Source organism: Cavia porcellus, unplaced genomic scaffold, assembly GCF_034190915.1.
Source record: "Cavia porcellus strain 051 isolate PalLab524CR breed Dunkin Hartley unplaced genomic scaffold, mCavPor4.1 scaffold_10, whole genome shotgun sequence".
NCBI lineage: Eukaryota > Metazoa > Chordata > Mammalia > Rodentia > Caviidae > Cavia > Cavia porcellus.
In genome coordinates, this window is record NW_026947493.1 from 60,431,166 (window position 1) to 60,503,254 (window position 72,089).

General features: G+C 37.3%; 1 long non-coding RNA gene across 4 annotated transcripts; it reads left to right on the forward strand.

Annotated features, from left to right (window-relative positions):
* The first annotated feature begins 20,428 nt into the window (after positions 1 to 20,428).
* LOC134477779 (uncharacterized) lies at positions 20,429 to 55,719 on the forward strand. 4 transcript variants are annotated; one of them, XR_010049969.1, is made up of 6 exons: positions 20,429 to 20,637; positions 22,279 to 22,403; positions 24,895 to 24,947; positions 36,690 to 36,847; positions 43,719 to 43,765; positions 54,829 to 55,719. It is a non-coding gene; the product is annotated as an uncharacterized LOC134477779 (long non-coding RNA). The 4 variants fall into 4 exon arrangements; XR_010049967.1 differs by lacking the exons at positions 43,719 to 43,765; positions 54,829 to 55,719 and adding an exon at positions 38,341 to 39,317; XR_010049970.1 differs by lacking the exons at positions 24,895 to 24,947; positions 43,719 to 43,765; positions 54,829 to 55,719 and adding an exon at positions 38,341 to 39,317.
* Positions 55,720 to 72,089: the final 16,370 nt, after the last annotated feature.

Consider the following 72,089-nt stretch of genomic DNA (forward strand, 5'->3'; position numbering starts at 1 on the left):
TATGTTTAATATATAATACATTGGGTCAGATTGATTTTATAATCTAACCCAGAAACTTTTTATCTCTGGAAAATTATGTCAAATGGGTGTTCCTCTGTCTCAACCCAGTAAATAAAATGACCAGCTCAGTTACTGCTGTTGCTTATCCACTGGGAACAGGAGGTACAGAGATATGAACACAGAAACTCCTTCTTGAACAGGAGATTGTCTGGTTTCTTTCTTCCCACTGGCAGGCATACTGTATTATGAATTGTGGAGTTCTTGCAACACCCAGTAGGTCACTGTCTGCTTATGTTGACTGGGGTGGGGGGGGGGGGCAGAGGACTGCTAACTCTGAGGAGCTGAAAGTATTGAAGACAGGATGTTTTGCCAGTTCAGGCAGACATCGTGGGGAAAACAAGGCAGCTCCCTCAGGACAATCAGATAAAAGTTAATTCTTCAGTCAAGCTGTCACCATTCTTTGCTTGCCCAACTTGCTACTTAAGACAAACATCTGCATTCAGCAAAACTTTGTTCCTTAGCTGTTTCTCAGTGAATCTGGGGGGTTCAGTCAACTTGGGGTTTCAATCCATTCTGGTGTAGTCCTCTGCCCTGACAAAGATACTCTATCTCTTGCATCTCCATTCATCTTTCTAACAGGGTTTGCTGGTCTGGACCTGGCAGTGAATGATTCCTGCCTTGGGATGAAAGTGACCCAGAGGACAAAGAGCAGTAAGAACAGAAGAATATCGTGGGACCCTAGAGTCCTCTATGCTGGACCTTAGTTATGGAATAGACCACATTCTTTTTTTATTTAGGGGCTTTTCAGTTGGATTTCTGTTACTCCCAGGCAAAAACATACTTACACAGATTGATATATGCCAGATTCTCCTGCAGACTCTCCAAATACAATGGTGAATATGAGATAGACAAGTTCTAATTAGAAAAGCAAACAAGATAATTTTAGAATAAAGGTGTATGATAGTGAATAGAATGCAAATTGATATTGTTGTTGACCAAATATTTTAAATTTAAGGAAGGGAGTAGGTCCTAGGAGAGCATTATCAAACCTGTAGTAAGAGACAAGATTTTAAGAAGATGATTGATTTACATGCAGAAGTTTAAAAAAGACTTTGGTGATAGGGGATTTTATGGCAGAAAGACAGCAAGTTCTCTTGCCTCTACAAAAGAGCTTCTATGAAGGAGATTCAGGAGAACCGGAGAATATGGGGGAAAACAGGAATATATGGAATTCAGGAAATCAAGAAAAAAATTATGTAACAGAGACATTGGTCAGTTGTGTGAAAAGCAGCTAAGGGGTCAGGAAAGATGGGCTGTGAACTATTCATTAAATTTATTGTTAGGAGGTCAGTGCCCATCAGTACAAAAACAGTTTCAAGGTAGGAAAAGAGAAATTTGTCCAGATGGGAGTGAGTTGAATGGGGAAGTCATGAGTTTGGTTATTTTCTCCAGGAGTTTAGCTCGGAAGGGGACTAGAAGGATACAGAAGAGTTGTGTGTTCCATAGAATTTCTGTTTGGTTTTCATGGTTGAGAATTTCTGATACAGATGAATAATCAGGTTCCCAAATCCTTTATTACAGGCCTACATCATTCAGCAGGTGTTTGAAAAGGGCTGCTTTAAGAGGTCCACCCTGTGATTCATGTAATGAACAATGGGAATTATATGAACAGGTTAGAATTTCCCAACAGTGTACCTGCTTAGTTGAATTTGGCTATGGAGGATTTTTAACTCCTCGTGTAATATTGTTATTTTGAATACCTTTCTCACAAGATGGGCTTGATCTATGATTTGGAATGGAGTTCACAGCTCATGCAGGAAAAATCTGATGTCTGTTTTTAATTGTAAGTCATACACACACACACAGTGATGGTGATATCCTATTTCATGGGAAAAAAACTCTCTAAACATTTTAGTATATTTCTTTTTAGTCTCTTTCCCATTCATTTATCTAAGAAATCCTTCCATGCGCTGCTAATTTCATCAAGCTTGGCTATGAGGTGTAGTCCTCAAGTGTGAGGCTGAGAGACTACTTCTCTAAGAGCAACAGCATACTGAAAAGTTAAAGGAGGGTGTGGTGATACATATTTGTAATCCCAGCACTCTGGGAGGCTGAGGCAGTAGGATCACAAGTTAGAGCTCAGTCCCAGGCAATTTTAGCAATTTAGGAAGATCCTAAATACAACAGCATTGTCCAATAGAAATTGAATGTTAGCTTCCTGTGTTTTTTTAAATAGCTACTTCCAAAAAATGTGAAAAGCAAAAAGTGCAATTAATTTTGATAATATTATTAAAGCAACTAATCATTTTTCCACATGAAATCAATATGAAAACATTGAGAACTTCGTTATTCTTTTATAAACTGTGTTTTGGAAACTGGGCACATATTTTATTTTTTTGATACCAGGGATCAAACTCACGACTGTGTACATGCCATGCAGGCGATTGTGCCTCTGAGCTAAATCCCTGGTCTCTGGGCATGTATTTTATACTCAAGAATACCTCAGTTTGTACAAGCCATATTTCAAGTGCTTAGTACTCACGGATGATAATGGCTGCCAGAGAGTGACACAGATGTGACATTTTCAAAAGATCATTGAAGGACAGATTCCCTGGGACAACAATATGGGAAAAGTAAAGCATTTGTAACCTTATTTGGTAAGGGAAGTTTAGAAAAAAACGTAACCTCCAAGTCTATGACATTTCCTATCATGCTGTGAATAACCCTCAAGACAGTTTTAACATCCTTTGATAATTCTTACTCAGACTCTGAAATAAGAAAGGCTATATTGGGGAATACATCCAGAAAACAATATCTACTAGGAAGAATATACTATTTCCCCTTTAATTTCTAGCAGTTTATCTATCAAGCATTCTCTGCTTCTTTCTTTATTTCCATGAGATTCTAAGAGTATCATAATGGCATTCATGAGCAGCATACACATGAATTTGAATTTGAAAGTCAGTTTGTTCTCTGAGCCAAAGATTAATAAGCATTCAACAACATGATACATAGTATGGTTTTAGATTTGTAAAGGCTCAAAAAATACTCAAACTGGGATGGAAAATACATACAAAAACTAAAAGTTTGCAAGCACTATTTTAAAGTAACACGTTTCAAGCCAAACCAATGACAAGAAACATTGGCTATATGGTATATTTTCACTGAGAAGGTAAATGTTTGTGTTTGCTTAATCCATTTTACTTCTGTCAAGAAAATAAGAAAACATTTGCCCAAGAATATGTGCAGTACCCTGAAGCATATGATCAGAAACAGCTTTTAAGGCATGAACTCCAAGTACATTTACTTCCTGGTCCTCTCAGCTGACCCTTCCCCTTCTGTGCACACACAGGCCACCTTATGCTGGCAGTGACTGCAGCCCAGGCACTGCTAGTGAAAAGCAGCCAGGATCATGAGGCACAAGTTCTTTGTGTCGTAGTTTATTGATGATATTCAACAATTTTCTACAAGTCAAGACACAATTTTAAAGTACATGGACTGGCTCCTCTTGAAAAAGGTGATGAAATTAATTAACAAGTTGTTGCGCCTCGTATTCTATGCATTAAAGCAAGTGCTGAGTCATTAATATGTTAACAAAAATCTTTCTTTGTTGGACTCCACCCTCCTGCAGAGGAAAGTACGTGCACCCAATTCTGACAGTCTTCCAGGTCTGAGCATAGGAAAGAGGCTCCTTCAAAGACTACAGCATCCTTTTTCCTGTTGGAGCCTGCCCTAGTGATTTGGGCTTCACTGAAAGTTCATTAAGAATCTCAAGCCCCACACTGATCTACCAATCAGAATCAGTACATTATTACATTTCACAAGATGATTCTAATGCACAATGTTACAGGAGGACTGATCTATAAAGTACAAAGATCTACATGGCTTTGTTTAAATAATCATCATCTTAAAACAGAGTCATAAATCGTTTTACTATTCAATCAAAAGGAACTATAAAGATTCTTCAGAATTAAAATGTTTATACTTAGTCATTTAACTAAGATTTCCCTTACGTCATCCCGCGCCTTAAAAATATCTGTGATCTGAATATTTCTTTTTCAAAAAGTTTTGTATAATCTACAGATTTTATTGTAATATCTGTGAGTATCAGGACATATAATCTAGACAGGTATTTGCTATGTAGAAAGTTGTTCTTGTGTGGTGGCTGGAACTAAGGCCCAGTCGTGATGTTTTTTTTACAGCCCTTTAAAAAATCCAATATGCAGCAGAGGCTAAGATCTGCTGCTTAGTCTTCAGAATTGATACTCCACTGGCCTCAAGACCCTGGAAGAGCTGGGCCCCTATGTGACCAATGTCTTGTTTACGTGACAATGTGTGATTCTCCCATAGGCTGATGCAGATGAGCACCTCTTTTCTACTTCCCTTTGTCCCTGGTTTTCAGGTTCTCAACTATGCCTTGTACAGTCATTCTTATAATTTTCCTGCCTTTGCTGCGCTCATAAATCACTTCCTAACACACTTTTGGGCTCCTGCCAGCTCCTTCCAGCTTCCAGGATGAAAATAGCATCCCAGATGTGTCTACCTCTGTTTTTGTCCCTACCTTCTCTAGGGTATTTTTCAGAGACATACTAAAATAGCCCTGGCCTTCTCTTGCTGGGACTTCGGCATTCTCATCCAAATCTGCATTTTTAAAATGGAAAAAAAGAGTAGATTGCATTCGCTAAATTAAATACCCAGCCATTGGTTTCAGTGATTCATTGTGTGCAAAGCCACGGGTCATACGTGAAACTGGGAGATGCTGGCAGAAAGGCAGCTGGGCTCAGAACACAGTGAGTTTTAGTCTGCTGCTCTTCACCCTGTCAATGCCTGAGAATCACCTCAGGGCCTTTGTGCCTGACCTTGTAGCTGATGACATTCCCTTCTGTCATGGGTTCTTTAGGAGCATCTGAGAATGTTTTTTGGAGGAATAACATTAAATGTTTTAAATGATGAATTAAAACTCACCTACGTCAATTCTATGAAACAAATGAGAATAAATTAATACTTTAAAAATATAACACTGGCCAATTATTTTTCTACGTAATTTTAAAAACATCCATATTTTAGCTACAGAGCTAATTTAGATTTGAGAGCATATTTGTTGAAATGACCTAGTTACTATATTTCCACTTGGTTTGTTTGGGGACTGTTAAGCCCTTAGGTACAAAGATCTTTCTCTAAAAGTGAACAAAAATTGTTGTGTTTTATTTGCTGTTATACATCTAGAAAGTAAAAGTGCCGAATTCTGTTTTGAGTTTCAGAAATGACTTTGCTCTTTTTGGTCTCTGGCCCATCATTTTGGATTTAGGGCAGACAGGTCTCTGCACCTTATAATCTACTTTTCCACTTGATCAGTCTACTAGTTTTATCTTTAATAATTCACGTCAGCATTGAGCCTTGAGACAGGTAGGCATGTCATGCTAGCAAAATGAGAAAATCATTTCAAAGGTGAGAAAGAACTTTAAATGATCACCTTGGGTTTTGACTCCACTGAGAAGAGAAATGGAAGTACCCAAAGGTTCTCTGGATTTGTGCAGCTTTTCATACCAATATCTTTTCAGGCCAAGGGAGATAAAATCAAATAGGGGAGTGAATGTGCCAGGAAATGTACTTTTCAAGAAAGTGCTTTAAAAATTAGAAGCATCTTATGAAAATTTAATATCAAAATTTTCATTCAAATCCATACTTAAAAGTTAAGTAGAAAACTACATAAAGATGGCATAGTTAAACGTTTTAGTATAAATTACCAAGTTTAAAAACCTTTTAAACTGACTTAGGAATGCATAAATGGAACAACAGTTTATTTTCAGTTATTTGAGGGGGTAATGATACAATGTCAATGAATAAACAGAATTTTTGAGAAGTCCTAAGTAACTGTTAAATAGGTTGCAAACAAATCATGAAGGTAATTCTGAATGAAATCTGCATGTTTTAATGTAATGTTAGCTCTTCATTACCTAGTTTTCCTTCCCTGTGGAGCAGTCATAAGCAAGTTACAGTCCTGAGCTGACTTTCTTTTTCCCAGCCCATATTTAACCCCCTCCCAGCTGTTCTCTATTTCACCCAACTGGTATGTGCCGAAGAGCCATAGTCCTACTCTAAATGCCAGCCAACACAAGACAGCTGATGAAAGTAACCAACAAACTTAACCACAATACATTATGCTTATTTTCTTAGACCAGGCCAATGATGCAAAAAAGCTAAGGGTTTCAGTAACAACCATAGTGATATCAGCTCCAGACCATCAACATATTTTTAATACATGTTTTTAGTACATAACATAAGCATTCTTTGTGTGGAATTGGTGCATGTATGTAACATACCTAATTCTGTTTTTCAACCCTTCTTTCTCCTCCCTATTTCCTATTATCTATCTTTTATTTTGCTCTTTATTTAAAATTTGGGTTTCTTACATAAAAGAAACCATGAAATATTTAAACTTGTGTGTCTGATTTATTTCATGTAATATTCTGGTCTCAAGATGCATCCATTTTCTTACAAACAACTTGAGTTTTTATGGTAAATTAATACTTTATTGTGTATAAATATTACATTTTTTTAAACCATTCATCTGTTGATTGACATAGGTTGCTTTCTAGATTTAGCAATTATGGATTGCCGTTAGATAAACATGGGCATGCATATATTACTAACTTTTCTGAGTCTAGATCCCCCTGCACAACCCAACCCTGTCCAGCCCAATGCTCATGAACCTGGTGGCTTGCTGACCAGTGAGGGACTGGCCATAGGAAGCAGATCCCTGTGCAGGTGCTGTTTCTCCTCACCTCTGTTTTCCTATTCCATATGCCCTGTGGAAGCTGCCTCCCCTTCCATTGGCATGGAGAAAGCCAGATCAGAACATTTCCATTTGTCCTGTTGCCATTTGTGGCACTTTAGACCCCCATATGTAAGAAAAGCAGGTTTGACTAGGTTTGACTTCCAAATAAATTGCACATCCCATCGAGAAACAGCAGTTCTGCAGTGTGTTCTGGAATATTCTATCTTTTCCTAGGTTTTTAATGCCTGTAGTCTTAAATCTTCCCATTACAACAGAATACTTTTACACATCTACTTAGATTCAGACATGAGATTTTCATTCAGTTGGCTGAGGATAAATCTTGGGCTACATATGTTTGAAAATCTCTCTGAAGATTCTAGTTTCCAGAGAGTACTGAGCTTGAGAAACACCCCACAAACACTGTTGGGAGTCTACAGAAAATGTTTCCATTGTGCTCAAATAGGTTGGAACCAGGGATCTCAGTCCTTTTTCTTCCTTTTCTTCCCTTTTCTACATCCTTCATCTGTGCATTTCCCTGTACTATCCTACCAGCCATGTCTGTAACTTCCTTGTCACTTGTTATAGTCAGGAGAACAATTAGAATGAGGACATGGAGTTTATAATATTAATTTATGATGGTCACCCAGAATTAGCACAATAAAATGCAGGAAATCTGTCCACAACATCAAAGATATAGAATATTCAATCAAGGGTCTTAGTCCCACAGCAATGTCCTGCATGAGTCCAGATGAAGACCCAGAGATCATGACAGTGCCTCCCACAAGTCCAACTGGAGGTACAGAGCCCCCAAGAAGGACTCATGCCAGTCTCTTTCACAGATCTGTGCTGGAAAGGCCCAAAGGTCAACAGTGGAAGCTAGAAAGTCTATGCCAACGGGGTGAAGGAACTGTGCTGATAGATTGAGGTGTCTACGCTGGAGCCAAGAAGTCACATTCAAAACAAAGACCAGGGCTGTTCTGAAAAGCAGTACGGCCATCCTCAGCAACATGGAGGCCCCGAGCTCCTCTGACGACAAGCACAGTCGAGCATGAGCCAGAAAGTCCGTGTGATGAGTTCATCCTGGAGACCAAGTGGCACTCGCCTTCCTCTCCGGAGCCAGGAAGCGATGTTCGATGTGGGGACCAGAGCTTCTCCAGGGGAACCAACAGCTCAAACAGCAACAGGAAGGCGAACCCACAATGCCTCAGTGCCTCAACGCCTAGCTTCTCCTTCTCCATGTCTCTGTTTATGCTGGCAACTTTCCTCAAGTGGAACATCTACCATTTTTTAACCTATAACATCACTGATATCACTTCTGTGGGCACTGTGACTAACTCCAAGGCCCTCCTTGAATCACAAAGGGACCCATTAGGCTGCTGGTTTCACAACTACTAATAGTAAGCATCTAATAACCCATTCCTGCAGCCCGCAGCTATTCTAAACACTTTATGTACATTATTTCATTTCATCCTCACACCCAGTTTATGAAACAGGCACTGCTCTTGTCCCACGTAGACGTCGAGACTAAGGCATACAGGCCCCTCAGGAGTCCCACCTGCTGGTTATTTTCACAAACACAGGCACTGCTGCTTGGGATTTCGCAGATATATTTAAAATCCTAAGTCAATTTCCCTGAAAATTCAATGAAGCAACCAGGTGAAATCAAATTGAACGAGTGCTTCAAAAGCAAAACATTTTCTCTAGCTATCAGCAGCAGAAAGAAGATTTTAAGGATGAGAAAAGACTCCACATGCTGCTGCTGGCTTTGAATGTGAAAGGGAGAAGTGACAAGGATGTGGCGGCCTGAAGAAAAGGCTGACATCCCAGCTTACAATGATGAAATGGGACCTCAGACCTACCGTCACACAAAACAGGATTCTGCCAATGATGTGAATGAACTTGGAAGTGGGTTCCTCCCCAGAGCCTCCAGATAAGAAGCCAGCACATCTGACTCCTTGACCTCAGTTCTGACAGACACAGAGATGTACCTGACCTACAATCAGGTACATTAATCCTGTAATAAGTGATATGTTAAAGGACAAAACCTAAAGCAATTTGTGGTACTGTAGTAGAAAATTAATATTGGTAACCAGATATGGTAACCAGATGCAATGAAGCCAAATTTTGTACCCTAACAATGTGGATAAGCAGCTGTTTTAGACACAGTGGTTCTCTTTTCCATGGGTGGTACATTCTAAGATCCCAGTGGATGTCTGGAACTACACAGTATTGAACCCTGTGTATATGATACTTTTCTAGGCATGCATACCTCCTGAAATTGAATCCCTTTTCCGCATTAGCTAAGCACTTACCACACCCCGATGGCCATAACTTTTACAGTTTAAAGTGCAATAGTAAAACTACTATGAATTGTTTTTTCTTCCTTCACAATTTTAAGGGTAGATTTATTCTTACATTGCTGCTAGCAATCTCAGCATATGATTATTTTTCTTAATGAGAACTTTCTTCCTCTTTTCATCTAAAGGAAGAATTTCCTTTTGACTATCCCAAATTCATACCATCACTACTCCTATACTTTGGGGCTACTAGTAAAATATAATTTACTTGAATATAGTCCTGCAATACTGAGACAGTCAATTTGAAACCCAAGCAGCCACTAAGTGACAAATGGGGTAGCATATACAGTGTGAATATTGACAATGATTGACATCCCTGGCAGGAAAAGAAGAATGGCATGAGATGTCATCACGCTACTTAGAACAGTTCATAACTTAGAACCTAGAAAGTGTTTATTTCTAAAATTGTCTAATTAATAATTTCGGATAATAGTTGACAGTAGTAACTACAACCAAGGAAAGTAAAATCATGGATAACAGGGAGACAACTATTCTTTAAATTCCATACCTAATAAATGCCAGCTACACTGATTAGCCAACACCAGGCGGTACCCTCCAACTCACAACTGAAACTTTGCAGCTGCTCATAAGCATTGACCACAGGAGTTCTCTCCTGCCTTCTGAAGAAGTTTCCCAGGCGGCTGCTTCTCCCATAGGCAAAATGGTAGGCTTAAAACATGTTTCCCCAGAACTGAGTCTACTTCAGGTTAGGGCAGGATGTGATAGCCTACATACACAGATTTATGGTTCTCTCTGTTAGGAATATGCAGTGTCCAACACTTGGGGAGGTCAGGGATGCTTAATCATGGGACTCATTCAGTGTCCACACTTTGCCTGCACTTTGAGGTCTGATCTAATAGTGAGACATACGATTCATTTATTTGAACCCACTCCTACTTCCAAGTTCATATACCACCAGGATATTTACATGTCTTTCTTTCCTATTAAAGTAAATACTGAGAGTTTACTGGTCAGTATAATTATAGCTTTTCTTTCTACAGCTATATTGACATTTTATTGATTGACAACCGTGGCTCAGATATACTAACTACTTTGTACTTTATATCTCATTTTATCTTCCCTTTGATTAAGTTATTATTTTCATACTTTAGATAAGGCAGAGTTATAGAGGATCTGTGTAAGTATACAGCTGAAAATGAGGCAAAGGAAAGATTCACACTGGTCTTCCCAATGGCAAAGACCGTGGTTAAAATCAAACACCTGCGACTTTGTCTTCAGAGCACCCTGGGCGTTTAGACTCACTGGCAGAGAAGTTCAGTGTGGTTTAACTGAATGGTGCAAAGCCCCTCACGTCTGTCAGGCATCTTCAGCATTAGTCTGCTATGCTATTTGTCACATACTCACCCCTCTTACAATAACATCAATGTAAAACACAACCTTGCTTATTGATGCTGGTTTATAAATAGTCTCACTAATTTAAGGCTACCTAAAAATTTTAAAATCCCACCATAAAAACATCTTTATGTGAATCCATTCTTACTAGTCCTGATTAATGTATTTCCAACAAATAAATTACACCAATGCTCTGAGGTACCCTCTATAATTTTCCAGATTTCTCATAAAGGTAATGTTTCTTACATGCATATGTTACTATTAACAAAAAAAACCAATAAAGGGTTTATAGAGGTTACCAAGAATCAGTCAATATCAATGATGTTTTTGATTACTGTTATGCCCTTGATGACACCAATTAAGTAATATTCAGATTACAATCTACTCTATTTTCTCTTTCCCCAGGAAAACAATGAGTAAGTGGAAATACACTTTCTTTTTATGCTGTACCCTGAAGTTTGTTCATTTTTAACAGAAACAGAAGGGGAAAAGTGGTCTGAAGAGGGACATCATGGTATGTTTTCAAACTAAGAATTAGGAGACTTGAAGTCTGCCTGGCTGTATCACCCTTTAGCTATACTTCCCAGGCTCTCTAAGCCAGGAATGTGTGGTATATGGTAAACGAAGACAATGTGTAAAACACCATACAAGCAAATTGCTATTTTTATGATATTAAAACTGAGAAGTGATAGTAGGGGCTATCTTAGCTGCTGGTGGTTGTAAATCCACTGTGGAAACTGTTGTGACAGCCTCAGTTATCTAGGTAAGGAATTCACTCTCTTTCTGCTTTACTTAGAGTCCTCTCCTGCTGATGTAACAGATAATTCAATTACCACAGAAATAATGGACATATGTAGTCTCCAGCACTGTAGATGGCTGTGAGTATCTGCCACTTTGGAGCTTTGGCTTTGGAAAAGTATAAGTCTGAGTTTGGAGTTGGAAAGTCTCATTTGTAATATTTCCCAGCAACCATTACTCCAAAATGCTTGACAAGTGAATATTGAAGTGGTAAGTAAAAGAATAATCTTTTTTATCCTCCAAGAAAGACAAGAGTCAATGATCAAGCTGAGATAAGAAAACTACACCTCTCGACCTGTTAGATGCCAAATTTAATGAGTTTGTGGACTCATAACTTTGAGGAATGAAGTCACAAACCAAAGGAGGAAGATAAGAGAGTTTTATTGGAAATAAGAGGAAGAATATCTCCTGGATTTCTAGGAGGGGTCCTGAATTGGTGGATACCAAGGCCCTGTGCCAAGGGTAATTTATACAGCAAAGTCACAATGTGGGTACAACATGGGTCAGACTACAATCAACCTGTAGGATTACAAGTACAGTACAGCTGCTTAGCTAATATTGATCCAATAGGGAAATAGTCATGGAGCAAGGACATATGGAAACAACAAAGGCAGCTTTGAGAAGGAGGGGAAGTATGGGTGTGGGTGTTCTGGCCACTCACTTATGGGTCTGATGCCAGGCTGGACCCATTGAACCAGGTGGGACTATTTATAGCATAATCGCAGGTTGCTATGTATTTTGCAGGTTTGGCTATTGCATCTCTATCCTGAAGTTTTGCTCTCTTCATCAAGCTACAATCCTGTTGTCTCTGGGTTTTTTTATGCTGATTTTCTTCAGAGTCAAATTCCTCTTTGACTGAATATTAATTTTTATCTAAGTTTGCTTTGTATAATAAAGCCAAGAAAGAGAATCACAGAAAATATTTCTTTTGCTAGTTTCTTTAGGAGGTTTCAAATTAGAACTTTTGTCTCTAGGAAATTAAAAGTCAAGTATAAGCTTTCTTAAATATGAAGTTTAAGTGTTCAGCAATGTCCGCTACCTCTCCTAGCATACAAGAATGTATATTTGACCAGCAAGGATCATTATTTATTCATTTATTCATGTATTCCAACAGACCACAAGTGGGACTATTGATTTCCTTCAGCAATCTTAGTGTTCAAGAAATTTATCCACTTGGTAAATATTCACAGTTTCAGGCACCTTGGTAAGCCAAATATTTACTGTGACAAGGCTTCCAATGATCAGAACCTTTCTAGAACTTCTCTATATTTCTTTCCAGGGCCTTCAGTGTGTTGTTTTCATAACACCTTTCATTCTTAGAGCCAGCGCACAAACATTGTCTCATCCAGACTGGATAAGAGCAAAGAGTCACTACAGTCCAGTGAGCAGGTACAGGGAACACAGTGCTATTAAGATCCTGCTCAGTACATCCTAGAAGGATATTAATCCCGTTGACAGAAATAGAGACTGGAAAAAGTTAACTCTCCAAAGTCAAGATGCTTTGTGTAAAAAGAAGGATTCTTAACTATGTCCTTGAATTCCAGGGTTTATTTATTTTTCCCTTTTTAATAAACAAATGCTGTCCACAGTAGCATGGGGAAGGACTGATATTATGGAAAGTCTCAAAATGCACTAGGGGCTAATTAAAAATAAAGCAGGGAAGCAAAGATAATAGTAAGAGGTTTGTTTTTAATAAAACCGCCCGAATAATAATCAGAAAATGAGGAATATTTTCTGGGTGATTTATGACATGGCTCTGAGGCAATTTTGCTAAACTAAATCTAGAGTCATGTGATCAGTGTCACCTTCTCTAAAAGAAGTGTCCCAGTCTGTTTTGGAGAAGCAGGATATGTGGGAAGGATGGAGATCACTGTGATCCAGGATCACAGTGAATCTCAGGAACCTTGGTTTTAGGATTCAACATTTATCTTTCGCTGACATTTATAGCACTAATTGCATTTGTTCCCTTTATAAGACACACGGAGAGCATGGGATCTAATGTTTAATGATCTTGCAAATATATTTTTTTAATTAAGCAAGTGCATGCAACTTGTAACCAAACAAACCCAGACCCAGTCCAGAACTAGGAATAAGGATTGCATTATACATCTGGAAAACTCACCAAGCCTTGCTTTTAACAGGATTGTACCCTGAGAAAGGAATGCGGCAGTTTAGATTAGCCATAGGCACAGTAATTCTAAATAGAAGACTTCTCAGCCTTCCTAATGACCTTAAAAATCAATAGAGGAAGCCAATGAAGCAGAAACACACAGTTGCAGTTTCCCAGCAAGGGCTGCAGCCCTCCTACCTATGTGTAATTAGACGAAGGGGAGAATGTTACATAAATCAAAGCCCAGAGTGAGTTGGACTTTGACAAGCTAGGTGTTGGCGAGTCGGGCAGAGCAGTTTCACCCTCAGGGATAAACACCACATGGAGGGTGTCCTTATAGAGCATAAGACAGTTCAAATTCATAACGTACTATTAATAATGTTAACGTTTTTGTTAATAGCTAAAACCTAACATACTTTCAAGATTCTACATCCATAGCTATCAAAATATAAGTGCAATATATGAATTGGTGATTTTGTAGGAGGAAGAAAGTAGCTTATGGAAAGACCAAAGTAATTTTTGACTTCTGGCATGCAAATTTGTTTTTTGCACCAGATTTTACATAGTGAAACTTCCTAAGAGTCAATGAGTCAATATGTGTGTGTGTGTGTGTGTGTGTGTGTGTGTGTGTATATATATATATATATATATATACTACGAGGTTGTTAGAAGTTACCTGAAAAGCTATCTAGAGACACAAAACAATCTTTCTATGATCGTTACTAGATCAAGTGTTATAATCCTGGCTGGGGATATAGCTCAGAGGGATAAGCACCTGCCTGGCAAGTGCTAAGGCCCTGAGTTTGGTTCCTGGTACCAGAAAAAAAAAAAAAACCCACAACTTTCATAATCCTTGTCCAGAAAAGTTCAAGTTCATCTAAGGTAGTAACTATTTCTAAATATCAAGGCAAACATTGAAGGAGATAGATGTGTAAAACAAAGCTATGATCATTGGGACAAAGAGTTGTTGAACATTAGGCTAAAAGATATGTGACTAAAGATTAGGTCATACAGCACTACATACACTGCCTTAAAAAGTTAATTATTGGGCCAGTTGGAAGCTAGGAAGACTAAGGGTCTAAATGAGTTCCACAAGACTTGAATAAGACAATGGAACTTTTAAAAGAGTATCCCCTGTATTTTATGGGGAAAAAATTTCTAAAAATCAAGGGTCATTTACTTATTCTTTTATTATTTAGATCAACAACTGTAAAGGACACTAAGAGAGAACACCATGATATTCAGAATTTCTTTACAGGATTTTTTTTTTTCTTTTTGAGACAGGGTCCAATATGTAGTCAAGGTTGGCCTTGAACTCACTGTATAGCTCAGGCTGCCCTGAAATTGAAGTGATCCTCCTGCCTCAGCCTCCTGAGTGCTGGGATTACAGGCATGCATCACCACACCCAGCCCTCACAGACCTTTTAATTAGACATTCACTCCATCTTAAGAGAAGGCCAGAGGGATGTGAGAAGATACTCACCAAGAGGGAGCACAGCTCTGGAGCTGTCATGTCTGCTCAGCTCTGGGATTTTATCACACCAGCTTACCCACCCAGAATCATTCTCACTACTTTTTAAATCACACCTGCCACACTTATAACTCCCTCAAAGGGAGAAAGAACACTGGTTCCATAGCACAACCACTGCCATTCCAACCAAGACCAAACACTAACCCTATACAACAGGAAATCAATATACTTTTATTCTTAATTACTTTATTTATTACTCAAGGAAAAGCCCTTCTGTTACACCAACCTTATTTCCAGACTGTGTGGACTCCAAGTGCAAGATCAGGAGTTTGATTCCCAGTATCAAACAAACAGACAGGCCAACAACCACAGCAACAACAAAATCACACAGATTGTGTGGACTCAGGCTCCTATTTCTTACTTTCCTTCCAAGCTCTCTGGCTGTTGATTTTGGAAGTGTGATAGTTTTACTGCCTGCATTTCTCAGCTTGTCTGCCTTACTTGAAACCTGGCTCTTCAGAAGACATACCCCTCTCTCTCACTCTCACGCATTCCTCTTTGCCACCAGTGTAACTCAAAAATAAGAACAGGGGTCAGAGTAGCCTTCTCACTCCTCTACCACTTTTTGGCCGTTGTTCTCTACCCCTGCAACCCTTTCTTTCCAAAGTACTGTTTTAATAAGGAAGTAATACACCGGCATTAGCTGAGCTGAAGCATCATCCCACCTCATTGTAATCATCCACTTGCTTTCCTGTCATATTCCTGTCATTTGTGGGAGATTTCACCTTTTGGAAACATTTTCTCTCCGCCCCAATTCAGCCACACCTTCAGGAGAGTTGATCTGTTCTGTGCATATTCACCTTCTCTGCATGTATTACAGACATACCTTTCTATGGCCACACTAACATCACCAGAGTGAAACATACAGCCTCCAATACCACTAAAATTCGTAGTCTTCTTTTAACATTTTATTGATCTCAGTCATTCAGTCATCTATTCATGTAACCATTTCTTCACATCAGTGGGTTTCCTAATGCCATGATCACCTATGTCCTTCTCTTCTGTCTATTCATAAATCTCTTTAATCTTCTAGACTTCACTTAGGTGCTCAGATTCCACAGTAATTCTGTTTAATTACTCTCTGACAAGCATCCTTTTATTTTCCCAGTGTATCTACCTGGAAAAAAAGAACACCACAGATCAAGCCTTCTTGTATCACTCTTCAAAGTATTTCCAGGTCCTGTTACCCATTGTGGCCTCATACATCATTCCACAGTGATACCTGACGGGCACTTGAGGTTGACAGCCTCTCAAATTCTTATCTCCACTTCACCTTGTATTATGTTTTTATATTATCTATTATGTCCACCCTTTTGACTTGACCGATTCTGTCCTGTTATGTCTCATTTGGTTTTACTCTCTTCCAAAAAAGCAATAAGAACCGTGGGAGCAATGAAACCCAAAATGTGTAATAGTCATTGTACAAAAGAGAGGAAAAGAAAGTGCTCTAAACTATATAACTGCATGTATATTTAAGTGTATTAGATAGAAAATGATATCACAGAGTTTTATTGGATCATTGAACAGAACTGTTTGCAGTATCATTGTTGGAATGTCCACTCTAAAAGCTTTAATTTTGTGACTTGAACAATTATTTTTAAGATGGCAATATGTAATCCATTAACTAGTGATTTCCTACTGTTCATTTTTTTCTTCTGTAAATCTGTATAACTTGTACCCTTTCACTTTTTTTTTCTTTTCTCCTTAAATAAAAAAATAAAAAAAAAATTCTTATCTCCACTTCATGCTTTCCTTTTCATTCTGAGCGTACACACAGTTCCTGTCCATTTAATATGTCCCATCAGGTCTTGCAAGCAACTCAAACACATTATTGCCAAAACTGAACTAATAATCAACCCCCTGGTGTTCAGTGAATTGAGAATATCAGCAAATGGCCCTCACCCTGCATTTACTCCTTGCATCCCTAGAATATGCCTCCCTTTGCACTTGTGTCTTTGTCTGTTTAAGTCACCTCAATTGTGGCAAAGGCTTCCTTACCGCTCCGCACAGGAACTGTCTGAACTACTCTCCAATTCATGCTCCAAACAGTGCTTCTGATCATGTCTCAGCACTCCTAAGAACCAGTCAATGACGTCCTCTTGCTTAGCATAAACTTAAAAACCCCTAACGTAACTCTCCATTCCAGAAGTTATCTAGGGCTTTCAGATATCCAGGGCAGGATGTTATAGTCTGCTTTTTCTTCTTGCTGTTACTCCTTATTTGATTAGTACCTACTTCCCTTAAAGGCTCAGTCTCTACCCACTTTAGGAAAGCATCCACTGACCCATGAAAGTATCTTTCTTTATAGGACTTATAATAAAGTAAAATAACAAATAAGTACTATAAAATAATAATTATTGTTCTTGTAGCTGGTGATTAAACTCAGAACGTCACCTCTGCTAGGCTAGCACTCTACTGCTGAGGTAAATCCCTAGTTCAAAAATGTGTCTAAAATTGTACCTTCAAGAGTGGTAAAACTGCATGTTTACAGCCACAGATTCTCAGGACACTGAGGTAGGAAGGTGACCTGAATCCAGGAGTTTGAGGGTAACCTGGGCAACATGTGAGACCTGTCTTAAACAGTTAACTAACTAGGTAAATAAATAAAATCATATGTTCAGTATATTCCTCCAGCTAGTCTGAAATATCCTTGAGTTCAGAGACAGTCTCTGTACTGACTGCTACTCTATTATACTAGGGTGAGCAGCCATCTTGGTTTTCCCAGAGCTGAGGGATGCTGGGATGGGAGATTCCAGGCTTAAAACCAGGAAAGTGTTAAACAAAATGGGTTTGTTACCTTGCTTACTATACTTACAACAATCCTCAGCACCTCCTTTTAAAATGAGGTTAGACTGTCCTTAAACAGATTGCTTGCTGTAACTCTTAGTAAAATCTCAATGACTGGTTAACTTTCTGAAGAACAGAAGTGCCTCAGTTTCTCCATCTCAAACATGGAAATCATACGAGTATCTACGAGTTTGTGTGAAAAGTAAAGGCAACAGTGACTATAAGATGAGTTTTTCAACATACTAAAGTGTTCGATATGCTTTTCATTATAATATTATCGTTATGTAATTCTTATAGCCACCATTACCTCCATTAATTAGAAAATAATTTTTTTTTTTGTCTTTTTCCTTTTTATCGGTACCGGGGATCGAACTCACAACTGCCTGCTTGCAAGGCAGGCGCTTATGCCGCTGAGCTAAATCCCCAGCCCCAGAAAATAAATTTTAAACTCTTTGGCAAACATGTGAAAGCTCTTTCTGAATTTCATTCATCATTTCTTATGTATGACCCAGTTCTCTGAATCACTTCTATTTCTGACTTTCTTCTCTTTCATAGTCACGTGTATCTCTGTCTATTCCCTTAATTCTGTTCTATCTCTTTACACGCAGAGACTTTTTTCTCATTTTTACTTTCTTTCTAGTTTCAATCCAACACTCATGTTGGCTTTTCCCTCATGGTACTTATACTGTTGCCTGAAGAACTTAATCTTCTCACCACATTACAATCATGAAACATTATCAACTGTTTTATCCGCTGGACTTTGAATTCCTTGTGGACAAAGGCTATAAGCTTTTAATCTTTCTAATTGAAATACCTATAAAAATACCTGCTACATCGTGGAACTTGATAAATACATATGGAAAAAAGGAAAAAAATTAAAAAGGAGGAAGAAAGGAATAGATGGATGAAGGAAATAGGTAATGAAACATAATGATCTCTGTGATTATTTGATACAAATGTATGAAGCCATAAGCAGACTGCTTGCTGTCCCCATCCTCCCAGGTGGTGATCCCTCTATGGGCAGCGAGATACATGGAAATAGACTAATAGAGAAGAAATTTGAAATAATAGCCTTCCCAGGTGTTTAAAATTAGAAGTAATTTGATGACATGTACTCGGGAATAGATGCTACTGTAGACCGTGTCAGAACAGGTGATCTTTTTTTTTTCTTTTTTTAAAATTTTATTTAAAGAGAAAAAAAGCAAAACAGAAAAAAAGGGTAGAAGTAATACAGAATTTCAAAAAAATAATCAGTAAGAAATCACTAGTTGCTAGATTACATATTGTCATCTTAAAAATAGTTGTTCAAATCACAAAATTAAAGCACACAAAGCAGACATTCAAACAGTGAGACTGCAAACAGTTCTACAGAACAGATGACCTTAAAACAGCAGCCCTTTTCATCCTTCCTGTCCTAATTCCCTCTCAAAGAAATAATAATAATCTGCAATTCTAACATCAAGTTTTTCACTTACTAGCTCTGCAGGCTAAGTCTGACTTACTTCTCAGGGGAAAGATCAGTTTCATTTATCTGTAAAATGAGGACAGTAGATCATGACTCTTCTGTAACTCCAGATAAATTTGTTGGTCATTTGGCAACTGTGTGGTCCCTCTTCTGTTGCTGTACTCTCTTTCTCATGCTTATTCTTAGGTAAATCCTACAGGTTTTTTAACCATTTAGAATATTCTAGATGTGTAGAATGGAATGACAAAAAGGGTACAAATTCTGGGATGTGTAGGGAAATTAAATATTCAAAGAAACAGTATTGATACACTTTAAAAAAAAAGAGAATTCCTATGCTGGATGAAAATCACACAAATTAGGAAAGAGTATTGATTTGAAAGGTACAGAGTGGCGGGAGCATAAGTGTTCTTTTGTAGCTCCCTGTTCTTGCCTCACAGAATGAGGCTATGGAACACGTGTTGCCTGCTTGGTGGCCTGAATGTCACTGGTGTCATTCATCGGACTCTTTAAATTCTTTGAACTATAAGAAAAGAATGGAATTCAAAAAAATATACAGCTCCAGGAGAAGTTATGAAATGAATCCTATCTGAAAGCTTGTGAGGAATATTACAATGAGGAAATTTAAGAGTATAAACAACTAATTGCACATCATAACATTAAAAGTACATACAATATTTTTTAAAGTTAGAGCTACCAGCTGCACAAACCAACAATGCAAAACTGCAACTGGTCATGAATAAGAGAAGAGACAATCACATGCAGGGGAGCATACACATAGCATATAGCTGTACTTTCTACAGTTTACGCTCATGCATTCCAGAACTGTTTCCAATAATTCACCTCTATCATCCTCTGTGAATCTTTATTTGCTTAACATTTATGGGCACTGCCAACTTCCTACATTTCTTAGACCTGAATAAATAATTTAAAAGGAGGAAGATGGGACACATTGTCATTTCTTTATTTCTATATTTATATTTATGCATATTCCTAACAAAAATATTCATAAAAGATGAACATTATTCATAAAATCTATCAAAGCAGGATTAATTAGATGTCCCAAAAAGCCAGTCTGTAAACCTGCCACAGTTCCCTTTAATCTTCTGTAATATTTGATGAAATGAGAAACAGAGCTTGTGGCTCTTATGTTAATAGGGTATTATGTTAATAGCAGGGAATTCACACAGCACCTTGACCCAAGCAACATGGCTATAGGCATGACTTCTCTGAGCTAGAATACATGGTAACCGTCAGTTAACAAGGAACTTGAGAGGGTTCTGATTAGCAAGTAAACATGTAATTCATTGTGCAAGCAGCAGAGAGGATTGGCTAACAATTTGAAGGAAAAGGACAGGAGATGCTGAAAATCTGTTAGCAGGCTGTTACAAGGCAGCAGAAGGAAGAGAGGCAGGAACTGAGGCACTGCAGGGAACATGGAGAGAAAGCTGTGAAAGACTGGTGAGTAGGAGCCCCAGGGTGTGGGGGCAGGTGGAATGTGAGGGCCGGGCCAGAGGAAAGCTTCTGGAGGAATATATAGATCTTCAGCTTGGGAAGCTGTAGGGAAGTTGAGAGCACACTCAGGACAGGGACAGGACTGAAAACTCAAGGCGATGAATTTGAATTTTGTCATCCTAAATTTAAGATGCATGAGGAATTCAGGATGTGTTGCTATTGTAGTATTTATAAACACAATGAATGTTTAGCTGATACTTACAAACTCTGTCTCCATCATTTTACAGCTGATTTGATCAACAGAAAAAAATGATTTATCTCGAGATTTTTATGAATGAAATAACTTACCATGAACAAGAACATTATAACCTTTTCACCGCTGATTTCAATGCAGCCCTAACAAAATCCCTTTCTTCCCTAATTGTTAAATCTGCAGCTATAAAATTATGGGGAAAATTCCAGTTATAATAAATTTTACTGTCTATAACTTTCAAAAGGAAAGTATATTACTCATTTGAAGTTTAAACTATTAGTTTATAATCCTTTAAAAAAGTCCAATATGCAAAACTCCTAATCCAGTAGAATCTAGTGCAATAAAGAGAGACTCCTTTTCTCTATCTAATAAGTTTCTCAGGTAGAGAATTTAATTGTTATGTGGGTTCTAAAAGTGAAGACAGGATAGAATTAGCATCATACCTCAAATAAATAACAATTCCCAAAATAGCCTGTTTGTGTAACTACAGAGAAGAGAATGAACTGAGACTAGAAAAGAACTAATTACTGGGAAGTTGGCTGCTTAAAGTTGGGAAGAATGACTTCTGGTTCTTACTCAGTTTATCCACTGATGTTTGTTTATTTGATGTTTTGCTTAGGAAAAAATAGTTTTGGTGAGAATTTTGTTCATTTAATAATAGAACCAGAAGGCTTGCCACAGTTGTTTCTTTAAATACCTTTCACTGATTTCCAGTCTCTTTACACTGAGAAAGAAACTTAAATCTATTATAAATAACTAATTTTAATTAGAGATTAAATACATGCAAGGTTCACTGAGTTTTTTAATGCATATCTAAGAAATATTTGTTTTATAAATTTAATCATGGTATAATACTCTGAAATGAAATAATTAATAATGTGCTCAGTTTTTCTAAAAACTTCAACCTCCAATAGTCAGTTTCTCTTGCAACTGTTCTCAATAATTTGAAAAAATGCAAGTAAAATGATTAAATTGATATTACTAGTATTTTAATCATTTTTTAATTATCAAAATGCACATTTCTTCAAATTCCAAAAGCAGCAGCTTTTGTTTGAACTAACAATTTTCCAGGATTTAACTTCATTTTACATAGTTTCCATCATAACTTTGTAGCAATTCAACAGCTAGTATAATTGCCAATATATTTACATTTGATTAATGCAATTAATTTCATCAGCTACTAGTCTGTTTCTTGAACATAGTGACATTACCCAGGTAATGAACTGAAAACAAGCATGTAGCATTAACAATCAGCTCTGCCTTGAAGTGTCTTTGGGGAGAAGTGAGTTAAACAAAGTTAGGGCACGACTTCTCAGAACTAATACGCACTTTGAATCTACAAAGACAAGTTAAACATCCAGGTTAGTTTATCCTTCTACCTCTTATTGTCTCAGGTCATCTCTTGTGCCTAATAAACCAGAGAATGCAGTGCTGGTCTCCAGTCACTAACAACTATCCCTGAATTAAGGAGATCAACAAAGAGTTGCCACATTGGAACCATTCATTAGCTCCCTAAATGGTTTGTATTGAATTGGCTTTGGCATGATATATAATCAAAAGCACAGACTTTTAAAAAGATCTTTATGTACTATTGTTTTACTTTGTAAAGATGTTTTTGAGAATGTTGTACATCAATGGATTTTCTTTCAAAGAATTCATGGGAAAATTTTCTTTCAGTTCTTAGCTCCAAGAAATGTTATGCTTTGCCTATTCCTGCTGGTTTCTATCTTTTAAAAATACTGAATCAGAACTTCCTCTAGCATTGAATATAAAGTTGACTAGAGCCAAGTTTGTGGCTTGCCTTTTGTAAACTCGGAGCATGGATTTCATATCAGTTGCTTGTGAAATAACTTCATTCCTGACTGCTCTCTCTGGCTTCCTAAAATCCCCTGACTTCGCGGAAACAGTACTGTACCTTGATTACATGTTAGTCGTGTGGTATTGCAGTTCTCTTAAAGTGTTTTACATTCTTCCTGATTGGAGAGGAAAGATAAAGGAGGAGAAAATGGAAGAGAAGTAGGAGAAAAAAAAAAAAAGAAAAGAAAGGAAAAGATCTTTTTTATAGATTCAGTAAGTCCTGCCAGTTTCTTTTTCCTGTGCATAACTAAACTCTTAAAGTAAAAATAGATGAGAATCTTTTCAAACACGCATTTTCAAGAAAGTCATAACTAAATGGAACTTTTTCCCATGTGTATTTAAGAGAGAGGTGAGAAGCCAAGCAGAACAAGAAATAAGAACAGGCTGGGAGTTTAGTTCAGCAGCACAGGCGCCTGCCTGGCAAGCGCAAGGTTGTGAGTTCAAACCCCAGTACCAAAAATAAATAAATAAATAAGAACAAGGCAAATACAGAAAAGGATAAAAAGACAATGCTACATCTCTGAATTAGAGTTCTTTACAATTAGGAAAGGCACAAAAACAAGGACAGGATACACTGTAGCAGCAGTATTTTATGAGAATCATACCTAGCTAATACATACTTTGGATTTACTCTCACATGCACTGTGTCAGTTCGTAATTCTGCTGCTGCATGACTGCTCAGCACCTTGATCATCTACATGGAAATGAGTAACAGAAACAATTCTTTAAACTGTAATCAACTTGAATTTCACTGGACTTTGCTTTTATATTGAGCTGAGAAAGATACATATGAATATGATAAAATGTAATCAAATAGAAAACTAGAAGCTAATCGACAGATGTAATGGAGGATACATTGTGTCAACTTGAGAAATTTAGAAGTTAAACTAAGAGACTTGGCAGGGTGTCAGGATCCATACTTTATGAATATCTTCTTCTTGTGTGAGAGGAGGACAGAGATTTTGTGAGTGCTACATCCGCCCCTGGGGGGTGGAGGTGGGGGTGGCCGGCATACAATATAAGGCAGGAAGAGAGGCTTACTCTTCCCCATTTTTGCTCTGGCTGTCTTTGCTGGCTGCTGCACTGAAGTGTTGTCCCTGAGCCATGTCACCGTGCCTTGGAGCCAGCTGATTATGGACTGCAACCTCCATAAATAGTGTGTTAAATAACTTTTCCTGCCTTCATTTTGGTTGTCGAATATTTTGTCCCAGTAATGAGAGAAAAGTAACCAAGACAACAGATATAAATCTCAATACAAGAATGGATCTAAAAGCTGATCCCACTCAAACCCATAAACTTCTTATGAAGAAACTTAAATCTCCAGGAAAATAACAGTATTTACTCAGTTAATGCACTGCAGATGAAAGCAATGTAAAATAAACAGGAAAGCAAAAAACCATACGCAACCATCCCCAATGCCACCTCTACCCCCACACAAAATATAGAGCATAACGAATAGGATAAGATGAAAATTTCCCAAGGAATCCCTTAATCGTACCCTAAGGAAATAATACACTTTCTCAAGCCTCCTCTTTACACTGAGTTCCCTGAGACCTGGCCACCAGCAGTAGCAGTGCAGATGACCCTCCTTCCTCTTGAGGATGTTGCATGTCACTCTCCTGCCTTGACTTGGCCCACGCTGCCCACTTATGCCCTTGCCCTTTCTTGTTTGTATCTTTGTTGCCTAACCCATTCTTTAGGATTCCTCCCCAGCCCTTCTTAATGCTAAAATGATGCCTTCCCTGCTTCCATAATCAGCCCAAGGGTCTCACCCTGTCTGTGGTACCTTAGCACCGTCTTACATAAGTGGCTTATGGGCTTCAGTTCAGATTTCCTGATTTTCAATTCTACCTTCATCCCTAATTGTTCTTTATACTTTGGACAAATCGCTTAATCTCTCAGTGCCTCAATTTCTGCAATTTCAGTGAAACAGAAATAAAAACATATGTAGCTCCAAATGAATGTTGTTTGACATTTCAACATATATAATGTTGATTATATATGTCAAATTCTTAGAAATCTGCCTGACATGGAATAAACAATTCACACATGTTGGCTACTAGTACTATGATTACCTCCATCATTGATCTTTCAGAAATATTTGTGAGTACCTTCAAGCTAGAGAGAATAATTTGTTCATCTCTGTTCTCCAGTCTTGTCATGATACCTGGCACGCATCAGAAGCAAGGAAGTGTTTTGTAAATAGGTGAGTGGGCAAATAAGGACTGTACGTTTTGTATTATGTGTGTGTGTGTGTGTGTGTGTGTGTGTGTGTGTGTGTGTGTGTTTGAGAAAGGGAGAGATTTACAGGGGTACTTTGAGGGTGAGATAGATGAGAAATGATGATGAAGCAGTGGGATAGGTCACTTCTCTCTGAGCCGGGCAGATTTGGCTTTATACTATCATGTGGATGGTCTGTATGAGACATTCTCTCTTACACACTTAAATCTATGACTGTTACCAGAATCCAATTGTCAAGTCTAATACAATGAGAAGGAGATTTTGAACAGTTTTACCCATTACATTTTACCCAGAAACTCTTTTTTCATATGATTAAAATTATGATATAATAATATTAACAGTATAAAATATTAACTATTTAAATACAACTTTAATATTAATGTTTATATTACTTTAACTAAATTAATATATATACTGAATATTAAAGAGGAGCTCAGAAAAGATTTGTTTTAAGTGAAAATCTTTCCAAAATCTAGTGAGAACCTGTTGACCTCCTCTCTAATGTTCCTATTTATGTTCTGATGGGTTTGAGAGGATGTCAATTAGCAAGGATGAAGGAAAGAACTTTGAGCTGCAGATATCATTGTCTATCTTTGTGACCGCACAGACAATGAGAGTAATCTGTTCTGTGTGTTTCATTTTCATTTCAAAGGAAAAAATAGTTTTCAGACTCTACTGGAACCCCAACACTGTCTTTTATCCTTCTCTGGCTATTATTTGTTTTGTACACACACAGCCTGTGGCTTTCGTAACCAGATATGGAAAGCTTAGTGATCCTGAAGATTAACAATAGTGTAAAGACTGGAGTCTGCCAACACTGACAAAGAACAAAAGACAAAGTATCTATTGTGATTTTTGTTTGGGGGAACACAATACAAAATTGTAATTTACTAGGATCTATTTCTTACTGAATTGAGGATTTAAAATTTAAAAAAATGTCCCTATTTGATTCCTCCATTTTATCAGATAAGGAAAAACTTTACCTCTAGAATGGATGCTGGTGATGCCTCACAAGTAACAGGTGTCTGATCTCCGGTTTGGTAAACCCTAATCCCCTTGAGCATTTTTCTTTCCCTACCACCCTGCTCGTCAGCTTCTGTTGGTAGTGAAATGCTCCCTTGAAGGTAACTTCCTCCTCCCTTTGTTTCTGCTTTGGCAGAGATGAGAAACCAGATCTATCCATGCCCAGACAACCTGAGGATTCAGTTGGAGGCTTAAAGAAATTTGGTCTAAAAATAAAATTAATTAAATAATTAAATAAATAAATAAATAAAAAAGAGATTTGGTCAACTCAGCCTTAAACCTATTAGAGTTTTTGCGCTTCCAAAGAGATGTTTAAAGCCATGTCCAGAAGACTTCCACTAGAGCCTGACTCGATTGAAAGGATTTTGGCCCAGTTGGGTAAAGCTGGGAGGTGGAACCAGGGGGCTCTAGCTTGAGGTCATCTTCCTCGCCTCTAGGAATTTACCTGTGGCACGAAATGAATACCAGTGGGCTACCTGTGCATCACAATGCCCCTCAGGCACCACCCCAAACCTAAGCTACATGTATGCCCCCACTCCAGGTGTCCAACGGAGAGAATGCCAGATCCTCGAGAGAATGCCAGACCTGGGAGGGTCAGGGGGTGTCTCCCCACATTCTTAAAATAAAGCTCTTTTATATTTCATACTTCTTATCTTTTCAGCCATGCCAAAATTCTATCATATAGTTCCCTGACTGGGAATCCAATTCTATCATCGATGAGCAAAAACTGGCTTCATAGAAGTTCAGAAATGGCTCGTTGGATTCTACAGACCCTTGCCAGGTGCCTCTGCCAAACGGCTCCACAGTTTTCCTCTGACTTCTTTCTGTGTCTCACGTCATCAGCATCTTCCCCTCCTTTCTCACAACTACTATTAGGACATTCGTGATCCTTCCCAGCAATTACTTTAAAATGCCCACGCACTGGCCATGTGAATGTGACCCAGAAATTACTACTAAATAGTTTGTTTCTCTTCAAAATAGGGTTAGATTTTGTAACAGCCTGCAAGGAGTCATTGCAGCTTAAAATATATAACATGATCCCAAAAAAGTGTTAAATCTGGCACTTAAATATTCAATACCATAATAGAAATACAAAATTCCTAATATATTTGATTTATTAAAAAGAATGCAAGCTTTGGCTTTCTTTAGATTGCAAAAAAAAAAGACAGTGATTTTTTTTTTTCTGTGTGTTGCTGACACAAACATCTTTTTTTTTTTTTTTTCCCCAAACAAAAGTTGGATCACGCTGGAGTAGATCAGGAGCACAAGAAAAGCACATGACCCTGTAATTGTGTGGCAAGAAAGCATTTGCATAATGATTTCTGGTCATTTAAAAAAAAACTGTAATCATAGTGTTTAAATGTCTACAAAGCAATTATGCAGAACAATTATACGTTCTTTTGCTGAAAAGGATGTTTGTCTTGAGAAAATATTACAGAAGATTTTCATAATATTATTTCTATTAATGAGAATCATGTTAAGAAAGTGTCAAAAGCTTTCATGATGTCAGAATTCTGACTCAGGCTTTAAGTTTAAAGATTTAAGAGGATCAGAAATGAGTCCCCCGTTGTGTGCCACTGGAGACCACGCAGTGAGTTCTCACTGGATGACCCAGATTAGCTTAAAGATTCTTTTACTAACAATGGTACACTCTTGGGAGAAGTGCAGAGTGGTCCGCACATTGAAATTTTAAATTCTCAATTTATCTAATTGTTAATTTTCTGACGGAGTATTACTAGTGGTTTAGCCACTCTGAAATTTATTTCCAAACTCAATGAACTCTATAAGCATTTCTGAGTTATGTCGGATAAATTAGCCAGGAATGTTTTAGGATTTCTTGAGACATTTATTGGTCCTGTTTCTTACTCTGAATATATGAGTTAGACCAATTAGAATAAAGATAAGATTTGTTTATTTGTACTTCTAGTCAAAATTGAAGATTCAGAGTCAGTTTTCTGAGGAAAAAAGTTTGCCAGGTTTTAACAAATTCAAGCTTGGTTTTTTTCCCCTGTATGTGTTAGGGTGAAATTTGTCTTTTCCTAAGTTATCACTGAAACTGTATATTGATAAGCACCTCATATTTAAAGGTGAGCCAAGTCCTTCGCTGTTTAGACCACTGACTTTAATTTTTAAATATTTATTTATTTATTTAGTCTTTTTTTTTTTTTTTTTTTTTTTTTTGTACTGAGGATCGAACTCAGAACCAGGCAGGCATTTATGCAGGTAAGCTAAATCCCTAAATCCCCAGCATTATTTTGTCTTTTTGAGACAGGGTCTCACTATGCAGTTCAGGCTGGGCTTGAGCTCACTTTGTAGCCCAGGCTGGTCTCGAAATCGCAGTGATCCTCCTACCTTAGCTTCCGAAGTTCTGGGATTACAGGCCTACACCACCATGGCTAGTTTAGATCATTGACATTAATTAGTGCCTGTGAGTCAGCAGCTCTCCCTTCAGTTAATATGAATACTAATAACTATGTGCTCCCTGCTTTCCTTCCTTCATGAGGGTGGGAACATTTTTTAAAACCTTGAAATCAGTAGGAGAGTTACAGTCCAGAGCTCTGGGTCAGCAGAACTAACCAGTGAACAGCCCAAAGAACAGAGCCAACAAAATGGCTCATTCATTTTTGTTTTAAATTATAGTCACAGGTGTGCCTGTTGAGAACATTTATACAGAATAGAGTTAAATAGCTCCTCCCAACAAAATTATTTATGAGAATAAGTAGAGGTCAAAAGCAGTATGTGTTAGGAAGAAGGTTAGCATCTGAGAAAAGTGAGCCCAGCATTGTACCTGAAGTTATAAATGTCTAGTGTTTCCAGGAATAACAGTTGTCCCTCTGAGAAGAGTTCATCAGCTTTTACCTGCTGAAGTGACCAGAATTAGCTTTGTGTTTTGTTACATTAAGGATTTGGGTACTATGTGTTGTTCCAAATGCTACAGTCTGTATATGAAGTATACATTAAGTATATTTCAATCTATGATTTATGTGAAAAGTACCAAGCACTTTTCTTTTACTTCCAGATTTAAATATATATCAGAATAATTAAAAATATCCTTTAGCTGTATCTAGTATATTCAAAAGTCTTTACATGACTCATGATAGTCTCTGAAAATGAAGGAAACTGTGAGAGGATATACTAATTACACATTTCAAGAATAAATATGCTGATAAAGATAATCTACAAGAACTTTAGTGAAACATATTCCTTAACATCAGGATATTGAAGAACAGAACTCCTACTCGGGCAGCGTGACATGCTTTCTAGAATTCAAGGAGTTAAGTACTGAAGAGTCCAAAGAGAGTCAGATACAGGTCTACTTTAAATGAGAGGAATGACTCAAGAGAACAGAGAGCTAAGATATTGTTTTGTGCTTAACACCTTGACCAGAATAAAGGGCTCTTTGATATGGTTATAAGAGGAGCTTGGCAGATTTCAAAAGGTCTGTAGAAAGTAGGGGGCTGGGGAGAATCACTATATCAAAGTAAATGACAGTGCAGAATCTAAAACTGCTTACATTTTTCTAGCTCTTTACAAACTAGGTGCTTGACTTTGTCAAATTACTCACTTTCCTGCCTGCAAAATATTTTTTTAATATTTACCTTGCAGGAACTCTCCTGCACTGTTGGTGGGAGTGTAGACTGGTACAGCCTTTGTGGAGGTCTGTCTGGAGGTTTCTCAAAAAGTTGGGATTGGAAATCCCATTTATTCCAGCTATTCCACTTCTAGGCATATTCCCAGAAGAACTGAAAGCATCATACCACAGTGATTTATGTGCACCTATGTTTATAGCAGCACAATTTGTAATCGCCAGATCTTGGAAACAACCCAAGTGTCCATCAACTGAGGAATGGATAAAAAAGTTGTGGTATTTCTATACAATGGAATATTATTCAGCTATAAAGAAGGATCACATTGAGATATTTATCAATAAATGGGCGCAGCTTGAGACCATACTCATAAGTGAAATAAATCAATCTCGCATGTATGAATACCGAATAGTTTCCCTAATGTAAGTAATGATTCAAATATATGAAAATATGTGGCAATCATGATTCCCCATTATGTGGCCTTGAAGCCTTATAAAATTTTCACTTATTAATTAGAAAGGCTTTATTCCGGGCTTCTTGATATGGAAATATTTGAAGCTATAGTATATGAAGTTTTATCCAAATATCTCAAGGAAAAAGACAGACACTATGGTAACTATTATTCTTTAAAAAAATTATTTAGTTATTTCTTATGTTTATTTTAATTAAGGGAAAAATTTAAAAAATTAGGATATATAATAGTAACTCTTTTCGATTTCCTATTAACTTGTTTTGAAGTCCTGTAATGCTCCCACGATCTTGTTTTGACTGATTAGACTCTGTTCCATTCTGTGGGATAGTATCAGGTCCGAGGGTATAGGCAACTACTTTGAAGGCAGTAAGATTCACTAAGATGCCCATTCTGGTTTGACTATTGTCTCCTTTGGAAGTCCTGTAATGTTTACAATGTCTAAGTTTTATTGGTCTTGTTCTCTACTGTTTTGTCCAACTTTATAATATCTAATGAGATAGACAAATCTTTTTAAGGAAACAAGAGACAACGTTGATAACTATTGTTAATAACCGTATACTCTGTTCTACATCATGTACTAAGTCTATCCTTGGTTTTCACTGACAGCTTTGTTCTGCCATATTTGACTTTATTCTCCCCCCCCAAAAAAGTAGTAAGAACTCAGGAGTAATAAAATCTAAAATGTGTAAATTTTGTTGTAAAAAGAGAGGAAGGGGAAAAAAGAGCTCTAACGGATATAACAGCAAGTGTGTATAGGGATGTTGAATAGCTGACTATATTAATGTTTTTGGATCATTGAACACAGCTGTTTGTAGTCTCTCTGTTTGAATGTCTACTTTGTATTCTTTGATACTGTGATTTGAGCAACTATTTCCAAGATGATAATATGTAATCTATTAACAGGTGATTTCTTACTGTTATGCTTTTTTTTGTAGTTCTGTATTATATGTAACCTTACACTGCTTTGTTTTGTTTTGTGTTTTTCTCTTTTTCCTCTTAAATAAAAAAAAAATATTTACCTTGCAGGGTAATGTAACTATCAAACAAGATAATGTGTCTAAAATGCTCAGAAAATGTTAGCTTAAAACATGATGCATAGTTACAGTGAACAATGCATAAAAATTATCAACTATAAGAATAGTATACCTGAGGTTAAGAACAAACTCTTGGAAAAAACATTAAGAGCAAAAATATAATTTTTGAGCTAAGTGCAGTCCCAGGAAAATAAGAAATATATCTGGCAATTAGGGTAAATGGAATCTTAAAAAAAAAAGTAATAAAGTAAAAATGTTCCAGTCCTCTGTTTAAGGAAATGATTTTATCATATTGGCAAGGAAAAATTTTAATGATGCAATGAATAACCAAAATTAGGGTAGAAAACTGTTACCAATCCTTGTGTTCTAAATGATCTTAGATCTCCTGAATGAATTCTCTCCCACGAGACAGAAAAATTGTACCAGACTCATTAGGCCATTGCCAAGATTTTAAGGAAATGTTAGTGTCATAACAGTTACAGACAGGAGAAAGGTTACTATTGTTCTATATTTGAGAAAGAAGAAGGTAAATACTGAAACTACTTGTGGCTATGAAATCAGTTTCTCACATAAAACTTGTGAATATATACTACATTTAGAATGTTTAGAGAGTAAAAAATCATTAATATTAGTAAGAAGTTAAGAAAGAGGTTTTCCATTTTTAATGATGGTCTTAGCAAGGTGTTTCCAAAGTATCCTGTTAAAAACATGGTAATACAAAAAAAAAAAAAAAACTGGTTAATAAACTAACATAAATTTCAGTGAATTTTTATAATAGTGTCTTAATAATGCACTACCTAAAGCACAACATAAGCACAAAATTTTTGGTGAATTACTTCAAAGAGGACATAGACACTGTATTTAGTAAATTTATTGAGAAAGTAATCATTGTGATGGCTTTAAAGCACGAGGAAAGGAACTATGTTAGAAAAGTTAGCCTTAAGGCCATGATACACAAATCTAATAAGACAATTTAATGATATAAATATTTATAAATAAATAACATAAACAAATATAAGGAAAATTCAAAATGTATTTCTGTATTTTATGCCATATGGCATAAAACTCATAAATAATATATAAATGTTATATATTGATAAACTAATATATATAAATACATAACACTTATAATAAAGCTTAATTAAAATTTAAATATATAAGTATCAATTTCTGTAATAATCACAGGTTCAGAATACATGGTCATTTTTACGTAATATTCATGTGAAAATCAATTTGATTTTGTTCTTTCCATCAAAACTTAGTGAATATGCACAACATGATGAGGCTGGCTAATAACTAATGTGGTTAGGATACACACTTGAAATTTTAGAGTTAAGAACAAAAAAATTAATTTTTGTTCTCACATTGATCTGTGTATCTGTTAAACCAGATTACGGGATTAATATGCACATTTCTGAGAAATTCTTTTACAGAGATGTTTGTCAGACTTTAATAGTAAGAAGACAAAAACAGAAAAAGTAGACTGATATGAAGACACAAATCTCTTAGGAAAAAATAAATATGCTTGAGAGACTTTCTTAAAGACCATGGATTTATAAATACCACAGATGAGGTAAATTCCTTTACAGTAATACTTAAATTCATGAATGCTTCTTTTTGTAAGCAATTTGATTTGCTAATTGGGCAAAATTTTGCTTTCATTGATGAACTCCACAAACACGACCATGGCCATCTTACCTGCATGAGCATAAATGTGGTCATCTTTCCTAGAATCTTGGAATGAATTAAGTTCATAAACCAAGGAATTTTATGAACAAGCATAAATTTTATAAATTCAATTTTATAAAATGGAATGGGAACACTAAATAGAAACTTCTATCTTCATATAGATTCTATGGCTCTATCTAACAAGGCTGGGGAAGAGAAAGCTAAGAAAATGAATGTAAGGGACACACAGTGCCTAACATCTAAAACCCACCCAGTGCCAGAATTGCTTTTGTTGGAGTGTCCTGGAGACCCCTGCAGTGATATTCCAGTCTCCTGCAAGTTGTTACGTAAGAGAGAAAAAGCAAGAGACAAATAGCAAGCAGTGGGGTCTGGGGTGAACAGTTGTTCCCAGGCAACAAAGGCCACAAAGCAGCCAGAATCTTGGTATTTACTGATTGAGGAAATTGGTGAGGAGATTATCAGGTGACTCCGAGGGCAGTGGTGATTTTACACTAATGAGGATCTTGCCTTGGAGGGTTGTTTTTTTTTTTTTTTTTTTTTTGTCTTAGTAGTTTTAGTCTTAGTCTTAGTAGGTGGAGAAGATGGCCCACTCCTAACGAGATAATGAGAAATCTCAAAGGGGTCACAACCAGTAATTTCAAGCCTCTATTTGTCTCTTAGGGAAGCATATAAAACTAGCCATTTGAATTTTTGGTCCTCAACAGAGGTAGTTATTTTTTGCACTTAGATGTTACTTCTCAGACCCTTCCTACTAATTCTTTTCCTACTTGGGGAACAAATATAATATGAATTTGAGACATCTGCAATTAATTGTTTTATATGTATATAGAATTATATAGTAAGAAAGTAGATGAATGAAATTACTTAAAAAGTTGATAAAAATAGTATATATTACTATAGAAATTATAAAATATTCCTAGTGATATTCTGCCTACTACAGACTGGTTGAGAAGAAGCAATTGTTTTATTTTCTTTAAATAGGACAAGTTGTTCTTATTTTCATTATTTCTGTGTCTTTGAATTTACAACTGGGAGCTACTTTAGGCATTTTAAAGTAATGTATCTTTATTAAACTAAATACTTAACAAACCAACACAAGACAAATTTGGCAAGATTATGTAACCTAGTAATGTGACTTTAGTGGATATATACTTCTGATAGAACCCATAATTGAATTATTCTACAACCGGCTAATGAATGATCACAATAGCTTAACTTTCCTTTAATAATTGCCTTGTATTACAGTGGCTCTTGAGTCATTAAGTCTCTAGAGGATTCATTTGGTCACGTTTTCTTATATCTAAGTATCTAAGACTACTCAGAACATTTTCCATAGATAAAGAAAAATGAACTATACAAATACTTCATCACTAAGGTTCAGAGTAAGACTGATTACAATGAAAAAATAAACAATAAAATATTAACATTCAGTAGTGTAATTTATCATCATCATTATTGCCATTATGGTCATAATCATCGTCATCACCATCATTATTAAAGGAAAGAGAAATAACTAGAAGTTTACCATCATTAGTATTCAGAGTTAACACTAAATCTAACTTCATACAAATTCTGTGAAAATCTGTGCAATGCTGCTGTTGAAGCACAGGGCAGCTCTTTTGCCTTTTGTCCTTTTTCTCCTTTATCTCTACAAGATTTTGCTCTTATTTTCTCCCTTTCAATTTATTCATTTATATATTTCTTTCCAACTGCTCTTTATCTCCACCTTTCCTTTCGAAAACCAAGGGAAGGCTATAGTTCATAGCCGAAATATCTACGTACAGTGCAAATACTCCTCGTTTAATGACCTTCCTGTTTGACAACTGTTTGGATTTATAATCCACTACTTGGACTTACAACCTATCTTTTTTTAAAGAGTTCTGTCCATCTTGATTATAGAGCCTCAATATCTTCTATTTGTGTACTACATCTTAGTTATATAGTACTGTAATGTCTGCTGATTGTACTGTACAATATAGAACAGTATGGTAGCTTGTTTTTGAGCTATAGCTTTATATTCTGCTTACATTACAGTACTGCATGTAATCATTATGAAAATAAAAGCAAAGTCCCCAAGTTGGAGGAGACTTTGATCATTTCTTGGTTCTGAATACATTAGGACCCCAACATAAAATCGGTTTCATTTAGGGAGAATGTGCTTAAATCTGAGTCATCACTATGGGACACTGAGTCTTACACAGTGCACTTGTGAAAGTTAACTCAGAGACTTACTCACTGTAATGTGCATACTATGTACAATTCCTCATTTAGGAACCAATTCATTTTAAGAGCTGGTCACAGGAATGGAGCCAGGTTGTCAAAGAGGCTGTATAATAGAAAATATGGTTAGTTGTTGTCACCAGTTCCTGACACAGACCTCCTGGATTCCTTGAAGGTAAGGAGTGTCATTGTTCCTCACACAAACACATCTGAGTTTATAACGAGGCAACACAACACAGGGTCCCTGGTAGCACCTGGATGGGGCTGGTTACCAAAACATAAAGTGATTAGAAGACTAGAACTTTTCCAGCCGACTCACTGATGACCAGGGAAAGGGAGAGTACTGGAAAGGGAGTGCCATAACAATTTTGAACAGTGGGGTCCAGAGAAGCTCAGGCTGGGAGCACACCCCAGTTCTGAGAAGGAGACAGGACTTTGGATAGGGGGCTTTGCACTTCGTCTCTTGACCTACACTTTCCTACACTTCAGGTATATCCTTTTCAACAAACCAGTAAACACATATAAAATAATTTTCTGAGGTCAGATAATGATTCTAATAAAACATCAGTTTGGAAGAGAGGGTCTTAGGAACCCCGACTTAGACACAATCTGTCAGGAGAATCACCAGACATGGTCTGAGGAGGATCCCTAAAGACATAAAGATTTATTAAGCAGAATTTATTTATTTATTTATTTATTTATTTATTTATTTATTTATTTTTGGTACTGGGAATCGATCTCATGACCTCACACATGCCAGGCAGGTGCTTATGCCGCTAAGCTAAATACCTGACCCTATTAAGCAGAATTTTAAAAGTACACATTTGGAAAGAATAGAATGAAACAGAAGTAAGAAGATGAGGGAGACAGGTCCATGGTGGTTTCAAGCTGGGTACATTTATGTGGTTTAAGGGTGGAAATGTACGGAAAGCAAGGTCTGATTTATATATAAAAGCTGATGGTCTTTTCTGTGGGTAAAGGCTGATGGTCTGTGTCTTAGTTACTTTTTTCTCATTGCTGATACAGAATACCCAATACACAAAATGAAGGAAGGAAAGATTTATTTAGCTCACAGTTTGTGGAGTTTTTGGTCTATAACCAGCTGGCTCCAAGGCAGGGTGACATAGCACAGGGCAACACTTCAAGGCAGCAGCCTGCAAAAGTGGCCAAAACAAAAGGTGGCCACAGCAAGCCTCTTTTCCTCCTTTATATTATACACAGCCCCCCCCCCCCACACACACACACAAACACACACCCTCAGGGCTGGTGGAGTGCTCACAAAATCTCTGGCCCTCTCTTTGCACAGGATGAGGATATTTACAAAGTAAGAATTCTGGCTCCCTGATGAGTCTCTTAGTTAAACTTCTAAGCTTCTCAAGTTGACACAATCTAACACTGGGTCAGAGGTGAAAGGGCCATTTTACAGCAGAAAGGAGCTGGGCCTCCAGGCAGAAAAGTAGTGGCCCATTCTATAAGTGAGAAGCAAGATTTAGAAGTGAAAAGCAAGAGCCCAGGCTTATTGATCTTTAAGAGCCTTAGGATACGCATTTTTTCCTTTTGAATGAGTTTCCTGGAAGGAAAAATATTTGAATAATTTTTATGTCCTGAAGCTGCAGGGTTTTTTTTTTTTTAAGTACAATTTAAAATTTGTTATTTTCTTTTCTGCCTGTCTTTTATCACAGCTCCTAAGTAAAGATGACCTGGGACGGGGGCCCAGTGTCTGACATAGAGCCAGCTCATGGGACCTGACAGGAACACCAAGGACACAGCAGTCAGGACTGGATGGAGCTGAACTCTTAGGCCCACTGGCTGCAGAGAAGTGGAAGGCGGAATGGCGTTAGTAAGTGCCGCGTGACAGATGCTTCTAAATTAACAAATGATTAAATGACTACTTGAAATAATCGTGTTTTTGCTTACTACAAAGTATGCAAAAGTTATCACTGAATTTTATATTCCAAGTATGAATTTTTCTCACTTAGAAATGGCTTAAAAGTGGGACTGGGAGAAATTTTGACATAAACTTTCTTAAAGGCCACTGAATTTGTAAATACCAAGCAATATGAAGACATACTATGTGAAGTTTATTATAATAGTTATTACTTTCTACACATTTGACATGTATTTGTTATTACTGTAGCTGAAGGAATTATCTCAAATTACCAGGCCCATCATTTTACTTGGGATCACAGCCAGATAGAAAAGTATATGTTGGGGCTGGAATTTAGCTCAGCGGCATAAGCGCCTGCCTTGCAAGCAGTCAGTTGTGAGTTCGATCCCCGGTACCGATAAAAACAAAAAAGACAAAAAAAAAAAAAAAAAAAAGAGCGAGAGAGAGAGAAGAAAAGAAAACTCTATGTTTCAGATAAAAATAAATTAATTATGTTCATTTGCTAAAAAATACAAAATAAAATTTATAAAATACCTACAATAAGTTGAGATTTTCCTTTTGAATATGTTCAATATAAAAGTATTTGCATTTTGTTATTTTATAAAGTAATTTGAAATGTTTTCAATGGCTTAAAAAACAAATGTCTTTAAGCAGTAGATGCAATAGTTAAAAGTTATAGAGGCAAATCCAGTGCCACCTGGGACCTCTTCCCAGAGGGCAGAACTTATTGCCCTTACAAGGGCTCTTACACTAGCAAAGGACAAAGTCATAAATATATACACTGATTCAAAGTATACATTTAGCATTTTACACTTTCATGCCTCTATCTGGCAAGAACGGGGTTTTATTAACTCTCAGGGAACCCCCGTCATTAATGCACCTCTTATCTTTAAACTTCTAAAGGTAGCACTACTTCCAAAGCAGGCAGCAGTTATTCATTGTAGAGGACACCAGAGTTTTGCAGATTCACAGGCCAAGTTAGCTGCACAAAGGCCCTGCCCTTCTCATCTTCTCCAGTTAGTCCCAAATAGTCTACCTCAGCCTAATTATTCACCAGAGCAGCTACAGCTACTTCATAAACCAGGTTACACACAAAACACACAGGGATGGATTTTACAGGGATCTAAACTTGTTCTCCCAGATCAGCAGGCCTTAGACATCATCACTGACTTACATAACTGTTTCTGTATAAGATCAAAAGGACTTATACAAACTCTTAGCCCTAGTAGTCACACATCCTTCTCTAAAGGCTATCATTCTTCAGATTACTCACACCTGTCATCTCTGTGCTAGGACCTCTCCTTGGGGACATATAGCACCTCCTTCCTTTCCTATTCATCAATTTCGAGGACACACCCCTGATCAGGACTGGCAGGTAGATTTTACACATATGCCCTGCCACAAAATTCTCAAATATCTTCTCACCTTTGTTTGTACTTTTTCAGGATGGATAGAAGCCTTTCTCACAACCAGGGAGACTGCTGATGTATTTACTAAAGTCCTGTTACAAGAAAACATCCCAAGGTTTGGTCTACCTCAGAGTATTCAGTTAGATAACGGTCCAGCCATTATTTCTCAAATCACTCAACAGGTATCCTCAAGCTTACACATCACCTGATGCCTACACATTCCATACCATCCACAATCCTCAGGAAAAGTAGAAAAGGCAAATGGCCTCTGTTATGGTTTGAGAACTGGTGGTCAAGTTAACACCAGCTGGATTACATCAGCATGCATTGAGAGAAGATGCTCCACCTGAGGAGGGTTGCCAGGATAAATAGGTGGAGAAGAAGAGAGGTGGGGAGAGGGATTGAGGCATTAAGGAGGCATTGGGGGTTCTCCTACGAGTTGCTGTCTGAGCTGTTGGTTCTCCTGGAGAAGCTTTGGTCCTCACATCGAGCATTGAGCATTGCTTCCTGGCTCCGGAGGGGAAGACATGTGCTGCTTGGTCTCCAGGATGAACTCATCACGCTGCTTCCTGGCACGTACCCGAATGTGCTTGTCATCAGAGGAGTTCAGGGCCTCCATGTCACTAAGGACAGCTGTGGTGCCTTTCAGGCTAGCCCTGTTCTTTGCTGTGAGTGTGACTTCTCGGCTCCAGTGTAGAACCATCATCCCACTAGCACAGCTCCTTCATCCTGCTTACATAGACTTTCTGGCTTCCACCACTGACCTTTGGGTCTTCCCGGCATGGATCCATAAAAGAGACTGGTGTGAGTCCTTCTTGTGGGCTCTGGACCTCCCGTTGGACTCGTGGGAGGCATTGTCCTGAGCTCTGGGTTTTTATCTGGACTCATGTGGGACATTGCCATAGGGTTTAGGCTCTTGACTAAATAATCTATGTCTTTGGTGTTGCGGATAGATTTCCTGCATTTTCTTGTGTTAACTTCTGTTGACCATTATAAAAATATTATGAACTCCATGTCCTAATCCTAGTTATTCTCTGTGTACAACCCCTGACTACAACAGCCTCATAAAACACACCTTACAAAGCTCATTTTAGAACTACACCAACCTTGGCATGAACTTCTGCCCTTAGCCTTAGCCAAGCTCAGGGCACTTCTCCAGCTCTTACATCTTTAAGTCCTTTTGAACTTACGTATGGCAGGCCATTCTTACTCCACAATCTCCTACTCCCCAAATTCTATATTCCAGTCCTCTCCTTCCTCCGACACTTGTTATGACAACATGCTGATCTCTGCCTTCCTCAACCCTCTAAAGGGGCCAAACCAAATCCTCCCATATCCCCAGGAGATCTAATTTATCTCAAATGTTCTAAATCCACAGGACTACAACCAAGGTGGAGTGGCCCCTATCTGGTCTTCTTGGCAACCCCTTCAGCAGTCAAAGCTGCTGGACTCCCATCCTGGTTTCACATCACTCAGGCTAAGTGCTGCCCTCCCAACCCTAAATCTAGCCACCCTGAATGGTCATCTCATCTTCTGTCACCCACCCATCTCCGTTTCACCAAGGCCTCACAGCCACAGCTCTCAGGCTAGGTCATGTTTTGGTATCCAATTTGGCTCCTAATTTCTTGCCTTCTATTAATTATCCTTTTTACAGGAGGACTCATCAGTCTTTCCTAAAGATTCCCACATCATGCGCAAGATTGTCTTCATAGTTTTCTATGTGACAACTGTCTTAATTCTCTATACCCTCAACTGTTTGATCAAACATGACATCCCTGAAGGCCTAGGCTCTTACCTTCCTTATAGTGACACAGCCACGGTCATCCCCAGCCCGCTTATTCTTTCCAACTCAACTCCTGGACCAGAGAGAAGTCTTACCTACTACCCTCTTAGCTTTTACCCTTTCAGATGGGGGAATAATCACCTCTCATAACTTCACTCCTTCTAACCCCACACTTATTTTTTTCAGAATTCTAACTCATTGTGGTAATGATTCTACCTCACCGTGATAATGATTCTACATATCTAAATCAAAGTCACCTTTTCTTCTATCTCACCTGGGTCCTTAAATATGATAGTGACCTTCCTCCTCATAGCACCTTGTCTCTTTGTTTTTAGAGACCAACGTGTGGGCATTCACCAATGATAAAGTTGTCCTGGCTAAAACACTTGGCACCAGCTTCTGCATGGCATCAATCATCATCCTGTCAACCCTCCTAAATCCCAATACTGTGTCCCTTTCAGCAGGAAGTATTAAGAGAGAGAAAAACTTCACCCTTGTCCTAACAATAAAGATGGGACTGAAAGGATCTTGCCCTAGATAGGACTCTACAGCAGTGAGAGGTGGGATCCAAGGGAAGCTTACCTTGAGGGCATTTTCCCCACCCTTAGGCAATTTATCTGTGCCACTAAATGAGTTCCAATGGGCTACTTGGGCATCAGCAATTCCCCTCTAGGTACCACCCCAAACCAAAGCCCCTATACCACGTGTCCAGCAGAGAAAGCCAGACCCCAATGGTCATGGGTTCTCTCTGTGTTCTTAAAATAAAGGCCACTTTTATTTTATATTTCCTGTCTCTCTAACTGCACTGAAATAATAATAGTAGAATGACCTGTGAGATAAAGATGTAGTACTGTTGAAGATTCTGAAGTAATACATTTCCAACTAAATACATTCACAGTCATTCTATTAAAAAGAATATAGTGTAGATACAAAGTAAAGGTTCAGTATTACAAAAAGTAAAACTTTATTTACAATAACATAGTAGAGATAAAATTATGAAAAAGGAAGAAAATGGTAAAGCTTTATGAAGATATCAGTCATAAATCATTACAAAAATATGAACAGCAAATATATCTTGATCACTTTTGAGCAGATTTATTTTGCCTAATAAATCTCTGGTACTGCTATCTGTGTAGTAATCCTGAAACTATTTTTAGTATTTTTGATAGATTAACTGAGAAAAGAGATAGAAACAAAAAAGATTATCATGCAAAGAGAACAGAAAACATTGCTGAAAGAAAGACATATATGAGGTATGATCAAAATATACAGCAAGTGTTTAAAGTTTAAACTTTTATTACAGTAAAAGATATATTAGCATTAACCCTTCTCAGAATACTCTCCCTCCCTTCCAGCACCCTTATCTCATCAATCTCATCACTCTCTGAAGCAGTTTTGGAAATCTTCTGTGAGTGTCCTCATGAGATCTGATCAAAAATGCAGTGACTACTTCTGTGGGTGCCATCTGAAGGCAGGCGCATAGTGACATGGCCATGTGTCCTCAGCCACCTTATTCACTGAATCGGACACCGAATGACTTTTAACCCTTCACTCAATTTAAAGTGACGATGAAAAGTAAAAGTTTTCAATTGATTCAAGATATCGAGGCAGCCACAACAGCACAACAAAAGATATTCATGGAAAGGGCTTACAGAACTGCTTCAGAAAGTGGCCAGGATAAGGGGGTAAGTGTGTTCAAAATGAGGGAGAGTACTTTAAGGGGATTAATGCCAATGTATCTTTTACTGTAATAACTAAAATTTAAGTTTTCACACCCAATAAATGGAAAGATATCCCTATGTTCATGAATTGGAAGACAATATTTTTGTTTGTTCGTTTTTTGAGACAGGGTTATGCAGTTCAGGCTGGCCTTGAACTTACTATGTAACTCCTGCTTATGTAACTTTGAATTTGCCATGATCCTGCTGCCTCAGCCTCTCAAGGACTGGGATTACAGGAGTATGCTACCATGCCTAGAAGACAATGTTTTAAAAGATTAACACTACTCAAAGTGAAATACAGATTCACTTCAAAATACCAGTATTTTCTGCAAAAGTAGAAAAAAATCATCCTAAAATTCATATAGAATTTTAAGAAACCCTGAATAACCAACATAATCATGAAAAGGAGTTAGGTGAAAAGATTCACCTTTCCTACTTTTAAAATACATCAAGGCTACAATAATTAAAAGTGTGGTGGTGGTGTACAGATATGGCATACAGACAAATAAGACAGAATATAGAATCCAGAAGTAGACCCTTGATTATGTGATCAAATGGTTCTCAACAAGAATACTAAGACCTTTCAATTGGGAAAGGGCAGTTCTCTCAAGTGGTATTGGAAAACTGTATAACCACATTATACAAAAAGTAACTTAAAACAGATCAAAGACCTATATGTGACCAAAATGCAAAAGCTAAAAGTATAAAATTGTTAGAAGAAAACATAAGGGAAAATATTTACAGAATTGGATTTGGTAATGATTTCTTCTATATGAAACCAAAAAAAAAAAAAAAAAAACCAGCAACAAAGACAAAAATTAACAAATTTGACTTCATCAAAATCTAATTTTGTGATTCCAGAAACACTATCAGTCCAGCTCAGTGGTAGAGCGCATGCTCAGCATGCATCAAAGCCTTGGATTTCATGCCAAGCACTGATAATAGACATATACATGCACACAGACAGTGAAAACTGTTTAATTAAACAAAAGAGTAGCAAACTAACAACAAATAAAAGATAAAGCTCAGAACAGAAAAATAACAGGGAGAGTGGGAGGGAGAGAAGGAAGGAAGGAAGGAAGGAAGGAAGGAGGGAGGGAGGGAGGGAGGGAAGGAAGGAAGGAAGGAAGGAAGGAAGGAAGGAAGGAAGGAAGGAAGGAAGGAAGGGTCCCTAATACATCTTTCCTGCAGGCAGTAAATCTCTACACCAATGCAACGTCGTAGCAAAGAGTCTAACGGCCTTCTTGTGCCACTTGAGGCCAGTCATCCTCCTCTCACAGCTGACCTTCCTAGCTCCCCTTGCACTGAGCTTCCTGTGCTCCTGGGTTCTGGGTTCCTCACCTCTCTGAGCAGCTCCTGCACTGGGAGCCTGCCTTGTTTTGCTCTTGCTTTCTTCTGTTTTTCTATTGAGGAGAAACAAACACCCCACAGGTATTACCTAGTCTTCAAGACCCGTGACCCAAAGTCACCTCGTTTATGAAGCCTTGCTCCCTTCACTATGTATCTAGCTCCTCTCTCCAAGGATGATGCGATCACAGTGCAGGGAACCTCACCAGCTAATTTATGGAAGCTGTATTATGCACACAAATTGCATGAACCTTTGGACCCCACAAAATTTTGGTTTGTGAAAACAAATTATTTTATCTTTCCTTGATTCCTACAAATTTATACATGTTATACCTGTTAAGACTCCCATAAAAATTTACTGAGTTTTATTTCAGTACCATAGAGTTGAATTATTCTTTTCAAACACCAAGGTTTCTACTGAAGTTCTGAAGGTGAAGATGGTGATCCCCACAATGAATACTGTAAGTTAAACCAGTCCTCAGGCTCCTGATGTACATGAAGGATTATCAATTACTAAATATAATGATCATAATGAAATCCTAATTTTTGCTTTCTTCTTTCAGTAGAGTCTTCCAAAGTGTTAGCAATGCTATTCCTGTGAGATACTAAGGTAAGTAAAATAAAACAAAAATAAATAAAATAAAAATAATGCTTTCCTCAATGAATATAGCTGCTTCATTCAATATTTAACTTATGCAAACTAATAATAACATATTTCAGGAATAAAGTCTCACATTAGTCTGTTTTATTCACGAACTATTTTTAGCTTTCCTGAGTCATGGTCAGTGTGACAGTGTCTCATGGTACCACGAGGGACTTACCCAGGAAGGATGTGGGACCTTCCTGGGACATGAAAACACTGCACTGCACTGAAGGTATACGAACCAAAGAAATACCACAGTCCAGGAGTTAGTGACCGACCTTGCAACAGGACACATATTCAAAAGGGGGCATTGCTTTTATGGTCAAGACTGCTGACCTTCCTATACATAAAAATAACCATGGGTCACCCCAGGAACTAATACATTCTCCTTGGTTAACTGGCTACTAATCTAATAGCAAAAATCAGACCAATTATATTTAGAACAGTGCTAAGGCCTAAATCAGAATTTTTTTTTGGTCCTGGGAATCAAACTCACGACCTTGTGCTTGCCAGGCAGGCGCTTATGCCGCTGAGCTAAGTCTCAGGCCTAGAATTTTTTTTTTTTTTTTTATAAAGCAAAAACAGGGGGGAAAAGGATAGAAATAACACAGAATTAAAAAATAAGGAATCAACACAAGTTAATATATTGCATATTGCTTTCTTAGAAGTAATTTCAGGTTACAAGATCTAGGCATAAAAATGATCCAACAATGACAGCACAAACTTTTCTTTTTGATGAACAGAGATTAGTAGTACAGTTATCTGTCTTGCATGCACACACATGCATACAATTATATGTGACCTCAGTGGGTATAAACCAGAATTTTTTAGCCACTTGTCTACTAGTGACTTCTTAGAAAAGCTAAAGAGCAATGAAATCTTCACGAAGACACCACAGGGTCCTGGGAAATCTTACTCTCTGACATACCAGGCTACAAGGCCCTCAATGCTTTTTGTCCTGTGCTTTCATTTGTGGGTGTCATATGCTTTCAAAATTACTCATGGGAGAGTGGACAACTTATAAGACCCTTGAACATTAATATAAAGTCTCCAAAAGTGTTCTGAAGAAAAGATATTGAACCCCCCAAATCCATACCTCCCAAGAATTTAAGCAAAGTTTTAAAAAAAAGCATAAACAGAGCACTTTGAATTACATAGGGATAGAAAGAGATAGTTGAGAAGGAGAAAGAAAGAAAAAAAAAGGAAGAGAAAAAGGGAGAGAGGGAAAAAGAGAAAGCTTGGGCCAAAATCTAGCAAAAGGATTAAAAGCCATATGAACTCAATTAAAGGGAATATTCATAAGCAAGGGATATGTTGAAAATGTTAGTCTTTGACCTCACAACAGAATGACAGATCTACAAAATCTGAAACTTATGTATGGCTCTGATTATTCCTCTTTTTAAAAAAACTCAAAAAATGTTTTGATAATTTTTATTTTATTTTATTTTGGTACTGGGGGTCAGACTCATGACCTCGTGTTTGCTAGGTAGGTGCTTATACCACTGAGCTAAATCCCTGGTTCTGTAATTTTAATTTTTTTTTTTTTTTTTTTTTTGAGACGAGGTCTTGCTATGCAGTTCAAGCTGGCCTTGAGGTCATTTTGTAGCCCAGGCTGGTTTCGAACTTGCAAGGATCCTCCCACTTCAGCCTCCCGAGTGTTGGGATTACAGGCGTGAGCCACCATGCCTCACTATAATTTTAATTTTAAAGAGAATAAGTGCTAAGGAACAGTGCTAAGGCCTAAACCAGATTTTTTTTTTTTTTTTTTGTACCAGGGATCAAATCAAAACAAAACAGTGTAAGTGACACAGGACTTCAAAACAAGATAAGATAGCTCAGCAGTATTACTATAATGTCTTTTGTTTCTTCAAAATTGCTGCCTATACGTACAGACATAGTAAAAATCAAACAAAATAGAAAAAAATAGAACAATGAGCACAAAAAAGCACTTCAAAACAACATAATAGTAAATCCACCATGGCTACCATTATATATCTTGTTATATTTGAAATAGCTGCCCCTGCCATCAGATACAGTAAAATTAAACAGAACAAAACCCAACTCAACAAAACAGTGAAAATGATACAAGACTTCAAAGCAAGAAAATAGGACATTAACAATGGCTACTGCCTTCAGAAGTAGATTCCCCATAAATGCTACATTGCATATTGTTATCTTCTGAAGAGATGATCAGACTACCAGCTTCAGATCTGCAAAGTCAGTGATACACTAAACACCACAAGTTTTAACTTGTACTTTACCTCAATAGCCATCATTGCAGCCTGCATTTCTCCTCACTTATGGAGGTGAAGGGGGAGACCCTTGGCTCTTCTCATCTCCTAGCCTATGCATCAGAAGCCACTGGCATCTGGCTCTCCTCTACAGCGGCCCCTGCATGGTGCCGACGCACAGGGAGGGCTTGGCTTCTTGTTGGCTTCTTGTTCCCCTCCCCCACAGTCTGTGAATGGCACCAACTCACAGGAAAGGGCTGGCAGGAGGGCTTGGCTTCTTGCTCTAAATTATTAACTTTTAAGTAATTACACTTTTTAAAAATTCAGCTTACCATATCCTTTTAAAGCAAAAGAAAGATTTTAGTGTAGTTTCAACAAAGTCAGAGGTAGGGAGCGATTGAGAAGAAAGTGTTCTAAAATATATAACTGACTTCTTCTGAACCTAAAATACAGAGAAACTTGGATAAGTCACCCAATTTTTCTGTCCCCAATTCTCCTCTGTGATGTGCTGAAAGCTTTATAAACACAAACTTGGTATGCAGTCAGCCCAAGGGTCAAAGGGCAAGACCATTTCCTACCCTATTTTTGTTGGGAATTTGATCGTATCTCTTCTGCTTATACAAAGCAAGTGTCTGTTGTCCCAACAGTTACTCCAGTTGAGAGGCAAGGACAGCAACAGCTGGTTTCGATGGGAACCCATGAACAGGACTAGTATGGGAACCAAGCAGCTCAACTGCATAATGAAAGCTTAGTGAGCCACGCACAGGATGCAACTTCAGATTGCAGAAAACAGTCTTCCCTGTATCTTACTTCCTTTATAGTGATATCTCATTCTCAGACATTCTCCATGGCACCCAGATATTGATATTTATTGAGTCTATAGGACTACCTGATTTGCTATCCCTCAACCAAGCAAAGGATACAAATAATTCACTATGCAGAGGTAACATCAAACACTCATTTTCCTTAGGTTTGAACAACAATGACTCACCTGTGAAACTCTCCAATTAATGTACTTTGAATTAATTTTGGAACCTGTTATTAATTGTCAAAACTAATTTCTGCATTTCTCTTACAGATGCCTCTATCTTGACATAATAAAGCATTGTGCTTTATCTTTCTTTTGGGTTAGATAGAGATTAATTTTCTAAACAGTTGCTAAGCATTCTGTCAGCTCAGTGAAGATGCAAAGCTAAATTACCTTCAAGGGACTTATGCTCTATTTTCTATCTATCTATCTAAATTTATCTACTTATATTTATCTAGTAGATTGTAAATATTATATATATATATATATATATATATATATATATATATATCCCATTTACCTCCTGAGAACATCACGGTAATTGTTTGGGAACAATGACACAGAAAGCTCTTTGTAAGCATAAGTGTTTATATTGAGGCTCTGAGGAGAAGACATTATAGATAACAGTACTTCATTTCCCTTACTTTATCCAGATGTCAGAAGCCTACATATAGCATCATCATCTTTAAAAAAAAAAAAAAAAAAAAAAAAAAAAAAAAAAAAAAAAAAACAGCGCCAGAAGAAATAGAGACATTTGAAAAAATCAACATCCAGTGGGACCTAAGACAAGATTTTATAGGCTCAGAAATAGCTTAATTATGAGCTCAGATAAAACAGGCACCAGGAATTGAGATTACACACACACACACACACACACACACACACACTCACACACACACACACACACACACACACACACACACAACTCAGTTTAGAACTCAGAATAATATGTTAGGAAAGTTTCAGTCTATGGCTTTCCTGCAAGCCATTGTGGAAACGCAGGATAAGCATATCCCGACACGGACTTGGGAGACCATAACACCACTCCACCTGCAGATTTTAGTCTACGCCTCAGAGCAGTCCCAAGGCCAGGACAACTTCTGGACAGCTGGGTCTGACAGTGCAGGGTTTCTCAGGACACACAGATTTTCAAAAGTATTAACTATGCCTAGAATGAGAAAGACATATGTGTTCAGGTCATAAGTGCTTTGTATGAGAGCTGATCGTATTGTCTTCTTTGCTTCAAAATTTATGCATGTGGTAATCAGGCCAAATGGATACCAGCTATAAGAGTGTGCAAACTTAAATGGATCACAGACTTTACAAAAATAGGTCCTTCAAAATTTGGATTGCACAGATATCTAACTCATATTAAAATATCATAAATACAAAGGTTAAAACAAATAAATCAAGATAATAAGACTAGGTTTAGAAATAGCTATGAAGTTTATTTCAATCTACCCCCTACCCCAAATACCTTATCAGGGTGTTAAATTGGGTAAATAAAAAGAAGCAACTTCATAATTAACCACCTAATTTATAACTTTATTTTTAAAAATCCCTTTGATAAAAAGGCAGATACAATAATATGGCTTAGTAGATACAAAAGTAGATTAAACTTTATCAGAGTATGAATGTTGAACATATACAGCTTACTGTCTGTCAATTGTACCTCAGCAAATCATGTAGGTGTGTGTATGTGTATCCATAAAGTCATGCTAATAAAATGAAATGATAATAGACATAATATTATTGAAAAGATAGCACTTCAGAAAAGATTAGTATTATTGCTTCAAATCCTTAAATCATTCTAATATCCTTCTAGAAGTACTGAAGCAATTGTGATGAAAGGGTAATAGTATTAAATGATCAGATTAGGTAATAATACTAAGTGATTAGTCAAATACTAAATTGGTCACTCATCAAATTGGTGAGTAATGATAGAAAATTATTGCTGCAATTGTTATATATCTAGGAAACTGCAAAATTGGTTTCTTGCTACATTTAGGGGAAAATATCAGGCAGAAGTCAAAATCTGTGGATTATAAAAGAAGATAATTTTCCCACTGAAAACAGGTATAATATGTAATAAGCACTCTATTTAAATCTTTCCATCCTTTCTCCCAGCTTCTAAATATATTAGCTATCTTACAGTCATGGGAAGAAAAATTCTTATATTTTTCTGAATTGTTACCCTCTTGATTTTTTGACGAAGAGATTAGGAAAATTCCCAGACTGCCTCATTTCTGAATTAATTTCAACAAGTTCTTTCATATAGATGCAGGAAGAACTGGCCAAGAAAAAGAACATACAAATTAGCTGTTATTCTAACAGGAAAAGACACTGGTTTTAAAAGAATTGCTATTGCCAGTCATCTTCTTTATTCTTTTGAGTTTCTAAATAGTATAAACCAAACACCGGATAACCCAGTGGAATGGGGGTGGTGATGGTGGTAATATATATAAACAGAAAATAAGTCTGCTGTTTGAAGTTTGGGACTGAACAGGAAATAAAAATGAAGCAGGGAAAAATGAGAGTTTGGGGTGGGGGACACTTATTTCTGATTTTATATGCATGCATAAAAATATACACATGTATACAAAGAAAAATACTACAAAGCATGTGATTTAAAATACAAAAAAGAAAAACACATGAAAATGTGTGTTTTATTCTAACAAGTTTGTAGACTCTGAAGGCCACACCTTATCATACTCACCGTGAGGACACAGTGACCCTTTACACTGCTGAGGGGAGCACACGGAAAGCTGAGGAGTAGATCTCTTTGGCAGTGCACAACTTAGAGGTCTTCAGCAAGCACCACTGTTATTTGAGCAAATTTAGGGCTGTGGTTATGGGCAGGGTGAGTCTTTCAAGAGGCAATAAATTTAGATTGGCCCTTCCCTGAATAATCAGAGTCTTGGAAGTTAAATATTACACGATACCAACTTTGAGTCTATAAAACTAGTTGAGAGATTGGGTGTGATGGAGCATAGCTGTGATTCCAGGACTTGAGAGGCTGAGGCAGGAGGATCACTGTGAGTTGAAGGCCAGCCTGGTCTACACAGAGAGACCTGTCTCGAACAAATAAATAAATAAAACTACTTGAGTGTACAAATGATTCTACTAAAAAAACAATATCAAAACATTTAGTCCTTGCATATGTAAAGATGAAAGAATTCTATATTATAATTGAAAGGATTTTGGCCCAGTTGGGACACTGTAGCCGGTAAAGCCTTGGAGGCAGAACCAAGAGGCTTTATGTTGAGGTCATCTTTCCAGCCCCTAGGAATTTACCTGTGGGGCGAAATGAATACCACTGGGCTACCTGTGCATCACTGATGCCCCTCAGGCACCACCCCAAACCTAAGGCACATATATGCCCCCACACCACGTGTCTGGCAGACAGAATGCCAGACCCCGGAGGGTCAGGGGTCTCTCCCCACATTCTTAAAATAAAGGTCATTTATATTTCATACTTATCTTTTCAGCTGCGCCAAATTTCTATCAATAATTATAGTCTACAATGCTATAAACTTAGTGTACCACTATATGATTAAAATAACTAAGAATCATTCAGGCTTCTATTTTCATAAAATGTGCTCTCTTCCACCCATCACAGCCAAGTAACACTTTTCACTAAATAAAATGTCTGAGCAAGATGTGAAAATGATATTTTTATAATGTTTTAAAACAATTTTCAATAATGATGTTTCTCATCAGGAAAAATACAGCAATTGTGTGTTTTTTCCTCAATTGTACTCTGAAGAATTAGTTTTTAACTTGTCTTCATCTTGGTAGTTATTGTTACAGGCAGCTGAGCTAGTTAGAAATATAGGCAGTCAGACAAGGCTGGGCCTTCAAAGGAGCCAGAGCAGGTCAGATACCTGCAGCCTCGAAGAAACAATCACCTCCTGCTGTTGGCCAGATCTCAAGACAAAAGGAAAAGCAAATACAGCCACACCCTAAGGACTGGTAGTCTAAATAGTTCTCTATTACCCTGAGGAAGTCAGGAGTCAGCATCGCACCCTCCTACAGGGAGAGTCCCTGCTGTTCAGCACGCCCCCTTACTTTGTGACCTACTCCCTCATTTGCTCCTAATTTAATCAATTTTGCCTGAGCAATTAATCTCATTCGCTGACCACAGTTCTGTCCCACCTTATGCCCACCTCCCAAATTCCCTTTTTCCCAAACATCGACTCATTTAACTTCATGATTTTACTCTACAAAAGTCCGGAGAAAAGACAGAGTCCTTGGCAAGCCACTCGGGATCCCTTCTGTCTTTCTCAGACAGAAACTTTCTTTCTCTCAGTAAATATATTTTACTCTTAACCTCTGTTGTTCCTAAAATTCATTCTTCAGTTTTAGAGAACATGAACTCATATCGGATTATAGTAAATTGTGAGTTTTATTCCCCTATATCACTATTACTAAAACATTCTATCTATTGTCTGGGTGATGGATTACCTCAGCTTTTGCTGTCTTTCTCCATCTCTATGGCAAGTTGATTCTTTCCTAGGAGGCTTGTAAGTTGGTGAGAAACCATTTGGTAATTAATATGTTTCCAATACTTAGTTATTATTTGAAGAATCAGTAAACTGAGAATAAGTCGTATTTTCTCTGTGGAGTCAGATCTACTTGGTCCAAATTCTTCCTTCTTGCTTGATAAGTGTGTTACATTGTGTTCATTTTGTTCATCTGATAACATGAGAATAAAAGGCCATCGTAGAATTTTATGAGAAATAATGTAGATGATATTTTAAATGTATAGTTCTTGGTGCATCATCAAAACATAGTAAGAGGACACCTTTGTCATCTTTTTATTATCTTAATTCTCACTGTGATGTTCACTGGTATTTGAAAGTGGCTTCATGAAGGGCTCTGCATGGCATTCACAGCTGGCTTTGCAGGACAAGTAGGTTAGTGTTATGGTTTATACATTGTGTCAACTTGAGCAGTCTATAACTTTAAGTGACTCAGCTGCTCTACAGCCTGGGGCATAGAGGACAAGGAGTTAGTTTCTAGGATATTGTTCATTGTGTCAATTTGAGAAGGTCAGAAATTTTAACTAAGTGATCCAGCAGGAGGCCAGGGTCCCTAGTTTGTAACATCCTGGTGCAAGAGGAGGGTAGGCAAATGATGTGAGTGCTGCAGCCACCCTAGGAGAGTAGCCTGCCTACCATAAAAGGCAAATGAGTAGGCACTGATTGCTGCTTCCTTGGAGGACCTCCAGTCTTTGTCTTCAGCTTGGACATCAATCATCTCCTGGCTTCTGGTACAGACTGTTTGGCATCTGCCTGGGACTCTTCAGCCTTTGTAGTAGACACTTCAACCCTCCATCATAGACTCTTCAGTGTTCCATCATAAACCCAGCAGCCTCCTGATATGGATTTGCACAGGACACTGCAGTAAGCTCCTGCCCTTGGACTAGACCCTTCAATCTCTAGCATGCAGACACCTTCTACATACTCCCTCATTCCACTTTGTGGCTGACCATTGTAAACCAATCTTGTAACTTCTTATACATTTGTATATCTTGTTATATCTGTTTCTATGGTAAACAACTAATATAGTTAGTTTGCAACTGCACTTAATAATGAATGAAATAATAAGGTTCTTTTCATGTTGCTGCAGAAGTAGAGCAAGATAGCTGGGTATTGACGTCTGCCTTGAGGAGTAACGAGAACTGTTGATAAGAAAAGACAATAATACAGAAAAATTTACATGAATGTTCTTTATCTTTCACCATCTATCCCTAGAAAATAGGATCCCTAGGGATCAGGGAATGATTTGTCCTAAAATAAGAATTCATTCAATGCTACCGGCCAAAAATTTCAAAGAAAAAATGAAAGTTGCATATTTTCTCCCATTTCCTTGTCCCTCGGTCCCCAGGCAAACAATGATTTACTGCCTGTCACAACAGTCTGCATTTTCCAGAATTTCACATAAAAGGGATCATACAGTGTCTACCTTTTTTTGGGAAAAAGGAGAGACTTACTTTGAGTCTTTTCCCCAATTGCTGAGATGCTCAAAATTCTTTCATTTAATTTAGTATATTTGATTTTTAAATATTTTCTTTAGAATTTTTACTTTTATTAGTACATGTTTACAGTGCATAATGTTTGTATTCAATATGGGGAGTTAGTGCATGTACATAAACACATCTTAATTATTTTAATGTTCCCTGGTCTTCTCCTTCCCTTCATCTCTTGATCCACTTCTCATCTGCAAAAGACTTTCATGCACCCTGTGGTGGTTCTTATAATCTTGGTTATGCTGCAGACCTTGGGAGAAATCTGAATGATTCTGTGAGTCTCTTTCCTATTTAAAATAATAACATAGTTCTGTGCATTCCTATATAACTGCAAGATGTTCCGAGAAATGATTCACTTCACCTTAAAGTTTTTGTAGCTGATAAATATATGATTAGGCTGAGAATACCCATCACCTCAAAGCTAAAAAAGCTAAGCACATCCAGAGACCCTGCAGAATGGGACATTCACATTTTGGGATGCTGAACTTGTTTCTCAGTAAATATTTTTCTTTCCTCCATCCTGGGAAACATGTCACACAATATAATCAACTTTCATCTATTTTTTATTGAAACGTTGTCATTTAGTTGTTTTCATTTCCATACCTAGCTTTTCGTCTGACTTTGAGAAGGCATTCTTATTTTGAATTTAACGTAGAAGCTGGCCTTGAATTAATATTGGATTCTAAGAATTCTGTGTTTTTATGAAATTGTTCTCTCTTACTCATCATCTTTTTGTGCTGGGGATCTAACTCACAACTTTGCATTTGCCAAGCAGGCACTTCTGCTGCTGAGATAAACCCCAAACCCCTATTTGTTCTTATTTTTTTAAAAAGCCTGTAGGAAATTGAATTGGTAATATGATGCTTACATCAATTTTAGTAGATGAATTATCATGTACAGCCTTATATCAATGATGCTATCTAAATATAGTTTTAGACAATTATTATTTTAGTTTTTTCATTGACAAGTTATTAGTTATATATACCTGTGGGTTGCAAAATAATTTTCCAATGCATCTATTTTGTAAAACAGTCAGAGCAATTAATATGCTCACTACCTCGCACACTGGATTGACTCTTTGGCTGAATCACTGACTTAGATCATTGACTCCAGGATTACATCTTACAAGTATAGGCCAGAAATATACTTTAGAGATTATTTTCAAATGTGATATTAAAGAGTGTATGTATATATTTACATATGTATATATATATATATATACAAATTATATACAGTCATGCATAGTCTAATGACGAGGATATGTTCTGAGAAGTATATAGTCGTGGGGTTCCATCACCATGCAAATATCATGGGGGTACTTAGACAAACCCAGGAGGTTCAGGGCAGTTGCTCCACGTGGCCTCTTGATGTACCCAAGAGATGTAGTAAAGTGAGATAGACATATGAGACTTCTGCCAGTATAAGCTGGAATACTGTTTCATTATAAGTTTTTTAGAAGTACAAGGAATGTACTTTAAAGTAATGATTAAAACTACAGTATAGTAAACCCATAAATCAGTGAATCATTTATAACTACCAAGGATGTACTGTACATAAATGTACGAATTGGTAGCACAATAAGTAACTTTTTGCATTATTATCACCACTCCATGTGGGTAGTACTTAGTAAAATTATGTTACACTGGCTGTGAGATGATAGAAATTTTACAGCTCCATTATAATCTTAGGGTTTCACTGCTATATATGCAGTCTGTCATGGACTGAAATGTCATTCCACCACTCACCACCTACTTATGATACATATATAAAGGATTTCTTTATACCTGTAGAATGTAAGGGTGAACTTGCCCCACCCATTTGCAGATATAAATTTTGTTGGAAAATGATTTCCATTTCCATATATGAAACAATCTATTAAACAACCACTTGATATGATCCAATATTTCTCAAGGAGAAGTTGTATGCTTAGACAATAATTTTTTTTCTATCTTCCCTTCAGCAAATGTTGCAACACTGTCTATCTAAGGAACAAATATGAGTGAAAAGACATTGTTCTGAAGAGAAGATGGCTGAGTCACCTGGCAAACTACAGTTTGAAGATGCAATTTCCTCACCTCAAACACTCAGAAAAGGAAAAGAAAGTCAATTTTTTGAAGGCGCTTTAATGCTAGCTTTGGTCTCAGTTAGGGGGACAGATTAGTAGAAAGTTCAGGTTTACACCTAGTAATAAAGTAGGATTCAAAAGCTTCTAGAGGATCTACTATGAAATATTTAATAAAAAGTTGAGTAAACTGTAATGAATGGCTTTGTAGTATGAAGGTGAAAGAGATTCTTCTTTTTCATAAAGCATTTTTGAAGGTTGATATGTTGCAGGAAATTAAAACAAATGCTTTCTAGTCTTCTATGCCTGGGGGTGAGCGACATAGGGGAGCCCTTGCCTGGGAGTCTAAGAGCTGGGTTCCGCCTCCAGCTGTGAGCAAAAACTGGAGTTGTAACCTTGGCCAAATCCACTTAAACATCTGGGCCTCTGCCTGCTTGCTTGAAAAGTACACAAGAAAAAGCAGATAATTTCTGAGATTCCTTTTGTCAACAATGACCTGTAAAGTAAGCAATACTCACACTTCAGTAAACACACATAAGTCCTTAGCCTTGATACAAATATTATTTCTGGGGGCTGGGGAATTAGCTCAGCGTCATAAGCACCTGCCTTGCAAGCAGGCGGTCGTGAGTTCGATCCCCAGTACCGATAAGAATGAAAAAGACCAAAAAAAAATTTATTTCTGATGAAGAAAGATAGACAGATAGATAAACAGAGGAATCCACAAAGTGAAAAATGTCTTTCTTCTATTGGAAACAGAAAGAATCTAATTCATCAGAGAATGAGAGAGAGAGAAACATGAATAAACCAATAGTTTTGATACTAAAATAGCTTGGTTGCCAAGCTAAAATGGTGTAAGACTTGTGTTCAGATTATGACTTTCGTTTTTACCAGAGTATCCTTAAATATTGGAGATACACACACACACACACACACACACACACACACACACACACACAAATGTTCCTCCTTCAGTCTTGTTTACTTGTCTAGTTCCTTTGTGTGTGTTGCAGTTCACAGGAGTGAGGCAGCACAGCGCTCATCCAGAGTGGTTCTTGGAGGCATCACCTTGCCGAGGAGCTCCTCTGCTCACTGATGGAGTGAGTCAGGTTCTTATTCCGCCTCTCAAGAGCCCTGACTTCTGACGAAAAAGAGCAGGTCATCTAGACGAGTCTTTCCAATGCTAAGTTCTTAAGTGGCAATTGCTCCATTCTTTCCATGTACTCTATTGCTCATTAATATTTTTCTCCAAAGACAAATAGGTAGATAGATAGATGACAGGTAAATCATAGATATAGACAGGTACTGTACGGGTTTTTTTTTTTTTTTTTTTTTTTGGTAGTAGTGGGACTGAACCTAGACCCAGAATTTTCCCTCTCAACTACATTCCCAGCCTACACTCAACCATTTTTAAATTTTGAGACAAGTTCTCGCTAAGTTACTGAATTGCTGGTGGGCCTGGAACTCTTATCCTCTTGCCTCAGCCTTAGTACTGCAATTACTGCATGTGTCACCAAGCCCAGTTCAAATATCTTAATTTTTATTCAAATAAAATTGTAATAAAATAAATAGTATTTTACTAACCTGTTTAATTTTCAAAATAAAAGTTAAATATAAAATATAATAATAAATCCAGTACAGCATTATTTAACTCCTACTAAATAAATTGTAATCTGGTCCCTGCTTTCTCTCTGTTATCACACAGTGTTGCTCAGATAATAGTCAGTACTGGGACACCTTCCCCTGACCAAGTCAGAAGGAATGAAAGGTAACTGAGAAGGAACAGTGTTGCTGCTTAATGATTCAAGGTTACTTAATGCCCTGCCCATGAATGATGAATAATCCTCTGCACAAAGCAGAGAAAAAAACAAAATAGAAATAGGGTATCTATTGCTGCTATTGTACAAAGTAAAGGACATTGATCTGTTCTATAGGACTCATAAATTTTAGATTGATACATTTGAAAGCACATAGCATTACTTTCTGCATTTAAAACCTCAATATCTAAAAAAGAAAAAGAAAAAAAGGAAACCAAAATCTTTGTCCTTGATGAAAATTTTATTATTTGTTTTTGGGTGGAAGAAAACCACATGAGTAAATAGCAGAGACCAGAGCCACCAGTGTTAAGAGTAGCACAATATGGTAACAGCTGACTCATGTCATTCTTTAAAGGCAAATTATTGAGTTTTTGCTGCAGAAAATACATTATTTTAAGTGCTTCACAAACATTATCTCATTTAACCTTCTTACTAGTCCAATAAGGTAAATGCATTGTTATTTCTATTTTTGGATAAGAAAATAGAAATTCAAAGATGAAAATAAGCACAAGATAACAAAACTGATAAAGGAGAAGTAGGATTGAAACCCAGCCTATCTCAGTCTTTTGAATTTCTATTTATTGGATAAAAACTAAAGAAATCCAAAAAAGTAAGCCTAGGGAATTATTTATTTGTTTATTTATTTTGTGGGTACCGAGAATCAAACTCAGGACCTCATGCTTGCCAGGCAGGTGCTGTATCGCTGAGCTATATCCCTGGCCTAGCCTGGAGAAATTAAGTAACACATTTTTCATTTTATCTTGTGTCCTAGCCTACCACAGGGTCTTCTGCATAGAAATAGCAGCACATCTTCAAGTCCCCTCGGATGCAGTTCTAAGCCCGTCAACCTGGGGATTGCAGAACTCCTCTTGATGCTACAGGGGAATCTGTGTGGGTATGGCTCACAGGCCGCACCTCATGCTGGGAAAGTTATCAGGGAGGACTGTGTGAAAACCTTTCTAATCTGCCTCAACTGGAACAAAGCCATGAAATTAGCCTGGGCATTGAGTTTTAAAAACAAAACAATGATCACTACACTGAACATTTAAAAATGTGCATCAAACAGCAATTAAAAACAACAGTAGGGTAGAATGCCAATAGGTATTAATATTCAATCTCTGTCTGGCAGCCTACCCTTTATTCCAGGCTAATTTTTAGCAAGGAAAAGTGAATTGTTTTAAAATTAAAGTACTGGCCAGGGAGTTAGCTCAGTGGCATAAGTGCCTGCCTGGCAAGCACAAGGTCATGAGTTCAATCCCTGGTACCTCCCCAAAAAGTAAAATAAAATAAAAAATTAAAGTGCAAACATATTACAACTATGTATCCACTTGAAGAATATGTTTATCTTTATAAGCAGTTTACATGAAAGCACCAAGGCTGCAGGAAGCTTCCAGAACTAACAGAATATTCCTGTAGCAGCTCGATTTATTGAAAACATGGCATCAACTGAAATGGACATCAAAGAAACATGAAAGAGAGGGGATACTGATGACTCAGGAACTTAAAGTTTTCAGGTTTTTATTTAACAGTTTTATAGTTATATAAAATTAGTGATGGTCACTTGATGATGAATCTAAAAATCAGTAATTCAGGTGTTTTGTTTTATTTTGCTTTCTTTAGTATGGGAAGTTCGATCCAGCAACACAAGCTGTCAATATAGAGAAATAGTTGACACATTTTAAAAATGAGTGTGAGGCCTTTTCCCAGCCAAAGGCAGTCCGAATCTGAAAAGATGGAGCCCGACTGGTGATGTACAAGCTTCTGGTTGATTCAGATATGCAGGGAAAATTGAAAACAGTTACTTCAGATTGAGAAATTCCACCCATGAAAACTAATACATTTCAGTGGCTTAAAAACAGGAGAGATTATAGCACTTATTTTGCACATGGAAGAAATTATACATATAAAATGGAAAGACAGCCAGATGTGGTGGTGTACACCTGTGCACATGGAAGAAATTATACATATAAAATGGAAAGACAGCCAGATGTGGTGGTGTACACCTGTAATTCTAGCACTCTGAGAAGCTGAGGCAGGAGGATGGCAAGTTATTGTCCAGCTTCACAACTTACCAATTTAGCAAGACCTTGACTAAAAATTAAAAATGCAAAAAATAGCACCAGGGATATAGCTCAGTGAAAGGCCCTGGATTCACACCCTGGTACCTCAGACAAACAACAAAAACAGACAAAAAATAAATGCATGTATAATATAAATGTATATACACACACACACATAGACATATATTTCATTACACTAAGGGCTTGATCACCTTTCTATAACAAATTTTGTGTAGTTTCTTATTCCACCGATTCGAAAGACAGAGAATAAGATCATTGACTTAAGAATCAAAGGAAAAAAATTAATTGTAATTTACAAAGTTTCAAAAGGTTAGTTTATTCTCAAAAATGTTTTTAAGTATTTAATTCTTAGAAAACAAATATTGTACTGGTTTTGTTTCATACATAGAAATTTAATTAAATAGCATTTTGACTTACATTCAGGATCTATTTAATAAAAACAAGTTAGTTTATTTGTAATACTGTCTGCATTTCACAGTTGGTATCCAGGGTCCAAATATTGTTCACCTCTTGCAATAATAATTAAGTAATAAACCTGGATAATAATACAAATCCCTCACAGCTGACGGTAATTGTTCTCTTTCAGTCATGCTGATTTATGAACTGTAAAAATAATTCATAATGGCTAAAATATTTCTAAGGCTCTGGAAGAATTTCTAGTGTTTTCTGATGAAGAGAAAAACTGGATATTAGGATCTGTTGAATGCCTACCATTTGTTCCACGTATTATTAGGCACATAATCTCATTTAATCCTCAAACAACTGTATAGAACAGGGTCCAGCAAATTACAGCAAAAGGGTCTGATTGTGAATAAAATTTTATGATACATAGTCATGTTCATTTATTTATTTATTATACATACGACTTCTTTCTGATATAAATATAGTACAGCAATTTTAGCATATAACCTGAAAGGCTGATAATATTTACTATCTAGTACTTTATAGTAAAAAGCTACCAACCCTATTTTAGAACAGTCACAATGATCTGTTTTTAAATGAAGGAACCATGGTTCAATTTAAAATCTCAAAGGTGATAGCTTCTCTTCAGCACCAATTTGTGTATTAGACTGTGTCCACCAGAAGTACTGTATAATCACCAGACAGAAGCTAATGATCAAATAAATATTGCAGCCAAACTGAAAATTATTTCTGCAGTTTGAAAACAACAGATATTTTTCCCGTGTTCAGGTATCACGCAAGCTTCTCATTACTTTTTGTACTGAAAAAGAAGCTAGAAATAAAGATGTTAAATATCAAATTTGTATAAATGGATTGCATCTGACAACTCTACTGAAACCAATTATAATGTAGTCCCCAAATACTCTTTAAAACGTGAATGCATCTCAGAGAGTAGAAAATAATCATAAAAGAGGTTGATGCAATACAAAATTATGTTGCACTTTTATGTTCTGTTGGTTAAAGGAATGTTTCCTCCTTACTCTTGATGTCTGCTTCTAGGTGGAAAGAATTCAGCTGAGATAATACCCGTGTTCTAGCCCACAGTAGTGACACATGTCTGTAATCACAGCACTCTGGGAGGCTGAGGCAGGAAAATCACAAGTTTGAGCCAAATGTGGTTAACTTAGTAATTGAGTGAAACACTGCCTCAAAATAAAGAGAGGGCTGGAGATGAAGCCCAGTGCAAAAGTGCTGGGCTCAGTCGCTAGTGCTGCAAATAATAATAATGATCCTGTCCTATCTCTGATCTTTCTCATTCCTCACCTGGGGAAAAGTTACTTGGTCAGGTTGGTAAGTTTTGAAGAACATGGGCAGAAGCCTGGTTCTTTTCTTTTCTGTGAGCCTCCCCATGTCAGTATCCACTGTCTTTTCCTTTGTAAGTAAGTTTAAGAAGCAGTCTTCCCTGAGTCGGAGTTCTTATGGCTGTGTGGGCATGTCTGTTTAGTTCTGGGTGCAGCATTAGAACACTCATTGCCTACAGTATAGGCCACATTCAGTTTTTTCAGGAATGGTGTTCATATTTTAGTTCATGGATTTTTCTGCTTATTCATCTCTTCATTTGTTCCTAACTCAAGCCAAGGACAGGATGATATCAGCTTTCCTGAAATACACGGATGCAAAAACTGCCCAGAAGCTTTGAGAGGCCAAATAACACCTAGTAAGGCCTTTGCTGAGCCAGAGCACATGATTTGTGGTTTTGAACTTGAATGTCAGTGTAGGTGATGTTGACCTTGATGGTTTATAGAATATTCTCAAGGACAAGAAACTGGTATTTGTTGTGGTTGGTTTTTGGTTTTTAATACGTGTGTTGTTGATTTTTAACCATGCAATCCTGAAACAGTATTAGTACTTAAATGCAGACTTTAAAAGGAGACTTTAATAGAGAGTCTCTGCAGCTTTCAGTGACTTTGCCTGCAGGCCAGTGACTCTTTATGAGGTAGGCCCTTGCCAAGTCCAACAGAAATATAATCTATATCTCAGAAAAGGCTTGGATCATGGGTACTGAGCCACGTGCTGACCATGCAACTGACCTCAGCAGAGATTGACTGTGTACAGCCTCGTGAGTCTGTGCTGTTTCTTAGCTTTGAACATCTTGCTTTATGTTGCCAGCAGTGCAGAACAAGATTAGATTTAGGTATTTGAAGGAAGAATCCGATGCACTGTCTCTAACTATAAGATGACAAGTTTCTCATGTGTTACAGCAGTGGGCGTGTTCTAAAAGTTCCAAAAGTAGACAAACATTATATAAAGTTACAAATAAAAAAATAGTTTAAGCTTCACGAACCATTTGGTATGTTTTTGAAGTATTGTGCTCTGTATTGCATCATGAAAGTAGTCACAGACCACACATGAACAAACAGTGTAGCTGTGTTCTAGTAAAACTACAAAAGCCAGCACTAGCCGTAATTTGCTGACTTCAGTTCCGGATAAAGCTAGGCGGATAGCACTGGATTAGCTGCCCCCGATTTTATTCTGATTTTATGTCCTGCAGGGTGATACTTCAGTTAATGAAGTTTGCCTATGTAGCAGAAGATCTCCCTGCCTCCCCCAGCCAATATACTTCCTTTGTTAGTTGCCCAGAGAATAGTTAGTTACACTTATAGTTCCTGTTACTTTTGTTTCTTAGAAATGTCTTGTCACAGTGTTGCATAATTGGTCACTATGATGCTTATTGTAAGAACCAATCCTCAGCTGACAAGCCATTCTGCCTCTGTGCTTCCTGCTTGCTTATCCATATAAGCACTAGACCACCAGAGATCAGAGCCTGATATTCTGGGAATGATCCTGATCAGTGCCCATCGACGTAAATAAATCTGCCTTCAAATCCTGGGTGTCATTTCGGTGTTTCTGCTTGCCTTTGCAATCACACTCAGGTATGAGGTTTCAAGTTCACCTTGGATTAGGTGATGATGCATTGTTTCAGTCCATTGTTTATTGTTGTAGCAGAATTCCTGAGACTAGGTCGTTACAAGAAAAAAATGTATCCAGAGCTGGAAATCCATAATTAAGGGGGAGGACTGAAGGTCAAGCAGGTAAGTGTTGAAGAGACAGAACACCTTAGTGACCTCCCTTTATGAGAATCTACTCTTGTAACAACAAATCCACTCCTTTGGGAGGAATGTTAACCACTCTTAAAGGCCTAATCTCCTCCTAAAGGCCCATACGCCTGTCATTGGACATTCAAATTTCAGCAAACCATACTGCAACCACAGCACATATAAAAGACCAATGGATTTTTGGAGGCAGGATTTTAAAGCTGAAACAAGTCTTTAAGAAGAGGTGGGAATAGTAGCCCTATAGATCAGGCCTGATCCCAAGAGAATAATACCCAACAACTAGGGTGATCTCATACCCGATTCTGAGGCAGGGTCCCAAAACCACAAGTTCAAAGGAAAACGTAAATTAGGAGAGGTTTTAAGTTTGAAAGAAAGCAGGGATGATTAATATACTCTTCTCCAGAAGATAACAAAGAATACTTCATTGACACACAAGATACAGTAAATCATAGAGTTAAAATTAGCCTTTTTCCAAGCATGGTTCACCCAAATGATGAAATAAGTTTGAGTCAATGGCAAGATAAACATCATTTTTTTTCATCTTTATTTTCCATCATTCTGATACTATGAGCATTTGCTAAGATCTTTGGTAACACTCAGAATGGCAGGTTTCCACTAGGTTCTGCAAACACATTTTTGCCTGAAATAATTGGCCCACAGAAATCAGTTATTGAAGAGAAAAGGGATTGATAGGAAGGACCGAAGCAGGGGTATAATCAATGTATTATATATAATACAATATATAAATGTCACAATAACTAAATGTCTATAAAACTAAGGTGCATTAATAAAAATCATAAATACTGGCTCAGGAGTCTAGCGACTGGCTTGTTTTACAAAGTTAATAAAAAGGAGCTAGTTCTCTGGTAGTATTTTAGGACTTTCAAGTGAGGCATGAGATACAGGGCTTGAGGAAGCCTTGGTTGCTATTCCTGAATTATAATGTTGCCCAGGCATCAGAAAACATCTGGCTGGGACCGATCAGGACAGAAGGTCAGGGTGGCTGATAAGTTTGAGATTTTAATTTCTGTATAATTAGCTCACATGGGAAACAAAATTTGATTATAGATTAAAAGGACTTGGATTTTGGGCTTGGGAATTATGGATTTAGATTACACTGGATTCTAGCCTTTGAACCTTTATTTTCCCTCACAATCTGAGATGGAATTTCGTATTCATATATGGAAAATATAATCCCTTTAATAATGTCTCTAAGTGAAAGATTGACTGACAAGACCCAGCATAAGCTCAGTTCCACTGTCTCAGCGATCTCACCCCCTACTGTTCTCCCCTCTCATCCCCTGGCTTTCCCAAGCCCTTCCATCTCCCACATGTTCCCCCACGGGAACGCATCCTTTCAGCTCAGGGCCTTCGCACATTTCCTGTGTCTACAGCGGCCATTTCCCTAAACTCCCATATCCACTGGGTTCATTTACCTTCTTTTAAAAAGAAATCTCATTTTTCTCTCCTATCTCCTCCTCCATCTGTCTTTTGGTTCCTTTTCTATCTCCCAAAGATCCAGCTCATTGTTGACTATTGCCTATATTTTATTTTGCTGTGTATTTATTTGTTACATGCTTTCTCTCATATGAGAAACCATGGAATATTTACCCTTCTTTATGGCAGAGTAGTTCTCCATTGTGTATAAATACCACATTTTCTTTAGCCACTCATCTCTTGATCGATGTACAAGTTGCTTCTGAGATTTAGCTGCTGTTAATTGTGTTGCTATAAACATGTTTATGTGTGTTTCACTCTATATGATATCTAACTCTTTTGGGACTATATCTAGAGAGGAAATAGCGGGGTCTAGTGGGACTTTTACTTTAAGTCTTTTGAGGAATGTCTGTGCTGATTTCCATAGCACTTGTACCAGTTTACACTCCCACCAACACTGAAGAAGTGTTACTTTATTACTCTCCAGCATTCATTATTATTTAATTTTTGTAAAGTGCTATATACATGCATCACATCCTTATGAGGAATGTGATCAAGTAAGACAAACACATATAAATATAAAGTATATATAATATTATATATATAATGTCAGGAGGAGGAAGGAAGGGGAAGAGAGGAGGTTTAAAAAACAACTAGAACATGTCATGTACATGTACAAATCCCCATTATGAATATAGTTACTGTGTGCTACAAACCTGTGCCAATAATTTTTTTAAAAAGTCACCTTCTTAGTGAGGCCCTTCCTGGCCATCTTGTCTACAATTTCACTTCCCTCCTCTTTTATTGGCCTGCTTTACTTTTTGTCCTTAGCACGGATTATTCTTCACCACTCACTGATTTACCTACAGCTGACTCCTTTTGCTCATGGTTCTCTCCACTTAGCTGACTGGAATACAAACTCTATGCCAGCATGGACTTGTCTGTTTCTGCTTCATGTTTTATTTAGGATGCAGTATCTCAATACCTACTCCAAGGCCTGCCATATAGTAGACACTCAATAAATTAATATTCATGGGATGAATGCATATGTACTCATCCTATTTACCTGATACAACACGTCAGCCCAGCACAATACTTGACATCTAGAAAGATTGCAATAAATACCTGAGTGTGCCTGTGTGTCACAGAGTTGGTATTTTAATGACTGGGTGAAACAGATTGTTCTTATCTTTACAACTAACAAAAACCAACAATTCATGCTTTTAAGACTACTCCTACTTGCTAAAAGGGAATATTGCCATGAAAAGACTGTTAGGGGAAAAAATGTGTGGGAGATGGATCAATACAACTAATAATTTTCCCAGATTATTTTTATTTAACAGTGTGTTGCCAATGACATCACTCAAATTCATATCCTGTCACAAGCCACCACTTTTTAAAGTATCTGAAATGCTAAGCAAGTACTCTCATGAAAAAAGCTACCTGAAGCAATCTCAGGAACAAAAATACGAAGTGATGTTCATATCACATGTCAAGCAGGGTGTCTGCATTGTTGTCCATGCCAAGCCTGTGGCTCCCATGTGGCTCCCATCATGTAATACTTGACAGTGATACTCAGGGACAAGGGTACGCAATTCCTTTCAGCGACAGGTAGCAGCATTAGATTCTCTATCCCTCCTCCAGGACATCTGACAATCGTTTTATCTTTTTCCAGCAATCTCCCTCCTTCCTAGATCGTTCTTCGTGTTGTATTTTTTCTACACATAAGCATGGTTATGTCCAAAATGGAAAAAAATCATATTGAATATCATCTGCGACTAGGAAAAGGATACATAAAAAGGGAAAGTAGTCTGTTTTTATTTTCTTATTAGTGTGTAAAATGAATTTGCAAGGTATGAAGGCAATGAAGAGAGAAAGCTAATAAATATCATAGGCAGCAATACAAACTTCGAGGGATAAAGACGTGGCAAAAATGTACTTTTGATGCCTCCGAAATTGTATTTGTGTCACTAATTCTCACAAACAGGAGGGGAGAAGAACTCACTCAGTCCTTCTTTACACGTGCATTGACCCATGAAATCATGCCAATACTACAGAAGGAGGTGGGGAGTGGAGGAGCAGCTCTTGTTAATCTAAAAGCTAAGAGACCCTTTTGAACCTATGATTACCAGTAAGTGAAGAGGACATTTTTATAGCCATTCACAGGTTCTTTAAAGAAAAAAGTGATTTAATGAGGCATCCAAATTTTCAATAATATTGCTGAAGAAGTTCTGTTTTGAAGTTCTTTCAAGCCCTCAAAATACACCAGTTTTTTCTAATTGCACCATGACATATTTATTAACACATGCTATTTTATAAGTGAGGAATCAGAGTTGCAGATAAGTTATATAACCTGCTCACGATCATATGATGTTATGGTAGCTGAGCCAGATTCAAGCTGAAGTCTTCCTGATAACCAGGCCCACGATCTGAGCAAGCGGCACTGTTCCACCCGTACAGCAGCTAGCTCCGACCTGGCACACATCTAAAGTGTTACATATTTGAACATTAATCTTATAGCTTCAGTCCAGCATTTCTGAAACTGTGATTATCAAAAGTGGGGGAGCAATGCTCTGTTAAACAAAACCAGTGTCTCCTTAACTCAGAACTTCACAGAGGCTTTAATGTGCTTAACACATCCCCAAATGCCAAATGCAGTGGAGAGCAGACAGTTTCCCAAATTCATTTACCACAAAATGCTCCAAGAGTGTCAGTTATGTCTGGAGGGAAAGAGATTTATTTGCTACAATTTCAAGACATGCTAAACGTTTTACAGAAAAAAATCCAAAATGCTGAACAAGAAAAATATAACACTTGTATTTTAATTTGAGACAGTTTCAGTGTGTAGGACTTTCTTTTCTTCATCATTTCAGTGCTCACATTTTTTTCACTGTGGAAATAGCCAGATGAATTATAAGTGAAATTCTGAAGACAGTTTATGTGTTTATTATTGGGAAAAGTTTTGCCATTTTACAACTAAATTCTTTCTTTACTTTGACTTTATGGCCCAACGGTGGGAACAGTGGGTGGGGAAGGAAGAAAGAAGCAATATAAGAATAAAAATTAAAATAGATTCAAATATGAGTAATATCTCTTATGGATGCTTTATTGTGTGGCTAACAAGATGGTAAAATCCTAAAACCTTTTCCGTTCTTGTTTCTTTTATGATATTCTACACCGTGTTTAATGATTTCTACTTATAAGATTCCACTGAATTCTGTGCTACGGACTACTTTGAAATAAAAATCTCTACAGTACCTTCCTGGTGGCAAGTCTGATCTTCCAATGATCCTTCATCTGGGGTTTGAATAAGAGAAGGACATTAGAAATTTATCTTTTTTTTGTTTGTTTTTCAATATTGCTCAGACTGCCACTAGGACATTTTAGCTCTTATGAATACTCCAAATGCCTCTCATGGCAAGAATCTTAAAAACATTGCCACTTTTAAATTTGATTTTGTTTCAAAAGTAGAACCAAGGTGATAATTAGTCTTGATCTTTGACAAGAACCATGCAAGAAACTAAGGTAAGCTTTATACACACAAAAAGGTGTCAGGAACTCAGAACCTCCCATAAAGAAGCTGAACTTGGAGTACAGGGCAGGGCTTTATGCTTATTGTATTACGATAAAATGCAGTCTTATCAGACCTGGGCAAGACACTGCCAGCTTGAGCAGGAATTATGCAGACAAATCAAATATGTTTGACTGGATAGAACAGGAATCGAGTTCTCTGTTTTACTCTTCCCATGGCAGGCTTGTGTTCACAATGAATCTGAATTATTTGGATTGTAGGGAAGAGTTAGCATGATGCCAGCTTTTCAGGCACATCAGCAGTGCTCTTGAAGGACAACACGGGAAAATGCTCACTTTATGTTCTTGTAAAATTAGAGTTTAGAAATACAAAGGCAGAAGAAGGCCTTTAATAAAGAACTCAGTGAAAGACTGAAGTCAGATTTGTGACTGAAACATTAAAGCCAGCAAATTGTAGCTGACCAAACTCTGGCATTATTCTGAATTCTCTTCCAAAGGGAAAAATTATAGATTCTTCAAGATAAAAACCTTTGGAATAACCCTGAGCCATGACAGCTGGTGTGTATGTGTTGCCTTTTCAGTGTCTTCTTGGGAACATCTGAGAAATCGTTCTGAATCCCACTGGAGGGGCAGTGGGAGAGCCATCTCACAGTCCAGGATCTGGGTTGCTGGCTTGCACAAGGCTCAGGCTTTGAACAAGCATGATGAGATTCACTGCAACTGCCAGCAACCCAGAGCTGGCAGAAATTTTCACAGTCCCCTATGCTAACTTGTCCAAGGCCCTGCCATCCTAAAACAAGTTCAGTTCACAGAATGTTGATTCATTTCCTGTGTTTATTTGCATGAATTTTTTCTAAACAAAACATACAGAGTTTTGTAAATGTATGATACAAATATACACAAATTACATATCTTCTCGGTACTTAATCTTCAATACTTAGCCACAAAATATCAAAAGACTTTATCAATTTCAACTTAAAATTGTTCACTCAGGACTGATTTAACCCATTGTGAAAGAATAATTAGAAAAATCCACCTTAAACTTCTACAAGATTGTCTTTTTCCATTTAACAGAAATGAAATCCAAATATTCTTTCTGATTTTGCTTTACTTTCTGGTTCAACTTTAAGAATCACTTGCAAAATTGTCATTTTAAAAAATGTGAAGCAATTTCTGTTCAAGATCACTCAAATTCTCTTCTTTTCCCTCCTCTTTAACTCATGATTATTGTTACACACTTCCAAGCTCAGACTGTGAGTTTTCTTATGCTGCCCACGCTTCTCTTCAAGCTGAAGTCATAAAGCAGAAGGTGGCAACTGTCCCCTGCTGACAGGCAGAATGTACTTCTTTTTCTTCTTCAGTAGTCACAACATGGAAGCCTATTCATGAAATTACTTTAAGAGCCTGTGATTTTTGAAAATGCATTTTATAAGTTTTTTTTAATACACCTGTGAAAAGAGTCCTGGCACACGGAGTAATTGCCACCTAGAACCAGCAGTCCCCTCTCACTAATTAGTCTTTGTCCTTTCCCTGTCTGGCAGGAACAATGACTGGATGGCAGTTGGTACCCACTGTGGTGGCAGCTTTAACGACTGCTGTCTTCCTTGTGCCTTCCCCTTTCTCCCTAAATTCTGCCAGGTAGCTACATCTTGTTTAGAAGTCCTTTGTCTTCTTCAAATTAGATGCTAACCTTTTTTAGATTTGCATACACTTTCTTTTTCTTTAGAGAGAACTTCATACAGTTCTCCTCAGCTGCTTAAGTGAATTCATGACATCCTCAAATATTCAGAAGCCACCAGAGGTTTCTATTTCAGGGCATGAGACCATTTGGGGCTCAGGACATGTCTATGTGGGCACTGGAAGGACAGTCCCGGGTATAACAGAGAGGTGATAAATCTGGAAACTGAATGTGATATGTGACAATAGGTCTACAGCTAAAAAAAATTTAGAAAGTTCACGACAAGCTATAGAATTTCCTAAAAGCCCAGAAGACACAGTAAAAAAGAAACCAGGACCTGGAGTTTATGTGAAGGATCTGATAGAAGAACAGCATCCGTGAAGTTTGTTCACCTCACAACTGACCACAGAGTGTGGGCGTGGAATTCTAAGCTCTGTGAAGCAGTCACAAGAAGGATGCTGTGACTCAGGAGTAAGCAGAGGACAGTAGAGTTTACACGACAAAATAGATGTTCGGGCAAAAATCAAAATTGTAGTCTAATGATCAGAATCAGAGCACAAATGGAGATTATAACTGCAATCATAAGTACACAAAATATTGCGCAGACAGCTTGCTGACTATAAAAACCATGTTCTTCTTCCTAGAGAGTAATAGAACAATAGTAGGGTGTGCATATATTTAATATATTGTATGTGATATTTATTACATACATAAGCATGTATGTATTTATACATATAGATACATGTTTATGTGAGAGTGTGTGCATGTGAAAAGTAGCAAATACTGAGATTTTAACACAGTCCCCTTGGGTACTACTGAGGATATAGAAAAGTCCTAAGTGAATGATCCTTCCATTCAGTGTACTCAGCAGCTGCTAGGGCAAAGACACCTAAGGCAAAAAAGCAGGGTAGACGAGTTTCTATCAGATGTGCAGGAGGTGCCATGATTTTAAAAATGAATTCTCCTAGAAGTGAAACTTGTGTGCCACAGCTACTATTGTCTCCTCCGGGGAAGATGCTGGGCCTACTGCCAGGGAGAAAGTGTTCCTGGATATGAGAAGAGGCCCACAGTGTGGAAATGAAGTCCTGGTAATCATTTTGTCAGAATTCATGCCTGGCTTTGTACAGTTGGCCTGGACTCCAGTTTCTGTGCTCCCCTGAGCAAGCTGCGGAATCTGTGGTAAGTCATTTAGGACTATTGTACTGGCTTAGACATTTGTCTTTATTCCAAACTATTCTGTTAGCTAAGATACCCTACCCCTGCAGGGAGGCTGCACAGCCTCTTCCCACACAGAACATGGGAACTCTGCATCTCACTAATCTTTGGTCCTACCTCATGATGTCACAAAAATTATATTAGGTAATCTATATAAAATACTTAACAAGAGTTTCTAACACATAACACACATTTGGTCAATTTTTTTATGGCCACTACATAATAATTACTTGGGTAGCAATAATATGCAAAGTGATCTACAGATCCAAAGCAATTCCTATCAAAACCCCAATCATGTCATTTGCAGAAATAAAAAAAATTCATTTTAAAATTGCTATGGAGTCTCAAAGGACCCCAAAAGTGAAAGTAATCTTAAAAAGGAAAGTAGTTGAAAATTATACACATGTGGATTTCAACACTTACTCTGAAGCAATAGTATTTGAAACAGTATGGTTTGGCATAAAGACAAATGTATAAGCCAGTACAATAGAATATGGAACCCGGAAGTAAACCTTTAAATGAATGGTGAAATGATTTTCAAAAAGGACGTCAAGACCATTCAACAAGGAAAGTATAATCTTTTAAACAAATGGTGCCAAAAACAACTGGATAACATATGCAAAGGAATAAAATTGGACCCATAATGGACACCACATATGAAATATAATTCAGAATGGACCAAACATTAAGTACAAGAGCTAAACTATGAAACTTTTAGAAGAAAATAAGGAGAAAACTTCATTATGTTGCATTTATGATTTCTTGAATATGAAACCAAAGTCATAGGCAACAAAAACAAAAACTGATAAACTTCACTTTGTTTGTTTGCTGTTATTTGGTTCCAAATGCCTTGTGTTACTCTCATTCTCTTGAATGTTTCTATACTTTGTTATGTTTGACACTATTGTATGTTATACTTAACTATTTCAAAGAAACAGACATTGTGGTAGTTACTCTTAATTATGGGTTGTCTTCTAGTGAAATTCTGTGTTGCTTACATTGTTCTGTTCTGATCTGCTTTATTATGTCCTGTTTTGTCTTAATCTCTTTAAAATAAAAAATATAAAAATGAAAATAAAACCTTTTGTCTATAAAAGGACCCTATCAACAGTAAGAAGCAAGCCATTGAATATTTGCAAATAAAGTATCTGATAAGATGTTAATATACAGACTGCAGAAAGAACTCCTGAATCTCAACAATAACAAACAAAATCCCAGTTCAGAAATGGGAAAGGACTTGAATGGCATTTTTCCACAGAAAGTATACAGATGCTCAATATGCAAATGAAAAGATGATCAACATCACTAATCATTAGGAAAATGCAAATCAAACAATAATGAGCTATCACTTCATACCCATTTAGGAAGTAGCAAGCCTTGGCAAGGATGTGAGGATACTGGAACTCCTGTGTATTTCCAATAGGAAGGAAGTTCAGTCACTACAGAAAACAGTTTATTAGTACTCAAAAAATGTACACATCATTTGATCCCATAGTCCCACTAGTTTGTATATACATAAAATAATTTAAAGCAGGGAGTAGAACAGATATTTGTATTACAGTGTATGTAAAAGTTAAGAGCTTTATTTACAGTATTCAAAAGGCAGAAATAACACAAACTACATCAATGTATCAATGTAAACAAAATGAGTGTGTGCACACAGTGTAACACTATTCAATCTTAAAATAAGTAAAATCCTAACAAGCTACAACACGGATCTTAGAAACAAATTAAATGAGATAATCCAGAGACAATAAACGCACTTTGATTCCACTAATATAAAAGGTACCTAAGATAGTCAGAGTTACAGAGGCAAAAAGACATCCGCAGTTACCAGAATTTGGCCCAGAATTTCAGTGTGAAATGATAAAGAATCATGGAGATA